We start from the raw sequence: 60,948 nt of genomic DNA on the forward strand, positions 1-60,948 counted from the left end.
TTCAAATCAATTTTGAAAAGAAACTTTGGGTAAACTAGATAAAGAATCGTTGATGCAGCCACCACCATCCACGACCTCTTCGTCCTTCTCTGTCATCCAAGACCTCATTGTCCTTCATCACCCTCCATGACCTCGTCGTCTGCTCCATCACCATCAAGGTCGAGGATTCTGAAGTTGGGCCCTAGATTGCAGATTGAGCCTTATTGTTCAAAAACTTCGCGCTCAAGGATGACGCTGCAGCAAGCCATAGCCGCTCATGCAGCCATGGTCTCTCAGTACTGTCGAAGCTCGCATCACCATCATGGTGGATCCATCCTCGACGCTAAAGTTCCATTGTCTTCTTCAATGAAATAAGATTTTTGTTCAAAAAAATTTTAAATTAAAATATATTTTATTTATTTAAAATATATTTAGGTCGATCCAGGCAGCGATGTGGGTGTTGATGGAGTCTGACTGGGCGGTGGAGATCGTGATGACCTCAGTGGTTGTGATTGTCGGCTTTGTGATGTTTTTGTGGCAGAGATCGAGGGAGCAAGGGAAGGATAATGTATTTGAACTTGAATTTGTATACTATATTTGTATTTAAATTTGAATTTGTATAATATATTTGTATTTGAATTTGAATTTATATAATATATTTGTATTTTTATTTAAATTTGAATTTGAATTTGAATTTTGAATAATTTATGAATTTTTTAGCAATTATGTTTTAATGTTACGTATACGAAAATGTAATTACATATTTTTATAGGAATTAATAATTGGAAAAAATTAATTTAAAATTATTAGTGACAATTTACAATTTAAGTATTAATGAAGGTTTCAAAACCGTCACTAATAATTGCCTTTTTTTTAAGAGTTTTAGTGAAAGTTTTCAAACTGTCACTAATAATATAGTATTAGTGTCAATTTTAGAGTATTAGTGACAGTTTGAAAACCGTCACTAATAGTTGCCTGTGAGCAATAGTGACGATTTTCAAACCGTCACTAATAGTACAACATCAGTGATGAATTTACAACCGTCACTAATACTATAACTTTAGTGACAATTTTTTATTGAACTGGTGTAGAATTTATAGTGACGGACTTAGGGTTTTTAGTGACGATTTTAATCCGTCACTAATACTCTATTATTATTGACGATTTGAAAAATTCGTCACTAATAAGTATTAGTAATGGCAGATATAGCGACTAATTCAAAACCGTCACTAATAACCTTATTTTTTGTAGTATTGTTAATATCTTCATAAAACTTAACATATCATATAAAATTCACGACCCTTACGCTGAGATTTTTATCTTGTAAATCACGACTCGTACGTCAGTATAGTATATCATAAAACTTTCACCAATACTATTAGTGACGATTTTGTGAGTATTAGTGACGGTTTTGAACCGTCACTAATAACCTTATTTTTTGTAGTGATGTTAATATCTTCATAAAACTTTGCATAGCATATCATATAAAATTCACGACCCTTATGCCGACATTTTGTATCTTGTAAATCACGGCCCTTACGTCAGTATAGCATATCATAAAACTTTCGGCCCTTATGCCGGTATTTCATATAAAATCTCAACCCTTACGTCTGCATACCATACAAAATCTTCGTCCCTTACGCCGACATATCATACAAATTCCTTAGTTTGAAAAATCTCTGTGTTATTTGAATATTTCCTTGAAAGTAGTAATAACATACTTATTTTGTAAACATAATATTTCATCATCATAATTTTCATGGTAAATAATACTCATATCACACGAAAGGGGTAATACTCAAATCATAAAACTTGTTATAAAATCATATTTCTAATATTATACATGAAAACCACATTTCTGATCAACAACATAATTTCCAACATAATTCTACAATATACATATTTAATTGAAATTAAATGCTATAAAATAATAAGTACATTTTCATAAGGAACCTGACTTAGTTTATTCTCTAACCTGACTTCTAGAAAGCCCCTACATTGACTAGTCTTGCACTCGCAAGGCTCCCCATTCAATACCCTGAAAACAACATCGCCCCAAACAAAACTTCAGTATTTCTTCCAGTGCTACCTATTCTACAACTGTAGGAGAGCCAAATACTCAACATAAAGTCTTATCCTAACCTTGGGATGGAGTCCAAGTTAACCCCATCAACGATCTACTCTAGCAGACTTGGAGAGAACTTCCACAGGAGTAGCGTGGCGGCTTCAGATCGTCGATCCGGCGAAAAAAGGATCCAAAATCTTAGAGAGAAGGCAAAGGGGATGAATAGGAGAGAGAATATGATTAGATTGAAAAATCTGCGCTGAATCCGAGAATAAGACTATTTATACACTTGCCCTCGTCGATGATCCACGTCACTTCGTCGATGAGGACATGAATGGAGTTCGTTGACGAATGCTTACTCCTCGTCGAAGAAATTCATAACTGAAAATAGCCTCTTGGTAACTTCTCGTCGACGACACGCGTGTCCCCGTCGACAATCCCATAAAGCATGTTCGTCAACAAAGTGCGTTCGTTGACGAGACCCTGTTTGAATTCCAAATTGCAATTCCTTTTCTCTCCTCCTCCTATTATTTAAATACCATAATTCTTCAAGTCTCTACATTCTCCCCTCCTTATAAAAATTCCGTCGTCGAAATTTACTATCCATATGATTCACCATCCCCTAAAAACAAACAATCTACTTATTTTATTACGTACCCTCGCTTGTGGTGGAGGAATATCGTGGTTACATTCAAATTTATGAGAGATTACATATATAAAATAAAATTCTCCCAAAACTAAAATACTACTTACTAACTAAACTACTACATATACTGACTAATCGGCAAAAGGAACATTTTATAACCACTTACACTTTTTTTATTACAACTAAATTTCATTGAATAAATGTGGGTATTTCTGCCTTATCTGTTCCTCGAGTTCCCAAGAAGCTTCTTCTATTGCGTGATTTCTCCACAGGACTTTTACTAGAGAAATCTTCTTATTACGTAATTCCTGCTCTTTCCTGTCCAGAATCTGTACTAGTACCTCCTCATAAACTAGTGAATCACCGAACTATAATTCACCATAACTGAATACGTGAGAAGGGTCTGGGACCTATTTCCTCAATATGGAAACATGAAATATGTCATGTATCTTGGACAACACAGGTGGTAAAGCTAACTTGTAGGCAACCAACCCCACTTTCTCTAGAATCTCAAACTAACCAATGAACCTAGGGCTAAGTTTACTTTTCCTTCCAAATATCGTAACCCCTTTTAACGGAATTATTTTCAAAAACACATGATCACCGATATTAAACTCCAATTTCCTGCGGCAAGTATCAGCGTAACTATTTTGTTAACTCTGAGTTGCACTGATTCTATCTCTGATGAGCTGAACCTTATCATACGCTTCTTGTACTAACTCTAGTCCCGACTCTCATCATTCTCCTACTTCATCCCAATACGACACCTTCTACCATCGAGCACCTTGAATGGTGTCATGCCAATGCTGGCCTGATAACTGTTACGCAAACTCTACCAGCGGCATGAATTGGGTCCAACTACCCCCAAAATCCAGCATGCATGCTCGAAGCAAATCTTCTAATACTTGAATCGTCCTCTCAGTCTGCCTGTTTGACTGAGGATGGAATGTCATGCTGAAAGATAATTGAGACCCTAGAGCCTCCTGCAAGCTCTTCCAAAATCGTGACATGAAAGGCGGGTTTCGATCTGACACTATAGATATAGGCACACCATGAGAACGGATTATCTCCTGAATATAAATCTCTGTCATTCTATTAATGGAGTAGCTGATCTTAATGGGAAAGAAATGGATGATCTTAGTCAAACCGTAATGACCTGCTTAACTTACTAGATAATAAATCACATATAATATAGTCAACCCGAACCCGTGGGTAACGAGGACACACCTGTCATACACAGCGAAAACCTAAACAGTAGTAAAATAAATTACATTTACCAAACCATTAGTGCATAATACCAGAGTTAACTATAACCCACAATAATATTGTGTTTATATACAATTCCCATAACATCCAAAAATATATCTAGGATCCCACAACAAAAATCTCTTGATCCTAGTTTAAAACTTACCCCCCGCTAAATCTCTTGATCCTAGTTTAAAACTTACCCTCCTAGCGGGATAGCACAACTAACTTAACGGCGACCTCGATCACCTCGATCCACCGATCCTTTTGGGTTTCCTGAAAATTATTTAAACTAGGGTGAGACACCTCTCAGTAAGGTAAAATAAACTAAATACAATTGTGTGATAACATGAATATTTAATACTATTGTAGATATACAGTACATTTCACTTACTAGAAAACATTAATCATAACATAGTTGAGTAAACATATAATTTCATAATTCCAATAAAACTGTTCATGAATTGTCTGATGTAACTAATAATACTAAAATTTACCCAGGATGCATAGCTAGCTGATGTCATGTATTACCCACAATGATGGGTTGTGCAGCTCGAAGGTGGGACCCAACAATGGCTGACTGACCACTACCAAGTCAAACATGTCTGTAAGTACGATGGGCCCATCACACCTTGGTCCGAACTTCCAGGTGGACGTCTACAACTCTACACTAAAAGTCACATAGACTATCCATCTCCCACCCCCTTTACTTACAGGGGCGGTTAGCACAAGTCTAAACTGTAATAATCTGAACTGTATAGCTACGGTACTGTGCTCCTAAAACTGAATTGAACTATCATCTGGGTTCTGATAACATATAATACATGATAATATATTGTTTAACGTAAATAGATTGATAGCATTTTTTGTAATAACATAAATAAATGTGGCCTTACGCCGATTACTTTCATATCTGCGGCCTTGCGTCGAAATCATACATAATACACGGCATTGTGCCAGCTATCAATCACGGCCTTTCTCTGGACATTTCATACATATTGATCTCAATAAATATATCATTTATCATGTATTCTAAAATCATAATGTGCTACATTATTCCATAATTCTTGAAAATCACTTAAATATACTTTATCTGTAAAATTACCTTAACATGATACAATTTGAGTAAAATAATATTCATGCCATACAATTCTGAATAAAACCATATATTTTATTGTGAAATCGTATTTTCTGGCATTTTATACTAAAAGCATACATTCCAGTGTAACAATAGTACTTTCCCAGTTATGCATTTTCTAAAAAATACTCAGATATAATACATGCTTTCTGAACATAAATCTGCTAATAATTTAATAATAATTTTCATGAAAAAAATACTGCTTTAGTTTATTCCCTTACCTGAAAACTGAAAAAAGCGCCTATGAAATTTTAGTCCTGCACTCGCAGGGTTCCTCGTTCAACACCTTGAAAACAACATCTCTCAGAACTAAATTTCAGTATTTCTCTGTATACTACATTTCTTGTAACTATGGTAAAGCCAAATATTGAATAAAAGGTCTTACCTTGAATTTGGGATGAAATCCAAGGCAGCTTCACCCACGATCCACTCAGGCAGACTTGAAGAGAACTTCCTCAGGAGTGTCGCGGTGGCCTCGGATCGTTGAACCAGCAAGAATCCGGCCCAAAATCTTAGAGAGAAGGAGAATGGGTTGTACAGGAGAGAAAGGAATTTGTGCATGAATTTTGGCCAAAAAAATGAAGTTTAGGCCTATTTATACACTGACCTTCGTCAACGAGCCACGTCACTTCGTCGACGAGGTCAAGAAGGAAGTTCGTCGACGAATGCTCACCACTCGTCGACGAAATTCAGAATTACGAAATATCTCTTGTTATCTTCTCGTCGACAAGACACGTCCTCGTCGACAAGCCCCTTATGTGTTCTCGTCTACAAATCCCTTGTCTTCGTCGACGAGACCTTATTTAAAATCCTTATTTTCTTTCCTCCTCCTATTATTAAATTACGATAATTATTCGGGTCTCTACATTCTCCCCTCCTTATAAAATTTTGTCCTCGAAATTTACTATTCATATGATTCGTCATCCCTTTAAAAATAAATGGTCTACTTATTTTATTACTTACCCTCACTTATGGCAAAGGAATACCATGGTTACATTCTAAGTTATGGGAGATTACATATATAAAATAAAATTTCCCAAAACTAAAATATTACTTACTATCTAAACTACTATATGTACCTACAAAAGAAATATTACTTAACTATTTACACTTTACCCGACTATAATTAAACTTCTTTGAATAATTGCGGGTATTTCCGTCTTATCTGTTCCTCGAACTCTCAAGAAGCCTCTTCTATTGCATGATTTTTCCAAAAAACCTTTACCAGAGGAATCTTCTTATTACGCAATTCCTGTTCTCTTTTATCCAGAATCTGTACTCGTACCTCCTTATAAACTAGTGAATCATTGAGTTATAGTTCACCATAACTGATTACATGAGAAGGGTTTGGGACATATTTCCTCAACATGGAAACGTGAAATATGTCGTGTATCCTAGACAATACAGGTGGTAAAGCTAACCTATAGGAAACCGGCCCCACTTTCTCTAGAATCTCAAACGGATCGATGAACTTAAGACTAAGTTTACCTTTCCTTCCAAATCTCATAACCCCTTTTAACGAAGTTATTTTCAAAAATACATGGTTACCAATATCAAATTTCAATTTCCTGCGGCGATTATCGGCATAACTCTTCTTTTGGTTCTAAGCTGCACTGATTTTATCTCTGATGAGCCAAACCTTATCGCATTCTTGCTACACTAACTTTGGTCCCACAACTCACCGCTCACCCACCTCATTCAATATAAAGGAGAATTACATCTCCTATCATACAATGTCTCAAACGGTGTTATACCAATGCTAGCTTGATAACTGTTATTATATGCAAACTTTACCAGCGGCATGAATTGAGTCCAACTACCCTCAAAGTCTAGCACGCATGCTCGAAGCATATCTTCTAATGTCTGTATCGTCCTCTCAGTCTGCTCGTTTGATTGGGGATGGAATTTCGTGTTAAAAGAAAACTGAGACCCTAAAGCTTCCTGCAAGCTTCTCCAAAAACATGACGTAAAATGTGGGTCTCAATCTGACACTATAGATACTGACACTCCGTGAGAATGGACTACCTTTTGAATATAAATTCCCGCCAAATGGTTAAGGGAATAATTGATCTTGATAGGTAGGAAATGGGTGATCTTAGTCAACTGATCTATAATCACCCATATCACATTCTAGCCATGCAATGCCGATGGTAGTCCTGAAACAAAATCCATGGATATATGATCCCACTTCCACTCTGGGATAAATAGGGGCTGCAACTGAACTGCCACCCTTTGGTGCTGAGCTTTTACCTGCTAGCACATCAAACACTGTGCTACATATTCAGCGATCTCTTTCTTTATACCGCTTCACTAATAAAACTCTAGCAGATCCCTATACATTTTCGTACTGTCGGGATGAACTGTGTATAAAGATCTATGAGCCTCCTCTAGAATGGTCTTTCTGATATCAGCATTAGTAGGAACACACAATCTGGAATGGAACCACAGGGTTCCATCATCTGTAATGCAAAATTCCTTTCCTTAACTAGTCTGTACTCTAACCATCACCCCCGCTAATTCTGGATCTTTCTTCTGTGCAGCTTTAATCCTTTCCTGCAAAGTAGGCTGCACCACTAAACTAGCAATGCATGCCTAAGGGTCACTCTCGAGTAATTCTATTCCGAGTCTCTCTAGATCCATTATAATTGGATACTGAATCTCCATAGCTGCCAATGCTGATCCCACAGACTTCCTGCTCAGTGCATCAGCTACCACGTTTGCTTTTCCTGGGTGATAACTGATAGTGCAATCAAAATCTTCAATTAGCTCCAATCACCTTCTCTGTCTCATATTCAATTCCTTCTGAGTGAAGAAGTATTTTAAACTCTTATGGTCGGAGAAAATTTCACATCGCTCGCCATACAGGTAATGCCTCCAAATTTTCAATGCATGTACTAGTGCAGCCATTTTCAGATCATCAGTAGGGTAGTTCTTCTTATACTCTTTCAGCTGCCTAGAAGCATACGCTACTACCCTACCATGTTGCATCAATACATAGCCAAGTCCCTTCAAGGATGCATCATTGTAGATAACGTAACCTTCACCCCCTAACGGAATGACAAATACTGGTGTTGTGACTAGCCTTTGCTTCAATTCCTAAAAACTTTGCTCACAACTGTTGTCCCATTCAAATATGGCGTTCTTTCTAGTCATTCGTGTCAGGGGCCTTGATAACACTGAGAATCTCTTGATAAAACAACGATAATAACCAGCTAACCCCAAGAAACTCATGATTTCCTGGACGTTCCTCGGTCTAGTTCAATTCACTACTGCATCAATTTTACTAGGATCTACAGAAATTTCATCCCCTGAGATAACGTGCCCCAAAAACACAACTTTCTTGAGCCATAACTCACATTTACTGAATTTGGCATACAACTTCTTTTCCCCTGAGCGTTTGTAAAACTTGCCTCAAATGTATCTCATTCTCCTTATAGCTCCTCGAATAGACCAGTACATCATCAATAAAAATAACTACAATCTGGTCTAAATGTTGGTGGAAGATCCTATTCATCAAATCCATAAATATTGTAGGAACATTCGTCAGATCAAACGACATAACAAGAAACTCATAATACCCATACCTGGTCCTAAAGGCCATCTTCAATACATCTTCCGCCCCTACCTTTACTTGATGGTAGCTTGATCTGAAATCAATCTTAGTATACACCCATGCACCTTGGAGCTGGTCAAATAGATCATCAATATGGGGTAGAGGATAATTCTTATTGATTGTCACTTTATTAATTTCCCTATAATCTAAACACATCCTCATGGACCCGTCTTTCTTCTTCACAAATAATACAGGAGCTCCCCATAGAGATACACTAGGTCGTATAAAACCCTCATCAAGCAAATCCTGCAACTGATTCTTTAATTTTTCCAACTCTACTGGCACCATTCGGTAAGGTGCTTTAGAGATTGGCGCTGTACCTAGAAGCAGATCAATAGGAAAATCTACCTCATGATCAGGTAGCAAGCCTGGTAGTTCATATGGAAACACATCTGTAAACTCTTTTACTACTGGCGTACTAGTAAGTTTCAATTCATTCCCTGACATTTCCTTCACAAAGGCCATGAATCCCTAACAACCACTTAAGAGCAGTCTCCTCGCCTGAATGGCTGAAACTAACTGAGGTAGGGATTGCACTCGCGACCCTATAAACTTGAATTTTGGTCTTCTTGGGGGTTTGAATATCACTTCTCTTGAATGACAATCTATATTGGCAAAATTAGCTGCTAGCCAATTCATGCCGAATATGACATCAAACCCGTGCATGTCCAGCACTATCAAATTAGCAGATAAAATTCTTCCCTGAATATCAACTGGACAGCCATGGAGCACCTTACCACACCTCACTGCTGACCCGGTCGGTGTAGTCACTAATAATTCGATGTCTAATAACTATGTTTCTGCCCCACATAATTTAGTGCACTCCATAGACACAAACGAGTGTGTAGCTCCTTAATTAAATAATGCAATAACTTTAAATGAAAACATACTAACCATACCTGTCACCACGTCACCAGCTGTCTTAGCATCACCCGGCGTCAAAGCAAAAACTCTAGCTGGAGCCATATTCCTATGCTGACCTCCATGTGGCGCCTGATAACCTCCTCGAGCAGGTTTAGTAGTGGGAGCAACACCAATCTGAGCCTGACAATCTCTCATCACATGCCTTGACTCCCCACATTGGTAGCAAATACCTCGACTGACAAGACACTCGCCCGAATGTCTCTTCCTACAAGTCAGGCAAGCTGGAAGTGGCTGCATACCCTGAAAACCATGATTTCCCGTCTCCTACCTCCGGTCTCTATAGTAGCCACATCTCTTCCATGAACCACGACTAGACCTTTTCTGGGAACCAGACAGCGTGGATCTGTTCCTCTGTCTTTGTTCCTTAGCCTCCAACCGCTCTCCAATTTTTGCTATAGTGACCCTATCCACCAACTCAATAAGACCCTACAACTTTAGTATTGACACCTACTTATATATTTCTCTCCTTAGACCTCTTTTAAATTGTCTTACCTTCTTCGTCTCATCCAGAATAATGTACGGGGCGAAGCGAGATAGTTCAATAAATCTTACCGCGTACTGTTGCACTGTTTGCTATCCCTGCTTCAGATTCAGGAACTCCTCAATCCTAACTTCCTTAGACGTGGCTGGACAATACCTGTCGAAAAATATCTCCTTAAATCGCTTCCATGTCATCTACATAGGTACTGTCCTCTGCTACTTTAGGAGTTTTACTAATGTCCACCATCTCTCAACCTCTCCAGTCAGTTTATACGTAACAAACAACACCCTCTGCTCCTCAGTATACTGTAGCACTGCAAACACTTTCTCAATCTCCTGCACCTAGTTTTCAATAACTGTAGGATCAGTTCCTCCTGAGAAATCCAGAGGATTCATCTTAATAAACTTCTCGATCGAGCTGTCGTGGCCTGCCAACGGACCACCCTATTTTCTAGAGCTCCTGGCAATTTCAACCATGACTTGCTGTGCCATATTGTGCAGTACTGCATCTGAATCACCACCTGCAGCGCCTGATGTTCCAGCCCCTTCATTCCCACTAGCATGGGCACCACTGCCTCTAGGGTCCATCCTAAAAAATAATAACTTAACTTAGGACCCTACCATCGTAACATGTCATCTAATTAATATATTACGTCTTAAACTAATTTTTCACCCATGATCTGGATTCAAGGTTCAATCCTGCAACCTAGATACCTAACCCAACGATAGTTTACCATGACTTTTCTGAATTCGTCACCCCAGGAAAATCACACAAACCATCACAGAAGTCCTACATCTAGACTATAAAACCAAACCTTAAATTCCCTTATCCTATACTCTAGTATTATTACTACTGCATTCTAAAGTCTACAGAATCTAGCAGCCTAAGCTCTGATACCAAACTGTAATGACCTACTTAACTTACTACATAATAAATCACATATAATATAGTCAACTCGAACTCATGGGTAACGGGGACACACCTGTCATACACAACGAAAACCTAAGCAGCAGTGAAATAAATTACATTCACCAAACCATATAATGCATAATACCAGAGTTAACTACAATCCACAATAATACTGTGTTTATATATAATCCCCAAAACATCCAAAAATATATTTAGGATCCCACAACAAAAATCTCCTGATCCTAGTTCAAAACTTACCCTCCTAGCAGGTAGCACAATTAACTCAACGGCGGCGTCGATCCGCCAGTCTTTCCGGGTTTCCTGAAAATTATTTAAGCTGGGGTGAGGCACCTCTTAGTAAGGGAAAATAAACTAAATATAGCTGTGTGGCAACGTGAATATTTAATGCTATAGTAGATATACAGTACATTTCACATACTATAAAACATTGATCATAACATAGCTAAGTAAACATATAATTTCATAATTATAATAAATCACACTGTTCATGAATTGTATGATGTAACTAATAATACTGAAATTTACCCAAGATGCATAACTAACTGATGTCATGTATTACCCCCATAACGGTTTATGCAGCCCGAAGGCGGGACGCGACAATGGATGGCTGACCACTGCCGAGTCAAACATGTCTGTAAGTACGATGAGTTCGTCACACCCTGGTCCGAACTGTCAGGTGGATGTCTACAACTCTACACTGAAAGTCACATTGACTATCCATCTCCCACCCCCTCTACTTGCAAGTGCAGTTAGCACAAGTCTGAATTGTAAAAATCTCAATTGTATAGCTACGATACCGTGCTCTTGAAACTGAACTGAACTATCATCCGGGTTTTTATAACATATAATACACGATAATATACTATTTAACGTAAATAGATTGATATCATTTTCTGTAAAAACATAAATAAATGCGACCTTGCACTAATTACTTTCATATTCGCGACCTTGCGCCGAAATCATTCATAAATACAGCCTTATGCCGAAATCATACATAATACATGGCCTTGTGCCGACTATCAATCACGGCCTTTCGCCAGACATTTCATACATATTGATCTCAATAAATATATCATTTATCATGTATTCTAAAATCATAATGTGTTACATTATTTCATAATTCTTGAAAATCACTGAAATATACTTTATCTATAAAATTACCTTAACATGATACAATTTGAGTAAAATAATATTCATGTCATACAATGCTGAATAAAACCATACATTTTATTGTGAAATCGTATTTTCTGGCATTTTATACTAAAAACATACATTCCAGTGTAACAGCAATATTTTCCCAGTTATGCATTTTCTAAAAAATACTCAGATATAATACATGCTTTTTGAGCACAAATCTGCTAATAATTTAATAATAATTTTCATGAAAAAAATACTGTTTTAGTTTATTCCCTTACCTGAAAACTGAAAAAAAAACCCTATGAAATTTTAGTCATGCACCCGCAGGGTTCCCCGTTCAACACCCTGAAAACAACATCTCTCAGAACTAAATTTCAGTATTTATCTGTATACTACATTTCTTGTAACTATGATAAAACTAAATATTAAATAAAAGGTCTTACCTTGAATTTGGATGAAATCCAAGGCAGCCTCACCCATGATCCACTCAGGCAGACTTAAAGAGAACTTCCCCAGAAGTATCGTGGTGGCCTCGAATCGTCGAACCGGCAAGAATCTGGCCCAAAATCTTAGAGAGAAGGAGAATGGGTCGTATAGGAGAGAGAGGAATTTGTGCATGAATTTCGGCAAAAAAAATGAAGTTTAGGCTTATTTATACACTAGCCTTCGTCGACGAGGTCAAGAAGGAAGTTCATCGACAAATGCTCACCGCTCATCAATGAAATTTAGAACTGCGAAATATCCTCTTGGTATCTTCTCGTCGATGAGACACGTCCCCGTAGACGAACCCCTTATGTGTTCTCATCAACGAGCCCCTTATGTGTTCTCGTCGACGAATCCCCTGTGTTCGTCGATGAGACCTTATTTAAAATACTTCTTTTCTCTACTCACCCTATTATTAAATTACGATAATTATTTAGGTCTCTACACAAACAATCTACAATCACCCAGATTGCATTATGGTCATGCAATGCCGACGGAAGCCCTGAAATAAAATCCATAGATATGTGATCCCATTTTCACTATGGGATAAAAGGTTACTACAACTGACCTGCAGGCCTCTAGTGCTCAGCCTTTACCTGCTGGCACGTCAAACACTAGTCTACATACTTGGCAATCTCCTTCTTCATACCACTTCACAGATAAGATTCTCACAGATCCCTATACATTTTCATGCTGCCGGGATGAACTGTGTATAAAGATCTGTGAGTCTCTTCTATAATGGTCCTTCTGATTTCAGCATCTGCAGGAACATATAATCTAGAAAGAAATCGCAAAGCTTCGTCATATGTGAAATTAGGAATAGCTTCCCAAGAGGGGGGGTGAATTGGCTTTTAAAACTTTCTTTTAACTTCTTTTAAGAATCCTTAACTTCTTTAAACACTTAACCAATTCTTTAACTTGTTTGTTTAATTTAACCAATCACACAATTAAACAACCAATCAATTAAACACAATCTTCAAACCAAACAATTAATTTATTTGCAAAGTACAAGTTAAACAACAAACAACCAAACCAAGATATAAAGTATTCAGCACTTTGGTAATATAAGATCTTGAGACAGTTTGTTTGTTTATATAAGCCCCGTGATTATGAATTTGTAAGCCTTGTAGTTGAATAGGAATTTATGCTTGCTGATGTAAGGCCCTGTATAGATGAATCCAATCACTCTTTCCAAATATTTAGAACTCAAATAAACTCTTGGTAAATTTATCTTTGGGATGTTAACCAAGTAACGTACTCCCGTATGGTTTCCGCAAGATATGGTGTAACTAACGTACTCCCTTTCGGTTTCCGCAACCCAAATCAAAATTAAACCTTAAGTTTGTTTGATTTCCAAATATATGTAGTTTATATGATTTTCAAATTTAAACCATCCACGCAATTTAAATATGCACTAAAAATAAAGAATAAGAAAAGAGAGAGTGAGACGGGGATTTTTACGAGGTTCAGCTTATACCCAGCCTACGTCCTTGCCTTTGGAAAAACCACCAAAGGATTCACTAAACCTGTTCCATTGACGGGTGGAACAAAACCTTTATAAGCGATACTCCACGCTCAAACACTCCTTCACTAGGCTAGAGCCCGCCTCTCCAAACGATGTCCTCTCGTTCGGTAACTCCTTTAAGCTAAAGTCTGCCTCTCTAAGCAATATCCCCTCGCTTAGCCAATGATCCAAACAATCCTTGGAACGTCAAAGAACTACAAGAAAACAAGATATAATCTGCGTATAAGTATACCCTCTCAAAGAGCAAGTTAGTACAATTTCAGCACTTATATACTTGAATGTAAAATATCAATATGAAATATAATGAAGCTCAAGTGTAGAATTCACCAATATCCTTCTTAGATGAGGATTAAGCAGTAGTAATTCAGAGGAAGAAGGATTAGCACTTCAGAAAATCTCAACAAAAGAGTTTTGCAATGAGTGAACAAGAGAGCTTTTGAAAAAACAAAAGTGCTTTCAGCTTTACAAACAGATTTTTCAATTCTTGGATGAGTTTTGATTTGCAAAACCATGTATTTATAGGCTTTCAAACTTGTTTCCATGTTGCAAAAGTTTCCTTTGAGAGTTTCCTAAATTTTTAGAAAGTTTGGAGTTCAAACGGCTATATTTTAAAATATTAGAATTTGAAAATTTTTTCCGTTAAACAGTGTTCAGACTTTTGAAGTCGCGAGTTCAGATGTCTGAACTGCTACTGCCTTCTTTATATTCTATCCAGAAAATCTTCAGACATCTGAACTTAATCTTCAGACGTCTGAGGTCATCTGTTCAATCATCTGAAGTCTCTCCCGTGAACAGTGTTCAAATGTCTAATAGCAGTGACCCCATTTCGGTGTTTTAGCCATAACTTTTTCTATATAATTAAAAATTAGGTGTTATTGGTGTCAAAATAAAGCTTAGAGAAAATCCTACAACTTTCATGTTTACCACTTTTCAAAATAATGAGTTGATAGTGAAAAATGCACTTGAATACAGCTGTATAAAAACTGACAGCATTTGGAAATACTCTTTTTTGGTGCTTTTTATTCCAAAAATGATTCTAACTTTTTTAAAATAATTTTTAGCCTTATAAAAATATTTTCTAGGTATTTTAAAAGGTATCTAGGTCTAAGAAGTTAATCTAAGAGCTTCAAAATATTTCAAACGATATTTTAAACATTAAAGCACTTACATGAGACTTCTAAGGCATTAACATTCTAAAATTCAAGTCTTCATGCTTGCTTTGGCCCTTTCTTGGTCTTCAAGCTTTAATATTCTTTGAGCTCTCTCACTTTACTTTTCTTTGGCTCTTTTGACTTTAAACATTTCTTGGCATGCATGACCTCATATTCTTCAAGGTTTAATATATCATCTTTAAATCCATGCTTTCCCCTTTATAAGCTTCATTTGATCCTTGTAAGCACTTTGACCTTGCTTTCTCATATATGAGCCCTGAAATAACATTACTCATACAAATATGTTAAATTCCACTTGTTTGTTAGCATCAAAACACGATAACAAGATTTTAAGCCTTTTAAGGCCAACAATATGTAATGTAAAATTCCTCTCCCTGACCACCCTGTACTCTGACCATTACCTCTGTTAATTTTGGATCCTCTTTATGAGTAGCTTTAATCCTTTCTTACAGAGTAGGCTGCACCACTAAACTGACAATACATGCCTGAGAATCACTCTTGACCAATTCTATGCCGAGTCTCTTCAGATCCATCATGATCAGATACTGAATTCCTAAAGTTGCCAACGTTGGTCCCACAGACTTCCTACTCAGTGCATCAGCTACCACATTTGCTTTTATTTGGTGCTAATTGATAGTACAATCAAAATCTTTGATAGGCTCCAACCACCTTCTCTGCCTCATGTTCAGTTCTTTCTGAGCGAAAAAGTACTTTAAACTCTTATGGTCGGAAAAGATTTCGCATCGCTCGCCATACAGGTAATGCCTCCAAATCTTCAATGCATGTACTACTATAGCCAATTCAAGATCGTGGGTAGGATAGTTCTTTTCATACTCTTTCAACTGCCTCAAAGCATATGACCCTACCATATTGCATCAATACACAACCAAGTCCCTTCAAAGATATATCACTGTAGATAACATAACCCTCACCCCCTAACGGGATGATCAACACTGGTGTCGTGACAAGCCTTTGCTCCAATTCCTAGAAACTCAGCTCACAACTCTCTTCCCATTCAAATTCTTCCTAGTCAGTCGTGTCAGAGACCCTGATAACGCTAAGAATCCCTTAACAAAACGATGGTAATAACTAGTCATCCCTAAGAAACTCCTGATCTCCTAGACGTTCCTCGGTCTAGCCCAATTCACTACTGCATCAACTTTACTAGGATCCACAAAAATTCCATCCCCTGAGATAACATATCCCAAAAACACAACCTTCTCAAGTTAGATTTCACATTTGCTGAACTTGGCATACAACTTCTTTTCCCTAAGCATCTGTAAAACCTGCCTCAAATGCGTCTCATAACTCCTCGAATAGACCAGTATATCATTAATAAAAACAACAACAAACCGGTCTAAATATTGGTAGAAATTCTATTCATAAAATCCATGAATATTGCAGGAGCATTTGTCAGATCAAAAGGCATAACAAGAAACTCATAATGCCCATACCTGTTTCGAAAGGCTGTCTTCAATACATCTTCTGCCCTTACCTTCACTTGATGATAACTTGATCTGAGGTCAATCTTAGAATACACACATATACCCTGGAGCTGATCAAATAAATCATCTATACAGGGTAGAAGATACTTGTTCTTGATTGTCACCTTATTAATTTCCCTATAATTTATACACATCCTTATAGACCCGTATTTCTTCTTCACAAGTAACACTGGAGCTCCCCACGGAAATACACTGGGTCGTATAAATTCTTATCAAGCAAATCTTGTAACTAATTCTTTAATTCTGTCAACTTTGCTGGCGCCATTCGGTAAGGTGCTTTAGAGATCGGCATTATACCTGGAAGCAGTTCAATAGAAAAATCTACCTCATGATCAGGTGGTAAACCTGGTAACTCATTTGAAAAAACATCTATAAACTCCTTTACTACTAGCATACTGGTGAGTTTCAATTCATTCCCTGACATTTCCTTCACAAAGGCCACGAATCCTTGACAACCACTCAGAACAGTCTTCTCGCCTAAATTGTGACGCCCCGATTTTCATACAAATTTTTTTTCTCAATATCAATAATAAATAAATAATCACGTCATAAATCCACAAATTGGTCATGTCAACAATCCTACTATCATTCATACGACCCGACCCGCACTAGGTATAGGGTAAAAAGTTATTTTATTATACAACCTAACAACGGAAGACAATATACACATATCAGTCAGAATATAATTCCCAGAGTATCCATATACACATATACACAATACTATCTCATATCCAAAAACAATACAACCCTAGGGAATCATACCTCCCTAGTCCAAACTCACCCTGTATATCAAGGTCCCAGCTCCCTATGATCACGGAGCTCTACCACCTAGCCTATCTCTGTCCCCTAAAAAATTTAGATAATTTGGGCGAGACACATCTCAGTAAGAAGGAATAAATTATTTACAGTGTGTGGCCATATGAGTACAATTATAATACACTTTACTTTTCAAATCACCATCTCATCTGAGAAAATACACTGATATACACATTCTCATAATTGTATAGATATACAACAAAAGCTTTTATAAGCTTTAAAATCATTTATCAAATTCAATGATATCCAACACATAATTATCCGCGAAGTTCTTGAGAATGAGGAAGATTACCCACCCATACAGGTAGCTTCCCTCTGCCCTATCACGTTATGCAGCCGAGTATGGCCACATGTGATACCTATCAGGGCACTCACCTTACTCAGTAAGCCCTCAGGCGGAGAGTTTCACTTCACCTAAATTATTTATATTATTAACTCACACGGTTCCATTTCTTAATTTTATCATTCTTTATTTCTCAATTTTCATTCTTTCTTTCATTTCTCATTTTAGCCAATTTTATCATTCTTTCACTTTTCATTTCCACTTTACTTTCCGGCTCATGAGTATCCTCGGTATCAAATACCAACATCGCGTTTGTAACTCATAGCCACCCTGAGGATCTTTCTATCCACGCCATGCTTCCCCCCATGGTCAAGGTTGTGTGGCCTAAAGGTTAAATCTAACCGCGGTTGGCCGACTTGGTTAGATCAAATGTCATATCACATATCGCGTCTATAGTACGACTGGCCGGCCTATAACCCTGATCCGGACTCAAGGGACCCAACAACCCTACACAATGGCACAGTCGACTGTCATGCCACACGCTCCAAGAGTCCATGTGGTTGCACTAACACCACTAGCAACGGTATCGTGCTCAATATCATAACCATCCAACAGGATTTACCACCACATACCCGCAATCATTATGCGGTATTGACATTTTATCATTCATATTTCAATATCAATATTCTCAACACATTCCATCATTTAAATGATATTTTATCAGTTCAAAATTCATCTCATCTCATACTGTCATATACATATCTTATTTCATAATTACTCAATATTTCTCAAAACACATTTCCATATTTCACCTTTCTTCATTTTCTCAAAGAATACATTTTTTGCACATTTCACTTTCATCATTTTCCCACATTTCAATTCTCATATTAAAATACATTTCAGTATCATATATTTCATAAGGTAAATCATCAAACTCAGTTTAAACATTTCTCAATATAAATCATATGCCACACAAATTTCATCTAATATTTATATCATAATAAATTTCAGGTAAAATAACATACGTCATTTTCACATATTGCTCAACCAATAATTTTCATAAAAAGACTATTATAATTTATTTCCCTTACTTGACTTACTGAGAGTCTCGTTGGAACCCAAAATCTCACGCGCTTGGCGCCTGAAATTTAACTCATGCAATTTACATTTTCCCTAGATTAATTAATCTATTTCTCCAAAATAATACTCATCTAGCCTTTCCTAGGCTCCATATACCTCAAATTAATATTTAAATTATTATTTAACACCCCCACTTAATTTTTTTGAATTTTTCCCGTGGGTCCCAAAATTATACCCGTGGCACTCACTTGGGTCCTAAATTTTAGAAATCTTACTTCAACCCCAGATGCTCAATATTTTAGCATTTCTAAATTAATACTAACTAATTAAAATTAAGCCCCTTAATAACCCCCACACCCCCAATTTGGGGTTTTGGCCCGACACCCCCACGAAAATTCTGTCTCGCTAAACTTGTAAAGAATCATTCATAGATTCTCGTGGTGGTGCCCGTTCGTCAATTGAGCCTACAATTTGCAAGAAATTAAAGAAAAATGAGAAAATGACTTACCCTAGGGAATACGCCTACGCCACTCTTACTACTGATCCACTCCAGTAGAAATGACGACAATGGAGAATGGAGTCCAGTGGTATTTTTGAATTTTCGATTGAACGAAAATTCATCATGAAATCGAGGAGAGAGGGAGAGAGAATGAGAGGAGAGAGAGAAAGAGTTCAGAGGCTGGCCTGAGAAAAGAAAAGAAAAGAAAAGAAAAGAAGAAGAAGAAGAAGAAAAAGAAGCAAGGGGGGCGTGAAATTTAGGAACACCGAAAGCTTCTTGAAGCTTCAGGTGATTTATAATAATAATAATAACAATAATAATAATAATAATAATATATTTAATTAATATTAATAATAATATATTTTATTAAAAAAATAAAAATAAATTTTAATTATTATTTTTTTCTTTTTTTAAATCCGATTAATTAATTAATTTAATTTAATTTTAAAAAAAAATCATTCCACTAATCTTTTATATCCCTTTTTGGGGTTTTTACATAAATAGCTGAAACTAACTGAGGCAGGGATTGCATTCACGACCCTATAAACCTGAATTCTGGTTTTTTCGGAGGTTTGTGTAACAACCTACTAAATTAACTAAGTTTTTTTTCCCTCTTTATAATAATAATAATTATTGTGAAATTCCATTTCTCTGATACCTTCCTATAAAAAATTAGTCATCCACCTAAGCAGTAAGAAGCTAAAATCACACTACCACCACCTTATATAAATATGTCCAATACCAGAGAGCTACAATGTTCCCAAACTATACATATATGACTGTTTCCCAAAATACCCTCAACTAGGCTAGGGTCATACAAAAATACTCCCAAAAATACTCACTCTACTGATAGGGCGGTACTGAAGTCCCTCTACCTGCGAGCCTTTTTTGCTCGCCTGACTGGATCACTTGAAAAATATTAATTTAATGGGATGAGACGACGCTCAGTAAGACGAAATATGCTATTACTAGTGTGGGGCAAATGAGTTACAATACTATGAAAATCTCTCTTTATATAATCATGTATAACTTAATCTATAAATACAGTACAAGTAATATAAACCACCACCTTTTCCATGTTGCTTAACGTATCTGTATTTTAGGTTTCTATACATAATATTTTTAATATATATACATGTATATTCCCTGTTTCTGTGAAACTGTACATACATAATAATAACTTAAAACTTCCCTAGATGGATAACTGTATGTCATGATTTAACTCCTCAAAATAGGGTTGTGTGACCCATAGGAGGGATCTATCACTGGCTGGCCTACTAGGATAAACCACTATACTCCGTCAGTCCGATCAGCCCTTCTCAACCTATATCTAATGGGGAGCATGTCCACACGTGGGCACGATCGACTTATCTACCACGTATTATCTAAATAGGTGGTTGCACTCTATTCTGTATATAGCAACAATACCGTGCTCTGTGAACTGTATCTGTAATGGTCCATCATAGTCTGATACTATATAATACCTCTCTATATACAACTATCTGTTTTATCATGATTCTGTAATAACTGTATTAACCATGATGTTGTAGTAAACTATATCTATATCAACTATGTTTCTGAAATTAACTGTAAATATGTATGTCATGGTACTGTAAAAATATATAATCATGGTATTCTGAAAATACTGTAAAACATATTCATTGTTTGTATATTTTGTATAACATAACTATGAAAAATACTGTAAAACATGTTTCTATACTATATCTATATTTTCAAGCCATACAATAATTTAAAACATATTAAACATATTTGATAAACCGTATAAATTTCTGCTATGAATAACAATCTGGTAATAACGTATAATTTATATTGAAAACATACTAGAATTGCCTAGCATAGCATATTTTCTTTACCCAATTCCTGCTAAAATCCCCTATTGTGAGGAGTCTTACACCCACAGGGTTCTCCACTCAACACCCTGAAAATCATATATTTTATAACAAAATATTACTATTTCTACGTCTACAACATTTCCTACAGCTGTTGGAAAGTCAAATTTCAACAAAAGACCTTACCCTGAATCTGGGACGAAATACAACTTCGTCCCACCGACAATTCGCTCCAGTAGACTTAGGGAGAACTCCCCAAGAGTGTTGTGGTGGCCTCAGATCGTCGATCTGGCGGTCGGGGCCGAAATCGAAGAAAGAAGGAGAAGAAACCGTATGAGAGAAAAGAGAGAGAGAGAGAGAGAGAGTCGGTGAATTTTCTGCGTAAAAACCTTCGTTTAACACTATTTATACTGCGAGCTTTGTCGACGAGCCACGTCACTTCGTCGACAAGGCCAAGAAGAAGGTTCGTTGATAAACACCATCATCTCGTCGACGAAATTCAAAACTTGAACACAGTCTCTCAGTATCTTCTTGTTGACGAAACTTGTCTTCGTTGACGAGGCCCTCTTGTACCCTTGTCGAAGAATATGAGGGTACACGAATCCCCTGTGTTCATCGACAAGGACCTAATAAATTTTCTTGGGTCATTGCATCCTAAAATGCAACGTCGCATTCGTTGACGAAGTCGGCTGCCTCATTCTGTTACTGTTTCCATTTCCCTCCCTCTTTATTTATTTAAATACCATTATTATTCGGGTTATTATAGTTTGAATATTACTTCTTTCAAATGACAGTCTATGCTGGCGTAATTGGCTGCCAACCAATCCATACCAAAAATTACATCGAACTCGTGCATGTCTAATACTATCAAATCAGCAGGCAAAAATTTCCCTTGAAAATCCTAAATTTGAATTAAGTTTAGTAACTTTTTAATTTTGATTGGAAAAACGTAAAATTTGAGATTAAACCACATTCTCTGAGGAGACAATCTGACCTTTGGGTTGAATATTACACGACATAACTCTTATACTTGGGATAGCTTCCGAACTGCTCATTTTTCAAGTGATTCAATTAGTAATGTAATAATTGTGGAAAAAAAATGAATACGTACTTGAAGTAGTGTGAAAGCAAAGAAATAAAAATTATACTAAAAATAACTATTTAGAATGTAGAAAATCAGTCAATAAATATGAATAGATAGAATAAATATGTTGAATGAGTGCGTATGTAAGTGTAACAATGTGATGCAATTAAGTAATAATATTCAATGGAATGTAATAATATTATAAATAATATGAAGAACTATGTAATTTAATAATAAAAAATGTGAATGATGAATATATGATAATAAAAATAGCATAAAATTAAATATCTGAACATCGTACTTGTGATAAAATGTAAATGAAGAAATTGAAATGCAATTGACGCTTAATATGATGTTAATTTATCAATAATATGACATGAAAAAACATTACAAAAAAATGTATTGAATTAAAATTAATTGTGTATATACAGTGAAAATATATATTTCAAAAATGAGAATAACATAATAATTAGCATATTCAAAATGAATAAATGTAAAAAATAATAAAAAAATGTAAGATCAATATAATCGTAAATGGGTATATTTATTGTAAATTTGTAAAAAATGCATAAGAAAAACACTATATGTAAGTAATATTAAAAATAAATTAAATAAATAATTTTTAAAATGATGCATAAAATAAAAAATAAAAATGACTTACAAATTTAATGTTTTAACAAAAATTTTGAAATAATGCTTTAACAAAATTTAATACACATAACAGTGTTAAGTTATCAAACAATAAAAAAAAAAATGTGTAACGTATATAATGTAACTTTATCTAAACATGTAAATTTAACATTGTTTACTAATACAAATATGGATTATCAACAAAATGTAGTGATGCTATATAACTTTTTTTTTGTCACTTACTAGTTTATTGCAATTTGATTTGTAAATCAGGTGACAATTTGATTTGAATGCATCATGCATGACTGATGCAGTGATGTGAATTGTATGCTCGTAAATATTATAAGTTCTCGCATGCTCATACTCAATTATTATATTGCTTGCAAACGTTTCAGGGACACAGTAAAAATGGACAAATGTTCAAATTACAGATGGTATGCTGCCGAAATTTCAGTAAAACTTTTCCCAAAAAAGTAACTATTTACTAAGATGAAAACAATTAAATGCATGTAAAAATATTTTTGAAATGATGAGTGAAACATATAGGTAAGATTGCATGCTCATGAACATATAGGAACATATTTTCATAGTTATTATCGGTTTCAATATCATAATGGATACCTGTAACCTGGCGTTGGAAGCTGTTGACCTTATTGGTCATGCCCGGTTTTGATTATGACAAATACTTATTGCAACTAATGCGTGTTTGAGGTTTTGTGCAAGAACTAAAATTGTCAAGATCTAGATGGGCACAAAGCAAGTGAAGACAAAATCCCATTTGTATTGTAATATGTATTTCATTTACATGATTGGCCTATAATAGTAATTAGAGCTCTGGTTTGTAAAAAGCTCACACACATCATATGCATGATTTATTATGTAAGTTCAAACAAATCGTAAATCAAAATTGACCTTAGAATGACCTTAGGGTTTACCCTTCGGTCGACCTTTGGTGGACCGACACCAGATTTTTTCAGTGTCTTCAAAATTGGACCCTAAGTGACCTTTGGACACTAACCTTTGCACTTGCATGTATTAGGAACTTGAATAGGTTGAATGTGTATTGAAACGGGATCGAAATGCACACTTTATTCACTTTCGGTCGACCGACCTTAGCAGTTCATTCTGCCCTGGTCGACCGAAACTGGCCTGGGTCAACAGTTGACCAAGGCCCTAGTCGACCGAACCAATGCAGTTCAAAACCCCCCGGTCGATCGAAACCCTCAGAGATTAACAATTTGACCATCTAGTTGACCAAGTCAATTTTGTACTCCAACTACCTGGTCGATCGAGGGTCCTCGGGAAAAATCCCAGTGGTCTGATCGACTGAACCAGTCAGTTCAAATTGGCTCAGTCAACTGAACCTCGATAAAATAGGAAAATCGCCTTTGGAAAGACACTTTCGGTCGACCGACCATTTTGTACAAAAATGCCCTGGTCAACCGAACCATGTGAGATCTGGTTGACCGAAACTGTTCTAGTCGACTGGACCTCTCGGGTTGCCCTGATTTTTACTGCAATTAGATATTTTTTAAACAGGGTTACAATGTTTGGAATGTTATTAAACTTTCCTAATAATACCCAATAGGTCCCTAACGATTATATCTCTTCACATGTCTATATATATAAGATCATTTGTGCAAATTAGTGGGGGATTAGCCACTTTGATTGGGAGAAATTCTCTGAAATTTCCAAATCCTATAATACTCATTTCCAAGCTCCACACACTTAATCTTACCTTCCCATATTGCCTACATCATCTGTAAGTTGGTCTTGAGTGTTTGTCTTGATTGGTTTGCTTTTTTATCTTTGGATCGATTGATTTATTTTTATTGAGAGCCAAACCAAAAAGGATTCTTAGGAAACTTTGTTAATAAGTCTATCATAAGAAGGCTTTGATAGATCTTATAAGATTGCACCTTCATTGCAACATCTTGAGAAAATTGTATTTGTTTTTTGTTGCAAAATATTTTCAAAATACTTTCAAATATCTAGTGTGCCTTATCTTGATAAACCTTTAAAGAGATATTTGTTTGTATGAGAAAAATCTTTATTGCAATATTCATTAACTCACATATCCTTTGCTGAATACAAAGACTGAATAGATTTTTTCAAACCAAACATATACATTACTAGAGCATCATACGATTGAGAAAACCCGCTCATTGAAATATACATATATATTGTTTGGCTAGTATCTTTGTGTGAACATCTTGCCAGAATATCTTGTGATACAAAGATTGCTTGATTGATACTCTCACGCACTTATTTCACTTATAGTAAATATACATATATGAGAGTTAAAATATTAGACCACACTGAGTTTACATTTTAAATCATATTGTGGTGTATGTTATTGCGCGTGGGTACATATAACACAAAAGCATAATCACTGTACCACTTGATTGTAATACATATCTGTTGTATTTCCAGGCATGGGTCTGAAGAGGGAGACTAGCCTTGGAATAGTCCCGGATTGGCTTAGACCTGGTTAGGAAAGCTAGGTGTGCCATCCTGTTAAGGCGTGTAGGTTGAGGTCAATCCCGCTAATTGACCTGGTTAAGGTTGAGGTCAGCCCTGTGCTAATTGATCTAGTTGTAATCGGTGCCGCTCCACCTTTAAGTGAGCTATTAGTGGAATCCTCGGGCTTGCGAGCTAGAGGCGGAGACGTAGTTACAGTTGGTCGAACCTCGATAACATATTGTGTGTTTATTTATATTTTCGCACTCTATATTTACCGCACGCATATGTTATTGTGTGAATGATGCACTTGATTTAAATCTCTACATATCTTCTACACTCGTGCATTTGGAATTTTATAGACCGACCCTAAGTTGTTTTATGCGGGTATTTTATATAACCTAGGCAATAAATTTGAAAATTCCAACTCACCCCCCTCTTGGGAATACACCAATTCTAATAGAAGCCTAACCTTTGGTTAAATGAAGTTATGGCCGTCACTGGCGAAACCATTGTATAATCATTTGTATATTTTGATACTCATTATTGGTTTCAATATCATAGCGGATACCTGAAATTTCGATAGAACTTTTCCTATAAAAGTTCTCATGTACTAAGATGAAAACAATTAAATGAATGCAAAAATATTTTTGAAATTAATTGTTGATTACTATAAGTAATGTATATCACTTATACATACAATTTTGTTTTGCGTAGGTCTTTTTTCTTTCCCGAGTGCCGATCTAAATGGCAGGAAGCTCAAGCAATGCTCTGGTGATGACATTGTTATATATAGGGGGGGATATTATAATCGGAGCAGATGGTGTTAGTTACAGTACTCTGCCAGTTCGACCAATTCGAATTAGCCATAGGTTTAAATTAAAAAAATTGTATACGAAAATATACAAATATTTGCATATTGATCCAGATCAATATGCATTACGGGTGACCGCAAAATACCCTTTGCAAGGGTTGGATAAAATATTTTTCTACGAGGTTGTTCCCATATCTAATGATTATGGTCTGTGCATTGTGTTTGATGCTCACTGCGTGGGTCTGACATATTTAACTGTACAATTATATGTTGAAATCATTCCTCAAATGGATGTAACCGCGGCCAAGTAGCTAGAGGCGCCTGTCGAGCATTTGGATGAAGTGGAGTAAGACACCCAACAAACACCTCATATTGATATGAATACGGAGGTCGGCAGTATGCCTGCTGTGGATTTGAATGAATATCCGAGATCGTCGTTTGAGCCGCCGACATATGAGACACCTGTTTCTGACACGTATCCGCGGGGAGGTTGCGAAGAACTCCCGACAAGGGTCCAGGATCGTTGTTTTCCTTTGTGAATAACGCATTGGACGAGAGAATGAACATTACGAATGATGTTAATCTTCAAGATGAAGACACGTACGAGCAGGAAACGAGTGAAGGGTTAAATGAGTTCCTCGGTGATGTGAACCCACCCCCCGTGAAACGGATGATGCCGCGTTCAACGCCCAGTTCATGGATGAGCCTCCGATGTACGGTCATATTGACGTAGATGCTGCAGATTTAACTGCGGTGGATGAGCTTCTTATACGCGTGACTCGTTGGGATGAATCCTCTGAGCTGAGTAGGGAGATGCTCTTCGAGTCGAAGGTTCATCACACAACGCTTCGTGGACAGGACCGCGGCCGTCTACATGAGCCTGGTAAAAAATACTCTAATGCACACGTAATTTTTTATCGTCTACATTATAATGTTAATGTGGTAACCACTTTTTTCCGTACGTTGTAGGTGGATGTAGTACACCAGGTTGACGTACTCTCTTCCAAGCCCGATGTCCAGATTTTAGTGAGAGCAGGTTTGGACATTGTCCACAGGGACGGGTGACGGATCCCTATACCATGACGGGCCCCGACACCACGAGGGGGTTGACCAGCTCTAGTACGAGGAGGGTGAGCAGCTTTCTCTAGTCGTCCGTTGAGTCCGGCATCCTCGCCGCCCATTGTATAGGATGAGTTCGTGTTTGACCCATCCGCACCGTATGCCCCAGCGATAGCCGCCGATATTGCAGGCTCGTCTAGTAGACAAACGAACACTCCGTCTAACTCTACCGCGACCCCGTCGATGTCATACCTGCTAGACAACCCTCTTGATGCGGAGGAGGTGGATGCACCCGCTTTGCCACCTCGGACTCGTCCAAAGACTTCATACGAGTTAGCTCCCTGTCAGCTTTGCATGGATGTAGATGATGTAGTACCGATTGACATAGATGACGAACATGGAGCACATCGACGAGCCCGGACGTCAGATGTGGAGGAGTAGCTAGGAGAGGGCAGACGCAGACGACAGCCACCCCAACACCGGAGACGACCTCCCTACGGCACCGAGTAGGAGATTATTGTCGTATCATTTCACTTGTATAATATGTATTTTTTCATTCTTTCATTTGTACATCATGTATTTGTTCATTATTTCATTTGTATAGATCATCGTATTATTTAAAGTGGCAAGCATCTATTATATTTTTTTCTTTTTTTAAGTGTAAAGAGCATCGTTGTATTATTTATCTATAATCAGAAATATTTATTCATTGTCCATAGGATGTATATGTAAATGAAATTTGGTTATGAATTGTGTTGGATAAATATTTTTTTCGAACAGGTGCATGGATGGATATGTCCAATTTTTAAAGGGAACTCTACTGAAATTTTTATAATAATTTGATAGGTTGGATGTGTATGAAACTGGTGAATGTAACGTTGTGAACATATTGGTATTAATTGTATTGGATAAATGTTTTCTTTGAACAAGTGCATGGATAGATATGCTCAATTTTTAAAAAGGATTCTGCCGAACTTTTTATAGTAATTTGATATGTTGGATGTGTTGAGTCCGACAAATGTAATGTTGTGAACATACTGGTATCAATTGTGTTGGATACATGTTTTCTTTGAACAGGTGCATGGATGGATATACTCAATTTTTAAAGAGGATTCTATCGAAATTAATAAATAATTATTCCCTCCAATAATTTAATTAATCATTATAATAATAAATAAATAAAAAATGGTAAAATCAAAAATTTCTTATGCACAAAAAATTTCACTACTTGGAGTAGTAAGATTTAAACAAATCTTACTACACGAAGTAGCGGGATTTAAATAGCAGCCCTAGTCTAGTCTAAACATGTGGCAAGCAAATATCACTACTCCAAATAGCGAGATTTGCCTATTTATATCTTGAGCAAGACACGTGACAAATTAAATCTTACTACTCTAAATAGCGAGATTACGTCAGAATCATTCTGGAAAGTACTTCTTAGAATAGTATATTATTTAATATATATATATTTTTAAAAAATAAGTTGAAAAAAAACTCAATAACAAGTGACATACATATTTTTCATAACAATATTATTATTATTATTACACATTACTAGTTTTCAATTTCCCTCAACGCTGCGAGTCGGCGCCGATCGCCAGGAAAAGCCGCGATAGCGGCGCGGTGGTCGTCGGTGGTTCTGCGGGGAGCTGCAGGAAATGCTGTTTGACGCGCGTGGGGCGCGTGTTGGTCACGACTCCACATACGTAGATCCGACGACTATTGCAACTACTCAAAGCAATGCTCAATAAAATAACATTTGATTTGAGTCCACTTCTATCCAACCATTCAAGTAATAAGGCATTGTTGAAGACGAAGACTTGTAAGTAAAGAACATTGTTACATTTTGCTCTGTAATTTTTTTTTAGAGTCAGTTCATTCATGGAGCACGGCATCATGTGCAATCTTGATCGCTTTCGATTTAGGTTTTTGTTTTTCTGGGTACTTCTTTGTGTTCTTCGTGCCCAAGATGTGCCTAGTATTGTTTATATTGAGAGCAATCTTCCCATTTCATGGACCAATTCAATTACTTACGGTATGGTATATTCTCAGTGGATCAAAGTCATTCTTGAAACACACAGCTTTGATGGATTATACTTCACCTGCGGCTTCATGCGTCGAAACATCGAAGATGACAATTGGCTTTTTGTCGTCTCCCTTGCGGCACAGTCGTCGCAATCATCGGTTGGGAAAATTGAAGAAATTGAAGAAATCTCGCCTGCATCCGCATGGGCACCGCTTTCATCCCCAATAGCAGATGAACCAAAGGCAGTTTGGTCTGCAAATCCAACCCATAAGGTTCAATCCAATGCAACAGTGGAACTCACTCCAGAAGCAGGTCTGGTCTTAAAAGACAGTGATGGAACTTTAGTATGGCAAACCAACACTTCTGGCAAGCTTGTTACGGGCATGAAACTGTCTGAAATGGGAAATCTCGTGCTCTTCGATCACAACAATATTACAGTTTGGCAATCGTTTGATCACCCAACGGACACTCTACTCTTAGGCCAAAAGTTGATGCCTGGGCAAAGTCTCATCTCTGAAGGAGGGTTGTTCTCATTTTTCCTCACAAGAAATGCTTGTTTGGTTCACACTCTCTCTAATCCTCCCCTCGTCTATTCTTCATTTTCGTTGAACAGTTATTATGGTACAAATGAAGTGAGCAACATTAAATTCACTAATTCAAGTTCAGATTCATCAATCATTATCGAAGATTCAGATCATAATTCTAACTCAACAACTATAATTAGTCGAATTAGATTTGAGGACTCATCAGTAGGAAAATACATCAAGTTTGAGTCGGATGGGCACCTGAAAGCATATGAGAACAAATTTGGATATATGTGGAGTTTAGTCGCTGATAATCTTCTAGGTCTTGATGCATGTGAATACCCAATGGTGTGTGGGGAGTATGGTGTTTGCTCTGTTGGGGGGCAATGCAGATGCCCTTTGTTTGGACTTGCTACTGCAAGCTACCTTAAGCCTAAAGATTTGCATAGGCCCGAACTTGGTTGCATTCAGATCACACCCTTGTCTTGCAAATCTTTGCAAAACCATATTCTTGTAAAGTTGGAAAATATCACTTACTTCCCTTTTATTCAAACACAATATTTTGTGAATTTCAATATAACAAATATTGAGATTTGCAAGCAGGCTTGTTTGAAGAATTGTTCTTGCAAAGCTGCTGTGTTTGAGCATGCAATTGGCATTGGCACTAATGTATCAGATGGCTTTGGCTTTAATGGATCAATATATTCATCGGAAGGAAGATGCTATTTAGCACCCCAGGTATACTCACTGATTGAAAGTGAATCAGGAAGAAGGGTGGGAGGAAGGGTGGTATTTATAAAGGTCCAAACTGAAAATCATGGCCATCATACTGTTTCCATCATCTTGGGATCTAGCTTTGGAGCTTCTTTAGCTCTGTTTCTTTTAATAGCTATTCTAATATATTGTTTTCAACGAAGAAAATATGCAAGGGTGGCTGTTGAAGATAATTTAGACCAAATACCAGGAATCCCCAAAAGATTTACTTATGAATTCTTGAAAGCGTCAACAGAGAATTTTAACAAAAAGCTCGGAAAAGGAGGATTTGGGTCGGTTTATGAAGGAACTCTCAATGACGGCAGCAAAGTTGCCGTGAAGCTTCTTAATGGTTCTCTACATGTTAAGAAGTCTTTCTTGGCTGAGGTCGAGACAATAGGCAGGATTCACCATTTCAATTTGGCAAGATTGGTTGGGTATTGTGTTGAGAGTTCGTGTTGGGCTTTAGTTTATGAATATATGTGCAACGGGTCATTGGAAAATTGGATCTTCCAGAGAAACAACAATTTCTCTCTTGATTGGAAGACTAGAAGGGAGATCATCCTCGACATAGCCAAGGGGATGGCCTATCTCCATGAAGGATGCCAGCAGAAAATAATTCACTTGGACATTAAACCCCAAAACATCCTTTTGGACAAAAATTTCAACGCAAAAGTTTCTGATTTTGGACTGTCCAAGTTAATTGAAAGGGATCAAAGCCAAGTTGTGACGACAATGAGAGGAACTCCAGGATATCTAGCACCTGAATGGCTGAGCTCTGTCATTACAGAAAAAGTTGATGTTTACAGCTTTGGAGTTGTGATGTTGGAAATAGTGTGTGGGCGGAAAATTTTTGATCATTCTCAGCCAGAAGAATGCAAGCATTTGTTAAGTCTTTTCAAGCAGAAAGCAGAGGAGGATCAACTGTCGGATATGGTTGACAAGAGCAGTGAGGATATGCAATTACATGGGGAAGAAGTCGTGGCGATGATGAAGGTGGCAGCATGGTGTTTGCAAAGTGATTTTGCAAAGAGGCCTTCCATGTCGCTTGTGATTAAAGCCTTGGAGGGTGTGGTGGATGTTGAAGACCCCTTGGATTATAACTTCTTCAGTCCTCCTTTTGGAAGAACCATTGCTGCAGTTGATGTAGCAAGAGATGATGGCATTATGGCTTCATCAATATTGCCATCACTTTTATCAGGACCAAGGTGAAGAAAAGGTACATTTCACTAGTATTGTTTGGGAGTGAAATGATTTTGTTTTTACCATTTGGTATTCAGATATAATCTATCTTCTTGAACACGGATATAGCATTAAATTTTGCTTGTGTCTGTTTGTATGCCCTTTTTCCCATCTTTGTATTATCCTGCATTCATTTTCTACCTTGCCAAGATCAAATTCTCACTAGGGGCCTGGTGGAACAGAAACTGTTTCCACCATTTCTATTTAGTATGATTATGTAGGATAATCTGCATACAAGGATTTTTCCTTGTACAGGATTACAGTTTTTCGACTGCTCGCTTTTGCATATCACTAATCAAAATGCCAAAATGCTGCAAAAAAGAACCAGAATATCTTCTTCCAAAATCCTGTCATCAGTTGCTGAAAAAGGCCAAGAATTATTGATAGAATTAATAATATTCACTGAATCTGCTTTAAAATATACAATTGACAAAACCGAATTCTAAAGCAAATTCAACTGCAGCCCCTGCTAAGATGCAGCCAACTCAGGTGATGCAATGTGATGCAATTGGCTTTTGGTCTCACTAGCTTAGAACATCTATGCCCTATGATCTTTTTTATTACTCTTATAGTAATATTTTCTCCTGAAAGAGTGAAAGTAGTGTTTCTCATTAGAGCAGTTTTGAAATATGATAATCAATGATTTATTCACATTGATCTTGATAAAAATGTGATGGCAATACTTGGTGAAGCCATAATGCCATCTTCTCTTGCTACACCGGCTGCAGCAACAGTTATTGGAAAAGAGAGGACTGAATCTATAATCCCGATTGTCTTCAAGACACTCCAAAGGTTTAATCGCAAGTGACCTAGAAGGCCCCTTTGAAACATCACTTTGAAAACACCATGCTCACAACTTCTTTACCCGTAGCAGCGTACCCAATTAAATGTCAAAGTAGATGAAGTTCGCTCCCAAACAGAGCTGTACTTACACTTAGCAGAAACTTCATGCCATGTACAGGAATTCAGATGCTAACACATATGCTTCCCTGATACTAATAATGAGAGAAGGATAGATCTTGTGCAACAAATATGTATTCGATTATAAGTTTTGGTTATGTTTCAATCTTCCTTACGGTCGGCTTGGATTTAGGATTCTGTTTTTTTTCAGAAAGGACGGGAATGAAAATTCATTTTTCATTATATTTTCTTTTTATATCAAATACTATTAAAAACATGCATTGGTATCCTTATTCTTCTTAGCTAATAGTTTCGGTTGTTTCCGAGTTTCTTAAATTAATTTGTGTTTTTGAATTAGTTTAAACTCTGGGTTGTATAGAATTTGAATCCTTATTATTTTGGGATCATTGCTCTTTCTAAATTTTAATCGATGGTGAGAAGATGAAAAATGATAATGTGAGGTAAGTAGAGTCCACCAATTTGTGGACCCCACGACAAAAGAATGACAAGGAAAAGAGAAGAGAAGATTGAAGAAGGTGATGGATGGTGTAAATTTGGTAAAAAAGGGGAGACAATTGTTATTACTACAGTATCACACAATATTTCTATAGTACCTCACAATACTACTATAGTATTTGTAATGACCTCAATTTCCTTAATATAAAATGGAACATAATAAATAAATGATCAACCTGAACCCGTGGGTAACGGGGACACCTGTCATTCACAGCGGAAACCTAAGCAGCAGCAAGTATAAGATCTCATAGATCGAACCATAAAACATAATACCAGAGTTTACTACATGATTAATGTACTGTATATGTTTACAAACTCAAAAAAGTCAAAATAACACTAGGATCATACAACAAAAATCTCCTGATTCTAGTTCATTGCTTACCCTACTAGTAGGGAAGCTCAACTCACTCAACGGCGACCACGACCTGCTGGTCTCTCAAGGTCTCCTGAAAAATTAATTAATTTCGGGGGTGAGACACTTCTCAGTAAGGGAAAATAAACTAAATACAGTTGTGTGGTAACATAAACATTTAATGCAATTATAAATATATAGTACATTTTATATATCGGTAAACATTCATCATAATATACTAAATTCTCATATACTTTCATTTTTATTAATAAACCATAACGTACATAATACATTTGTTATAATTGATAATACTGAAAACATACCCAAGATGAATAGCTAGCTAATGTCATGTATTACCCTTCATGACGGGTTGTGCAGTCCGAATGCGGGACCCGACAATGGCTGGCCGACCTCTGCCGAGTCAAATATTTCTGTAAGTACGATGGGCTCGCCACACCCTGGTCCAAATTGTCAGGTGGACGTCTACAACTCTACACTAAAAGCCACATCGACTATCCATCTCCCACCCCCTCATGGTGTGGTTAGCACAAGTCTGAATATAAATATCTGATTTATATAGCTACGTTACCGAGCTCTTGAACTGAACTAAACTAACATCCAGGTTCTGATAACATATAGTACATGATTATATAACATCTTTCATAATTACGGCCTTGTGCCGAACATTTCATAATTATGGCCTTGTGCCGAACATTTCATATTTAAGGTCTCGTACCGAACATATCATAATTACGGCCTCGTGCCGAACATATCATAATTACGGTCTCGTGCCGAACATATCATACATATCATTATGAAATTAAATCAATTACCATGCATTTCAAAATCATCATGATATACCATACTCTTTCATAATTTCACAAAACATATTTCATTCGTATCATCGTCGTATCATGATATTCTTCCATGGAGAATAATATTCATGCCACACATTTGCTGTATAAAATCTTACATTATATTCTAAAAATCATAATTTCTAATATCTCATACATACATATACGTTTCATCGTATTAGAAGTATTTTTCTCAAACGTACATTTATTCCATAATATTCAAATATCGTAAATACTTTCAAGAAATCAAGTTACTCATAAATAATAATAATTTGCATGAAAAGTAACTGCTTTAGTATATTCCCTTACCTGGGTACTGAGAAAACCCTTAAAATATCCTAACTTAACACCCGTAGGATTTCCTGATTAAGATCCTGAAAATGAAAACTCATAGTACTAAACTTCAGTATTTTTACGTGTACATCATTTCCTATAACTACCGTAAGGTCAAATTTGACTTAAAATTTGGCTTAAAAAGTCTTACCTCAACTTAGGGATGATTTTCAACTTGCTTTCACCAACGATTCGCTCCGGCAGATTTGGAGAGAACTTCCCCAGAAGCATCGTGGTGACTTCAGATTGTTGATCTGGCGTAAATCTGGCCCAAAATCAATGAAAGAGAGAGAGAGAGGATCGAAGGGGAGAGAGAGAAAATGAAAGATGACTTAACTGTGAAGTAAAATCCGGATTTTTCTATATTTGTAGAACTAGATTCGTCAACGAGCCACGTCATTTGTCGACGAATCCTTTAATAATTTCGTCGACAAAATTCAATCGGCTCAAAACCTCTCTCGGTATTTCTTCGTCGATGAAATTCAGTTTTCGTCAACGAATTCTCTTAAGCCCTCGTCGATGAATCCCCTGTATTTGTTGATGAAGCCCTGATGATTCCTCTCAATTATTCCTTCCAAAGTGCAATGTCGTCGACGAACGCTTCGCGTTCGTCAACGAAGTTGACTTCCTCCTTCTATTTCTGTTTCCATTTCCCTTCCTTTTTATTATTTAAATTCCATTTTTATTCGGGCTGTCACAGTATCGTTTAGGAAGCCATTAATCATATCAATCCATGTCTCAATTTGAGTTTTGTCCAACTACTCGAACCAATGCAATGGTGCCCCACTTAAACTATTTTGGAAGGATAGGATGAGAGGCCTATCGTTTGGACTATATGTGTTGGAATTGGTGTAATCCTAAGAGAGAGGTGAGTTGGGTATTTAAATTTTTCTGTTTAGGTTCAATTCAAATAAACAATCAATATTGTACAACCTAAGGTCTTTCTATGCAATTTCTAAACCCAATACAATATAACTAAACAGATATTGAAATCAGATACAGTAGACTCAGTATTTCCAAATCATTCAAAATATTTAACGCATGCATACATTAATAATAAATTTAAGGGGAGAGAGAGAAAATGAAAGATGGCTTAACTGTGAAGTAAAATCCGGATTTTTCTATATTTATAGAACTAGATTCGTCGAAGAGCCACGTCATTCGTCGACGAATCCTTTAATAATTTCGTCGACGAAATTCAGTCCTCATCGACGAAATTCAATAAGTTCAAAACCTCTCTCGGTATTTTTTCGTCGACGAAATCGACAACGAATTCTCTTAAGCCCTCGTCGAGGAATCCCCTATATTCGTCGACGAAGCCCTGATGATTCCCCTTGATTATTCCTTTCAAAGTGCAATGTCGTCGACGAACGCAAAGCGTTCGTCAACAAAGTCGACTTCCTCCTTCTATTACTGTTTCCATTTCCCTTCCTCTTTATTATTTAAATTCCATTTTTATTCGGGTTATCACAGTATCGTCTAGGAAGCCATTAATCATATCAATCCATGTCTCGATTTGAGTTTTGTCCAACTGCTTGTACTAATGCAATGGTGCCCCACTTAAACTATTTTGGAAGGATTGGATGAGAGGCCTATCGTTTAGACTATATGTGTTGAAATTGGTGTAATCCCAAAAGGGGGGTAAATTGGGTATTTAAATTTTTTTGCCTAGGTTCATTTCAAATAAGCAATCAATATTGTACAACCTAAGGTCTTTTTATGCAATTTCTAAACCCAATACAATATAACTAAACAAATATTGAAATCAGATACAGCAGACTCAGTATTTCCAAATCATTCAAAATATTTAACGCATGCATACATTAATAATAAATTTAAACAGATACATACATGTGTCGGAATTTAAGTGTAGAAAATAAAATAGTGTAAGGAAAGAGAGAACGATACACGATATGTTATCAGGGTTCGGCCAATACTGCCTACGTCTCCGCCTTAAGCTTATATAGCAGTGAAGGAAAATTGCACAATTTATGCTTGCTATGGTGTATTGCTTCCCAAAATCTCTTCTTCTGTGGTCGTATTTTTCCTCACTCATCATCTTGCTTTGCCCATTTTCTAGTTTTCCTATCTTAGTTCATCCTCAAAATTCCCCATTTTCTCCTAATTTTGCTGTATCTCAGTGGACACAATCCCTTAATTTGTGTTTTTTTTCTTATTTGCGATTTTTCAAATTTTTCCTTATTGATAAATTCATCGACCTTCCTCTTAATAACAAAATTTATTAATATCTTCTTTTTAAAATTTATAATTAATTATCGATTTTAGCAAACTTTTCATTATTGATAAATCCATCAACCTTACCCTAAATAACAAAATTTATTAATATATATATATTTTTAAATTTTTCCTTATTGATAAATTCATCAATCTTTCCCTCAATAATAAAATTTATTAATATCTTCTTTTAAAATTTATAATTAATTCTCGATTTTATCAAATTTTTCTTATTGATAAATCCATCAACCTTTTCCCAAATAACAAAATTTATTAAAATTTTATTTTAAAATTTTCTCGATTTTTTCAAACTTTCTCTTATTAATAAATCCATCAACATTCTCCTAAATAACAAAATTTATTAATATTTTATTTTAAAATTTATAATTAATTCTCAATTTTATCAAACTTTCTTTTATTGATAAATCTATTAACCTTTCCCTTAAAGTTAAAGTCTGCTTTGCAAAGCCCCCTTTATTCGAGCAAAAGAAGGAAGAAAGTCCATATGCAAGCAAAGCTTGTTGGATGAAGTAATGAGATTTGTTACGGGTCCGACGCTGCACCATTTTCCAAAGCAAATTTGGTTCAGCGAGATTTATTTAAATCTCGTAAGATCAAATAGTGAGATTATGTCAAAGTTATTATTTTCTTAAAAATTATATTATTTAATATATTTAAAAAAAAAGATAAATGGGAAAAAACTCCAAAGTAGTAACTATTAATACTGCATCACAATGATATTATATAATAATTCTATATTCAATTTCCCTCCGTCAACGCTGCGAGTGAGGCCCGATCGCCGGGAAAAGCCGCGACAGCAGCTGGGCGGTGGTCGTCGGCGGTGCTGGGGGGAGCTGCAGGAAAAGCTGTTTGCGCGCGTTGGCGCGTGTTGGTCACGACTCCACCCACATAGATCCGACGACCACTGCAACTAGTAAAGCAATGCTCCATAAAATAACATTTGATTTGAGTCCACTTCTATCCAACCATTCAAATAATAAGGAAGCGTTGAAGACGAAGACTTGTAAGTAAAGAACATTGTTACATTTTGCTCTGTAATTTTTTTTTTGAGTTTCATTCATTCATGGAGAACGGCATCATGTGGAATATTGATTGCTTTCGATTTTGGTTTCGCTTTCGGTTTAGGTTTTTGTTTTTCTGGGTACTTTTTTGTGTTCTTCGTGCCCGAGATGTGCCTAGTATTGTTTATCTTGAGAGCAATCTTCCCATTTCATGGACCAATTCAATTGCTTACGGTATTAATTATTCTCACTGGAGCAAACCCATTCTTGAAACACAGAGTTTTGATGGATTATACTTCGCCTGCGGCTTCATGCGTCGAAACATCGAAGAAGACAATTGGCTTTTTGTCGTCTCCCTTGCGAATGAGTGGTCGCGAATAACGGTTCTGTATAATGAAGAAATCTCGCCAGCATCCGCATGGGCACCGGTCTCATCCCCAGTCTCAATCGCAACAATACCAGGTGAAGCAACGGCAGTTTGGTCTGCAAATCCAACCCATAAGGTTCAATCCAATGCAACAGTGGAGCTCACTCCCGAAGCAGGTCTGGTCTTAAAAGACAGTGATGGAACTTTAGTATGGCAAACCAACACTTCTGGCAAGCTTGTTACGGGCATGAAACTGTCTGAAATGGGGAATCTCGTGCTCTTCGATCACAATAATATTACCGTTTGGCAATCATTTGATCACCCCACGGACACTCTACTCTTAGGCCAAAAATTGATGCCTGGGCAAAGTCTCATCTCTGATGGAGGTTTGTTCTCATTTTTCCTCACAAGAAATGCTTGTTTGGTTCACACTCTCTCTAATCCTCCCCTCGTCTATTCTTCATTTTCTAATGGTACAAAAGTGAACGACATTAAATTCACTAATTCAAGTTCAGGTTCATCAATCATTATCGAATATTCAGATCATAATTCTTACTCGATTAGTCAAATTAGTTTCGAGGACTCATCAGTAGGAAAATACATCAAGTTTGAGTCGGATGGGCACCTGAAAGCATATGAGAACAAATTTGGATATATGGGGAGTTTAGTCGCTGATAATCTTCTAGGTCTTGATGCATGTGAATACCCAATGGTGTGTGGGGAGTATGGTGTTTGCTCTGTTGGGGGGCAGTACAGATGCCCTTTGTTCGGACTTACTACTGCAAGCTACCTTAAGCCTAAAGATTTGCATAGGCCCGAACTTGGTTGTATTCGGATCACACCCTTGTCTTGCAAATCTTTGCAAAACCATATTCTTGTAAAGTTGGAAAATATCACTTACTTCCCTTTTATTCAAACACAATATTTTGTGAATTTCAATATAACAAATATTGAGATTTGCAAGCAGGCTTGTTTGAAGAATTGTTCTTGCAAAGCTGCTGTGTTTGAGCATGCAATTGGCATTGGCACTAATGTATCAGATGGCTTTGGCTTTAATGGATCAATATATTCATCGGAAGGAAGATGCTATTTAGCACCCCAGGTATACTCACTGATTGAAAGCGAATCAGGAAGAAGGGTGGGAAGAAGGGTGGTATTTATAAAGGTCCAAACTGAAAATCATGGCCATCATACTGTTTCCATCATCTTGGGATCTAGCTTTGGAGCTTCTTTTGCTCTGTTTCTTTTAATAGTTATTCTAATATATTGTTTTCAACGAAGAAAATATGCAAGGGTGGCTGTTGAAGATAATTTAGACCAAATACCAGGAATCCCCAAAAGGTTTACTTATGAATTCTTGAAAGCGTCAACAGAGAATTTTAACAAAAAGCTCGGTAAAGGAGGATTTGGGTCGGTTTATGAAGGAACTCTCAATGACGGCAGCAAAGTTGCCGTGAAGCTTCTTAATGGTTCTCTACATGTTAAGAAGTCTTTCTTGGCTGAGGTCGAGACAATAGGCAGGATTCACCATTTCAATTTGGCAAGATTGGTTGGGTATTGTGTTGAGAGTTCGTGTTGGGCTTTAGTTTATGAATATATGTGCAACGGGTCATTGGAAAATTGGATCTTCCAGAGAAACAACAATTTCTCTCTTGATTGGAAGACTAGAAGGAAGATCATCCTCGACATAGCCAAGGGGATGGCCTATCTCCATGAAGGATGCCAGCAGAAAATAATTCACTTGGACATTAAACCCCAAAACATCCTTTTGGACAAAAATTTCAACGCAAAAGTTTCTGATTTTGGACTGTCCAAGTTAATTGAAAGGGATCAAAGCCAAGTTGTGACGACAATGAGAGGAACTCCAGGATATCTAGCACCTGAATGGCTGAGCTCTGTCATTACAGAAAAAGTTGATGTTTACAGCTTTGGAGTTGTGATGTTGGAAATAGTGTGTGGGCGGAAAATTTTTGATCATTCTCAGCCAGAAGAATGCAAGCATTTGTTAAGTCTTTTCAAGCAGAAAGCAGAGGAGGATCAACTGTCGGATATGGTTGACAAGAGCAGTGAGGATATGCAATTACATGGGGAAGAAGTCGTGACGATGATGAAGGTGGCAGCATGGTGTTTGCAAAGTGATTTTGCAAAGAGGCCTTCCATGTCGCTTGTGATTAAAGCCTTGGAGGGTGTGGTGGATGTTGAAGACCCCTTGGATTATAACTTCTTCAGTCCTCCTTTTGGAAGAACCATTGCTGCAGTTGATGTAGCAAGAGATGATGGCATTATGGCTTCATCAATATTGCCATCACTTTTATCAGGACCAAGGTGAAGAAAAGGTACATTTCACTAGTATTGTTTGGGAGTGAAATGATTTTGTTTTTACCATTTGGTATTCAGATATAATCTATCTTCTTGAACACGGATATAGCATTAAATTTTGCTTGTGTCTGTTTGTATGCCCTTTTTCCCATCTTTGTATTATCCTGTATTCATTTTCTACCTTGCCAAGATCAAATTCTCACTAGGGGCCTGGTGGAACAGAAACTGTTTCCACCATTTCTATTTGGTATGATTATGTAGGATAATCTGCATACAAGGATTTTTCCTTGTACAGGATTACAGTTTTTCGACTGCTCGCTTTTGCATATCACTAATCAAAATGCCAAAATGCTGCAAAAAAGAACCAGAATATCTTCTTCCAAAATCCTGTCATCAGTTGCTGAAAAAGGCCAAGAATTATTGATAGAATTAATAATATTCACTGAATCTGCTTTAAAATATACAATTGACAAAACCGAATTCTAAAGCAAATTCAACTGCAGCCCCTGCTAAGATGCAGCCAACTCAGGTGATGCAATGTGATGCAATTGGCTTTTGGTCTCACTAGCTTAGAATATCTATGCCCTATGATCTTTTTTGTTAGTCTTATGTGAACATAGTAATATTTTCTCCTGAAAGAGTGAAAGTAGTGTTTCTCATTAGAGCAGTTTTGAAATATGATAATCAATGATTTATTCACATTGATCTTGATAAAAATGTGATGGCAATACTTGGTGAAGCCATAACGCCATCTTCTCTTGCTACACGGGCTGCAGCAACAGTTATTGGAAAAGGAGGACTGAATCTATAATCCAGATTGTCTTCAAGACACTCCAAAGGTTTAATCGCAAGTGACCTAGAAGGCCCATTTGAAACATCACTTTGAAAACACCACACCCACAGCTGTACTTACACTTAGCAGAAACTCCATGCCATGTACAGGAATTCAGATGCTAACACATATGCTTCCCTGATACTAATAATGAGAGAAGGATAGATCTTGTGCAACAAATATGTATTCGATTATAAGTTTTGGTTATGTTTGAATCTACTTTAGGCTCGGCTTGGATTTAGGATTCTGTTTTTTTCAGAAAGGACAGGAAAGAAAAGTTATTTTTTACTATATTAAATTATTCTAATATAATTAAAAATTAAGAAAAATTAAATGTGAAGGATCCTCCTTTGAATATTGGCCATATCTTACTGAAAAACAAAGAAAAAAGGTGAGATAGGCCACCTCAAGTAAAGTCAAGTCAATGGCAGCTAGCATGGGCCTTGGATGGGTAAAATATTTTTTTATGTGTCCATCAAAGAAAATGTCAAATACAGAGGATTGAGTGGGAAGATTCAACTACTCCAGCAACCTCCCTTGAATATTGGCCATATCTTACTGAAAAACAAAGAAAAAAGGTCAGATAGGCCGGCTCAAGTCAAGTCAATGGCAGCTAGCATGGGCCTTAGATGGGTAAAATATTTTTTTTAGTTGAAAATTGAAGCCACCAGATATACACAACCTAGTGTAGTGATTGTCCTGCCTCCAGCTCCCACCGACCACAGGAATCTTTCCTCTAACCTATTTATAGATCTTCTCTCAATATTAATCTATTCACTTTTGACAAAAGAAAAGAAAAGAAAAAAAAATGATTATAACACTTCTAGCTGAACACTTTAGATACTGCTTACTGCATAATCACTATGGAATTTTAATGTCTATAACATGCATTGGCATCCTTATTCTTCTTAGCTAATAGTTTCGGTTGTTTCCGAGTTGCTTAAATTAATTTCTAGATGTTTTTGAATTAGTTTAAACTCCAGGTTGTAGAGAATTTGAATCCTTATTATTTTGGGATCATTACTCTTTTTAAATTTTAATCGATGGCAAGAAGATGAAATGATTTGCAACACTTGATATGTAGGATTTATATTCCATAGGATATGTCTCACATGAATGATGTGGGTCTCACATGAAGGGTATATGTCCCATATGATAAGGATATGAATTGTTGTATGAGTTAATTAAAATGTTAGCTTATTTAATTTAAGAAATTAATGACGGAAGTTTGAAGAGATTCCTATACATAAATCAGTCACTTTTATGGGGAGTAGTTGAAAAGGGCATCTAAACTAAGAAAAAGAGAGCTAAGAAAGAGAGAAGAAGCTAAGTGTTAGGGTGTGACCATGTAATGGGGAAAATGGGGGAGTGAGATACTGCTATAATTGTATTCTTCAGGGATTTAGAATGAATATATGAATATCTGTGTTATCGCTTGTATGGTGATTCTCTTGTAGATGAATAATACAAGTAGTTCTTTTCATTGTGGTGTTCTGTTGCCTTGGATTATGATGTCTCTGATTGTTATAGTCTTATTCGGTGTATAAGAATATATTGCTCATGTGAAATCCTATTGTTTCTTGTTTTCCTTGAGTATTGAGACTCACCTGGTGCTCGTGTTTGCAGGCTTGAACGTGTGAGAGTTGGCTGACTTGTCGAGGGAGAGCTCTCAACGAGTGCCACACGGCCCTTACTTGAGTTCCATTTTGGGGGTCCGTGACAGTTGGTATCAGAGCACAGTGTGTGCGAGCACCATGCGTGGGATTAGGAGAAATAAGTCCGGAAGAGTGAAGTGCATTGAGGCGCTTGAGACAAAACTTGCAACCCTGGAGACAACGTGCGGTGACCTCCAAGGGTTGGTGGCAACATTGATAAAAGAGAAAGGCGGGTCAACAGAGCTTGAGGCTGCCGAAGAAAACCCTAGAGAAAATCTCTATGGGGTATCAAAAGTCGTAGAGAGACTTGAGGAACTTGAAAAATTCATTCCAAGTGTGAAATCCCTGGAGAAACGGCCAAGAGAGCTTGAGGCATTCCAGAAGAGTATCGAGCAGTTGGAAGCCTTTGAGAGTAGGCTACAACATATTGAGGGCATATTGCCATCTCTTTCGTCCCAACGGGGAGAGCCAATAGAGCTTGAGGCCTCCTTACGGGAGCTAACGGATAATCTTGATTTCCTTACAGAAGATGTTAAAGTGTCCATTACTGCTTTGAAGGGAGATTTGAAGGAGATGGGTAATGTCCAAAGTGCGGTGGTCCAAGTCTAGAGGGATTTACAAGAGATCACTGCGAAAGTGAATGCAGTGGCACAGTTAGCCCGATGGCCAGTTGCACATCCAAATGAGAGTTCTCGATGGAAGGTACCGGAACCTAAAAGTTTTGGGGGTACACGAGATGCAAAGGAGCTAGACAATTTCTTCTTTGATATGGAACACTACTTCACGTGCTCCCGAGTGGATTTAGAAGTGGACCGGGTCAATATGGCAACGGTATACCTGGTTAGGGATGCAAAATTGTGGTGGAGAACTAAATGGAATGATATTCAGCACAATAGATGTGTCATTAACACATGGGAGGGGTTGAAACAGGCGTTGAAGGCCCAATTCTATCCAGAAAATGTGGAGTATATAGCAAAGTGCAAAGTAATGGAATTGCAACAGACGGGCTCGTTAAGGAGTTATGTAAGGGAATACCAAGCCTTGATGTTGGACATTGTAGACATGATTGAATCGGATAAACTGATTCATTTTCTTCGGGGTTTGAAGACATGACCAAGAAATGAAATACGTTGGCAAGGTGCTGGTGATCTCTCTTCTGCCCTCGCTGCTGCTGAACGATTGGATGATTTTTCAGATACTTCTGGGAAGCGAAATTTCCCTACATCCGCCAATAATGATTCCCGTCCCAACAAAGTGTATAAGCCCACAAATGGGGGAAGGGATAAGGAGACAAATAGTTTTTGGAAAGATAAAAGAGCGCCCATGAATAGGGAGTGGAGGGGCGGACGAACAGGGGGTGGAGAGCGTCGACCGATCTCTTGTTTTCTTTGCAGTGGACCACATCGAGTGGCGGAGTGCCCCGATCGTAAGGCTTTGAATGCTATGAAGGCCCTTCGAGGGGAAACCGAAACCTCGACAGCAATTCCAGAAGAACAACCGAATATGGTGGGAGCCTTGAGATTTTTGGGGGCATTAGAGCGTCAAGTAATTCACAACAAGTCTCAGGAGAAGGGACTAATGTATGTGGATCTACTTTTGAATGGAAAGAAAATCAGGGCCATGATTGATACATGGGCCACCCACAATTTCATTGCTGATTCTGAAGCTCAACGGTTAGAATTGCAAGTAGATAAAGATGTGGGCAAGATAAAAGCAGTGAATTCTCCAGCATTAACCACGGTGGGAGTGGTACCTAAAGTGGCATGCCAAATGGGATCATGGTTTGGAACAGTTGATTTCACTGTGGCACCCTTTGACGACTTTGATGTGGTATTGGGGATGGATTTTCTTAAAGTGACACGCTCAATGCCGATCCCAGCTGCGGATTGTCTTGTGATAATGGGAAGTGCACCTTGTGCGGTCCCCGCAGCCTACAACAATTTCAATGAGAGGAAGTTGCTCTCAGCCCTCCAATTCAAAAAGGGAGTAAAAAGGGGAGAATCTTCTTTCGTGGTTCTACTAATTGTCTCAGAAGATGCAGAAGTAGGGGAATATCCACTTGAGATTAAGGAAGTTTTAGAAGAGTTCAAGGAGGTGATCCCGGAACAGCTACCCAGGGTTTTACCACCTCGACGACAGATTGACCACGAAATTGAACTTTTTCTAGGAGTAAAGCCGCCAGCCCGTGCCCCTTATCGAATGGCGCCGCCTGAGTTAGCTGAACTTAGAAGGCAACTGAATGATCTTATTGCAGCAGGGTTCATCCGGCCTTCAAAAGCACCTTTTGGGGCCCCAGTGTTATTTCAGAAGAAATAAGATGGTAGTTTGCGCTTGTGTATAGATTATCGGGCTCTTAATAAGGTGACCGTGCGCAACAAGTATCCTATTCCACTGATTGCTGATATTTTTGACCAGTTAAGTACAGCTAGATATTTCACGAAACTGGACTTGAGGTCGGGATATCATCAAGTGCGTATTGTTGAGGAAGATGAACCGAAGACCACTTGTGTCACACGGTATGGAGCATTTGAATTCCTTGTCATGCCTTTTGGGCTAACAAATGCACCCGCTACCTTTTGTTCTCTAATGAATCAGGTTTTTCGGGACTACCTTGATCAGTTTGTGGTTGTTTACCTTGATGACATACTGGTTTTCAGCGCATCCTTAGAAGAACATAAAGATCATCTTCGAAAGGTTTTTCAAAAACTCAAAGAAAATCAGTTATATGTAAAAGGGGAGAAGTGTGCTTTCGCTCAAAAGCGTATTAAATTCTTGGGGCATATCATTGAGGAGGGCCAGATTCGGATGGATTCAGCTAAAGTAAAAACTATCAAGGAGTGGCGAGCACCTACATCCGTTAGAGAACTGCGATCTTTCTTGGGTCTAGCCAACTACTACCGAAAGTTTATAGAGGGGTACTCTAGAAGAGTTGTATTGTTAACGAATTTATTGAGGAAGGGGGTACCATGGGGGTGGTCAGAAGAGTGCCAATCAGCATTTGTTGAATTAAAGGAAAAGATTGTAGGAGATCCTGTGCTAATCTTTCCTGATGTGACAAAACCGTTTGAAGTGCAAGTAGATGCCTCAGACTTTGCATTAGGGGGAGTTCTCTTGCAGGAAGGGCATCCAGTTGCTTTTGAAAGTAGAAAATTGTCGGGTGCCGAACGGAACTATACAGCACAAGAAAAGGAGCTTCTCGTAGTGGTACACTGTCTTCGGGTGTGGAGGCACTATCTCTTGGGGTCCAAATTTGTGGTAAAAACCGATAATGTAGCAGTTACTCATTTTTTGTCACAACCTGGACTAACGTCAAAACAAGCCCGTTGGCAGGAGAAGCTAGCTGAATTTGATTTTGGCTTTGAATATAAAGTGGGGAAGATGAATGAAGTGGCCGACGCTTTAAGTAGAAAAACTGAATTGGCAGCATTGAAAATCATCAGTCATCTATCAACTAGTAGGGTGGCGCTACCTTTGAAGAATCTTATCAAGGAACATTTAAGTACAGACCAGCAGGCGCAGTCACTAAGCAAACTAATAGATGAAGGGAAGACACGACAATTCTGGGTAGAAGATGGACTGATAATGACTAAAAGCAGGAGAGTCTATGTGCCTAAAGCTGGAAACTTGAGGAAAACCTTACTGAAAGAGTGTCATGATACGTTGTGGGCTGGTCATCCGGGATGGCGAAGAACTCATGCTTTGATTACACAGGGGTACTATTGGCCAAATATGCAAGATGATGTGATGAGTTATACTAAAACGTGCTTGATCTGTCAACAAGACAAGGTAGAAAGAAAGAAGACCTCAGGTTTATTAGAGCCATTGCTAGTTCCTGCTAGGCCATGGGAGAGTGTCTCTTTGGATTTTATTTCCTCGTTGCCAAAAGTAGAGGAGTTTGACACAATTTTGGTGGTGATTGACCGGTTCTCAAAGTATGCAACTTTCGTACCAGTCTCGAAGTCGTGTTCAGCAGAGAAGACAGCTCAGTTATTCTTCAAGCATGTGGTGAAATATTGGATGTTCCAGAAAGCTTAATTAGTGATAGGGATGTTAGATTCACGGGGGGATTTTGGGGTGAACTCTTTCGTTTGATGGGTTCAAACCTTAATCTTTCCACGAGCTATCACCCACAGACAGATGGTCAAACTGAACGTTTTAATGGGATGCTGGAAGAATACTTGCGACATTTTGTTCACTCCAATCAGAAGAATTGGGTTACTTTACTAGACACGGCACAATTCTGTTTTAACTCTATGAAATCTTCTGCAACTAATAAAAGCCCCTTTGAGATTGTGACAGGTCAACAACCAACTCTTCCACACACTCTGGATGGTCCATACAAAGGAAATTGCCCAAAAGCCTACCAATTCACGAAAAATTGGTTGCAAAACATCGAAGTCACCCGAGCTCAGTTAGAAAAAGCATCCAAGCGCATGAAGAAATGGGCTGACAAAGGGAGACGACCACAACAATTTGAAGCTGGAGATCTGGTTCTTGTAAAAGTGCCGCTGGAGACATTTCGCTTTCTTCGTGGCAAGGATAAAAGGCTGTTACGTCGTTACGAAGGTCCAATCAGAGTAATCGAAAAGGTGGGACATGCATCTTATCGGCTTGAGCAACCTGAGTGGATGAAAAGCCACAGACGTCCAGTTCATCCCGTGTTTCATGTAAGCAATTTCAAGCCATTCCACACAGATGAAGCAGATCCGCACCGACAAAAATTAAGGAGATCAACAATTTCCAGAAGGCATCCTGTCACCAAAGAAGTCCAGGAGATCATTGCAGACAGAGTCGTCAATCTAGAAGGTCGTCAACAACAACAATTTCTGGTTCAGTGGTTAGGACTGGGGGAAGAAGAGAATAGTTGGGAAACAGCAGACAACCTTCAGCATGCCATACAGAAGATTGAAGATTTCAGAAATTCGTAGTCAACGACATCTACATCGACATCAGAAGAGTGAGAAGGCCGTCTACAACACATCGACGAGGACGTCGATAAATTGAGTGGGGGAGGATGTTAGGGTGTGACCATGTAATGGGGAAAATGGGGGAGTGAGATACTGCTATAATTGTATTCTTCAGGGATTTAGAATGAATATATGAATATCTGTGTTATCGCTTGTATGGTGATTCTCTTGTAGATGAATAATACAAGTAGTTCTTTTCATTGTGGTGTTCTGTTGCCTTGGATTATGATGTCTCTGATTGTTATAGTCTTATTCAGTGTATAAGAATATATTGCTCATGTGAAATCCTATTGTTTCTTGTTTTCCTTGAGTATTGAGACTCACTTGGTGCTCGTGCTTGCAGGCTTGAACGTGCGAGAGTTGGCTGACTTGTCGAGGGAGAGCTCTCAACGAGTGCCACACGGCCCTTACTTGAGTCCCATTTTGGGGGTCCGTGACACTAAGCCTATAAGCTGTAGCTACATGGGGACTTCTCATAAGCTCTAACTATATATGATGTTAGCTGCAAAGAAAGGTAGGAAGAAAAAAATTGTCCTCTCTCTGCCTCTACTTCTCTAATCATCGGGAAATCTCATAGATCTGGTGAAGGAAGGAAAGAGAAGGAGGAAAAGTGGGAGAAACAATTTCTTCGAATTCTTCGGGTGTTTTTCTCGAACAGTTTGATATGATTGATTTCGGTATGTAAAGTTTATGATTTTATGATTTATTTATTTTTCACATAAGGGTAAATTGATGTGAAGTTTATGATAATTAAAGATACTAAAAATAATAGCATCTCAAACTTTTCTTATATGTGGTATTATAGCCCAGTTAAAATTATTATGTTCTTCCTTCATGTTTAAATTTGAGAAGAGGGATGGATTGGCAATTTGAAATGAAATCTGAGATGAATGTGAAATATGACATGGATAAGCTGTTTTGCTTTTGAAAAAAAAAAGAAAAAAAGCTGATTGCAGTTTTGTTTCTGTACTGTGAAGTTTTGATTTTGTGAATTCAAGGTTGATTAGTGAGGCTGCAATTTTTTTTTTTTTTTTTTTCAAATGTATGGGCTGCCAGTTTTTTTTAATATACAGGCTGCCAGTTTTTTAATACATGGGCTGCTAGATTTTACATAAAATAAAATAAAAAATTAATCCAAGTAAAATTGTCAATCAATGTTTATATTATGGTGAGAAATTATGAGAAATTAATTATCTACTTTAAACTTGGATTAATTTTGCTAAGTATGGAGTCAATCAATGTTTATATTATGGTTAGCTTGTTGTCACCAAAGTGATCTTGTTAAGAAAAATCATAAATATTGTATTGAGATATAATCTTGCAAAAATTATTACAGAATGATTATTTGAATATTATGGCTGGCCCAAAGGTGCACCAATTTTCAAATAATCATTGATTTAATCAAGATAATTGAAGAATGATAGTAAGATTGGGATCTCTGCTCAAAGGTGACAGACCAATCAAACTTTATAAAGGTTATCAATTATGTCTGGATGAATGAAAATTACCAGTAAATGTAAGGGTTAGTATATTGCATAAGTTGATCCAAAGATTGAACACAATTTACTAATGAAAAGTTTAAACTCAAAGCATTAATGTAGTGAACATTTTGTGTTATTGCAGTGTTTGTTCCTGTTTCATTGCATTCATTGGCTCCTTCTGTTCTGATCTTCAACGAGACGAATTTCTCTGACTGGAATGAGCAAATTCAGTTTCACCTTGGTGTTCTGGATCTAGACTTAGATCTGCGAATGAATAAATCGGCTGCTATTACTGAAACCAGCAGTTCAGAACAGCGAGTTTTGTACAAGTCATGGAAAAGGTCGAACAGATTGAGTATGATATTTATGCGAATGTATATTAGCAAATAATATTAAATCAACACTCCCTCAACTAGATAACGCAAAGGAATATCTCAAGGCAGTGGAGGATAGATTTCGTTCAGCTGATAAGTCCCTTGCAAGAAAATTGATGGCTGAACTGACCACAATGAAATTTGATGGTAGCAAAGGAATGAATGAACATGTCCTAAAAATGACTAATTTGGCTACTAGACTTAATACTCTGGGAATGAATGTTAATGAAAGTTTCCTCGTTCAGTTTATTTTGAACTCTTTGCCTCTTCAGTACAAGCCTTTTCAGATTCTGTGACGCCCCGATTTTCGTACAATTTTTTTTACTCAATAATAAATAAATAATCACTCGTCATCCACAATATCCACAAATCGGCCACGTCAACAATCCTACTATCATTCGTACGATCCGACTCGCATTGGATACCGAGTAAAAAGTCATTTTATTTATAAAACCTAACAGCAGAAGACAGTGAATTTATATAATTCAGAATACAATACCCAGAGTGTCTACATACACACATATACATGGTTATCACAAACTCAAAAACTACTCAACACTAGGAGAATTACACCTCCCCTAGTCTAGAAACTCATCATGTGTATCAGGGTCTCAGCTCCCAATGGTCACGGAGCTCTATCGCCCGATCTATCCCTGTTTCCTGAAAAATTTAGATAATTTAGGTGAGACACATATCAGTAAGAAAAAATAAATTATTTACAGCGTGTGACCATATGAGTTCAATTATAACATGCTTTACTTTTCAAAATAACATTTTATCTGAGAAAATACACTGACAAATATATTCTCATAGTCATATAAATATACAACACAAGTTTTTATTAGCTTTAAAAATCATTTCTCAAAATCAATCATTCCAAAACATTTTTACCTGCGAAGTTCCTGAGAATATGGAAGATTACCCGTCCATACAAGTAGCTTCCCTCTGTCCTAACACATTATGCAGCCAGGTATGACCACGTATGATACCTATCAAGGCACTCATTTTACTCAGTAAGCCCTCAGACGGAGAGTTTCACATCGCCTCAATTATTTATGTCATTAACTCACACTGTTCTATTTCTCAATTTCCATTATTTCTTTCATTTCTCATTTTAGCCAATTTTATCATTCTTTCACTTTTCGTTTCCATTTTACTTTCCGGCTCATGAGTATCCTTGGTATCAAGTACTAACATCGCGTCTGTAACTCATGGCCACCCCGAGGATCTTTTTATCCATGTCATGCTTCCTCCTATGGTCAAGGTTGTGCGGCCCGAAGACCGGATCTAACTGCGGTTGGTAGACCCGGTTAGATCAAAATATCATATCGCGTCTGTAGTACGATTGGTTGGCCTATAGCCCTATCCTAACAACCTTACAAAATGGCTTAGTCGACTGTCACACCACACGCTCCAAGAGTCCGTGTGGTTGCACTAACACCACTAGCAACGGTACCGTGCTCAATATCATAACCATCCATCAGGGTTCACTACCACATACTCGCAATCATTATGCAGTATAGGCATTTCGTCAATCATATTCCAGTATATCATAATTCAGTTCAATATAAATATTCTCGTATTTTTCATATTTTCCCAAAATACTCATATCAATAATTTGTACACACTCATTTCTCATGCAAATACTTTCCACTCACAAATAAATACCACATTTCATTATTTTCCAATATCAGTAATTCACAAAATCTCATTTTTCAGGCAAAACATTTTTACTCACATATAAATACTATATTTCATTATTTTTCACTAATCACATCAATAATTCTCATTTCAATATTTTCTCAAAAATTACTCATTGTTATTTTTTACACTCTAAAATATCACAATTTAAAATTACTCAAATGCCACACAATTTATCTGATATTTATATCATAATAATTTTCAGACAAAATATTATATGCTCATTTTCACATATTATTTCAAATAAAAATTATAAAAACACTGTTATAATTTATTTCCCTTACCTGGCTTACTGAGAGTCTCGCTAGAAAACCTTGGTGTCTGAAATTCAATTCCTGAAATTTACATTTTTCCCAGATTAATTAATCTATTTCTCCAAAATAATACCCATCTAACCTTCCATAGGCTCCATATACCTCAAATTAATATTTAAACTAACATTTAACAGCCCCACTTAATTTTTCTAAATTTTACCTGCGGGTCCCAAAATTACACTTGCGGCGCTCACCCGAACCCTAAATTCCAGAAATCCTACTTCAACTCCAGATGCTCAACATTTTAGTATTTCTAAATTAATCCTAATTAATTAAAAATAAGCCCTTTAATAATCATAGTACCCAAAATTTGGGGTTTTGCCAACGACGACCCCACGAGAATTTCGTCCCACTAGACTTGTAGAGAATCACCCCTAGATTCTCGTGGTAATGTCCATTCGTTAATTAGGCTTACAATTTCCAAGAAATTAAAGAAAAAGGAAAAATTGGCTTACCCTAAGAGATACGTCTACGATGCTCCTACCACCGATTCGCTCTGGTGGAAATGACGGCAGCGGAGAATAGAGTCTAGCGGTATCTTCCGATTTTCAATCGGGCGAAAATTCGCAACGAAACTAAGGAGCGAGAGAGAGAGAGAGAGAATAAGAGGAGAGGGAGAGAGTTCACAAAACACTATTGGGGGGGGGGGTAATCTCTGCGTAGTCTTTTGGATTTCCAAAATCAATCCTGAAACTTCAACAAGCTTCAGGAATGATTGTTTATAATAATAATAATAATATATTTTATTAATAAAAATAAAAATAAATTTTAATTATTTTTTTAAATCTGATTAATTAATTAATTAAATTTTTTTTTTGGAATCATTCCACTAAACTTCTATATTCCTTTTTGGGGTTATTACATATTCACTATAACACAAGTAAAGAAAAATGGAATGTGAATGAATTGGCAAGCATGTTAGTTTAAGAAAAGGTAAGATTCAAACAACAAGGATAACATTCAGTAAATGCCATGACTCATGCAGCTGGAAGTAAAGGAAAGAAAACAAAGAAAGATTTAAAGAGAGATTCATTGAAGGTGGCAAGTACTTCTTATGGTGGTGAGGCTCATAGGAAGGAACATTTTGGTCCCAAGTGTTACTTTTGTCGTGGCTATGGGCATTTAAAGAAAAGTTATCCGAAACGTAAAGCATGGTTCGAAAGAAAAGGTAAGCTTTTAGCTTATGTATGTTTCGAATCAAACATGACACAAGTTCCTTATCACATTTGGTGGATTGACTCTGGTTCTACTGTTCATGTTTCCAATTTGATGTAGGAATACCTTACGATCTAGAGCGTAAAAGAAAATGAACACATGATAGTCTCGGAGAATGGAAATCAAGTGCCTGTTATGGGTGTTGGAACTATTCGGTTGTATCTTGGATCGAGTCATTGTTTAGACCTGTTTGATACTTTGTATGTTCCAAATATTTCTAGGAATTTAATTTCCATGTCCAGAGTAGATAATGACATTTATGATTTGTATTTTGAACATAAAGGTTTTCGTCTTATGCAAGGTGACTTATGTGTTGGCTCTGGTATTTTGTATGAGGAGTTGTATAAATTTAATCTTAATGAAAAGTTTGTTGAAACATTCCTCACTCTGCATCATAATATTGGAACTAAGCGTAGTAGAATAAATGAAAATTCTTCTTTCATGTGGCATGAAAGGCTGGGTCACATATCCAGATCAAGGATAGAGAGATTAGTAAAGGATGGGGTTTTATCGAACCTTAATTTTATTGATTTCGATGTGTGTGTTGATTGTATTAAAGGAAAGCAAACTAAACATATAAAGAAAGGAGCCACAAAAAGTAAGAATCTACTGGACGTTGTTCATACTGATGTATGTGTACCTTTTGACTCACCATCTTTAGGTGAAGAAAAATATTTTATCACCTTTATTGATAATTTTTCATGGTATGGTTATATCTATTTGTTGCATGAAAAGTCTTAGGCAATAGTTTCTTTAAAGGCATATGTTGTTGAAGTGGAGCGACAATTAGATAGGAAAGTGAAAATCATTAGATCTGATAGAGGTGGTGAGTATTATGGTATGTATGATGACATAAAACAATGTCCAGAACCATTTTCTAAATTCCTAGAACAACATGGTATTTGTGCTCAATACACAATACCTGGTACGCATCAGCAGAATGGTGTGGTTAAAAGGCGGAATCGTACTTTTATAGAAATGGAGTATGTTGAGTAATTCCTCAGTATCCATTTCATTATGGATGGAAGCCCTTAAAACAGTAGTGCATGTGCTAAATTGGGTTCCTAGTAAGGCGGTTCAGAAAACTCCTTTTGAACTGTGAACGAGAAGGAAATCGAGTTTAAGACATTTTCATGTTTGTGGTTGTCCAGTAGAAATTAGAGTCTATAATCCAAATAAAAGGAAATTGGATTCAAGGACTGTGAGTGGGTACTTTATTGGATACCCAAAAAAATTTAAAGGACATAGGTTTTACTGTCCTAATCATAGTATGAGAATAGTTGAATCAGGTAATGCAAAGTTTCTTAAAAATGGTGAAATTAGTGGGAGTGATATATTACGAAATATGGTCATTAAAGAAATTCAGGTTCCTATACCGATATTTAGACCTTTAACAGACATTGTTGTTCCTTTAGTTGTCAAAAGGTATGATAACATTGAACAACAATATAATGATGTATCACTTTGTAATGAAAATGTCACAATCGAGCCAATTGCAGAACAATCACATGAAATAGTATTAAGGAGATCACAAAGAGTAAGAAAACTACCTATTTCTGATGATTATTTGGTATATTTGCAAGAGGCGGACTATGATTTAGAAACTAGTAAGGATCCGATTACGTTTTCACAAACCATTGAAAGTGATGATTCTGAAAAGTGGATCAATGTCATAAATGATGAGTTGAAATCTATGAAATAGAATAAAGTTTGGGACATCATGGATTTGCTTGAAGGGTTTAAAACAGTTGGTTGTAAATGGGTCTTTAAGACCAAACACGACTGTAATTAATTAAATATATTTTTTATTTTTATTTTTTGGGAATCACTCCACTAAACTTACATAGTCCCTTTTTGGGGTTATTACAGGTGTCTCACCTAGTCAATGATTTAATCTTTTCAGGTTTTCCGGATGATCGAACTTAGATAGCTCCAGGGCGGGGTTAGTCTTTGTGAATTGGATATCAGCACGGTTATGTATTTAGTTTTATGTTTAATATATTTTAATTTGGTTTTGTAATATGAAGGATGAAATTGTATTTTATGGGTTTGCAGATGTAAATATAGAACTCTGGTATTATGTTTGAGGTTATTTATTTATTTTCGCTGCGTGAATGGTATTAGAGACGCATGTTTGGTCTCATGACACTTCGGGCCCCACGTGACAAGTCCGAGGCGTTACAATGTAGATCTTGGAAACAAGCCTACACCTTATTGATTTAATATAGTTGTGAAATTATACTCTAAAATTATACTTGCGTGCATAGACACATAACAAATATGAAAAAAAAAAAAAAAAAGAATAACAAAAATTTATGTGGCTCGATAATGTGCCTACGTTCATAGAATCCTTGCGTAATTTTCAACCATCAAATGAAAATTGCTTTAGAATTTCAACCCTAGACTACGATGTGTATATACATAGTTTCAATTAAAAATTTCAAAATATTTTCATATGATAATAAGAGTATATTAGACCTAACCCTTGATCCCTCTTATTTGTAATAGTTTTTAAGTGGATTACCCTCAAAATATGAGCAACAACTCAACAAGAGTGATACAACTTATTTTTTCTTTTGTTCATTAGCATTAAATGTTCATCACTTTTCCTTCATAGGTTTGTTATTCCTATACTATTCCATTTTATTTCATCTTATTTCATTACGCAAACTAAAATTAAAATTTAGATAATTCTAATTTTGAACTTTTTTTTTAATATTATTTGCTCTCTCTATCCCCATTAATAATAGTATATGTTTGACGGTTTAATTGAATAGGTTCGAGTTTAGATTTGACCTTGGGTAGATTTAGAAGACACTCTAGTCAAATACTCAAAATCTACGCTACTAATTGTTGGGTTTTGAGGAGCCTAATTGTATTTTATTCGAATGATGAGTCGATTCGAAATAATGTTGCGTGTTTATTTAATGATAGATTTTTCATCCGGTTACTTCAACTATTGTTTTTAGGGAATTTTTATTCGGCAATCTCTGAGTCTACTTTTGCATTTACCAAGAGACTGTCGAGGTCCAAATCCTGAGAAATAAAGTATTTTCTATTATTTGATTTGAGTCCACTTCCTATCCAAACATTCAAGTAATAAGGCTGCGTTGAAGACGAAGACTTGTAAGTAAAGAACATTGTTACATTTTGCTCTGTAATTTTTTTTTTTTTATTCGAGTCAGTTCATTCATAGAGAACGGCATCATGTGCGATATTGATCGCTTTCGATTTTGGTTTCGCTTTCGGTTTAGGTTTTTGTTTTTCTGGATACTTTTTTGTGTTCTTCGTGCCCAAGATGTGCCTAGTATTGTTCATCTTGAGAGCAATCTTCCCATTTCATGGACCAATTCAATTACCTACGGTATGGAATATTCTCAGTGGAGCAAAGTCATGCTTGAAACACAGAGCTTTGATGGATTATACTTCACCTGCGGCTTCATGCGTCGAAACATCGACGAAGACAATTGGCTTTTTGTCGTCTCCCTTGCGCCACATTCGTTGCAATCATCGGTTGGGGAAATTGAAGAAATCTCGCCAGCATCCGCATGGGCACCAGCCTCTTTCGTAACAGTAGCAGATGAGCCAACGGCAGTTTGGTCTGCAAATCCAACCCATAAGGTTCAGTCCAATGCAACAGTGGAGCTCACTCCCGAAGCAGGTCTGGTCTTAAAAGACAGTGATGGAACTTTAGTATGGCAAACCAACACTTTTGGCAACCTTGTTACGGGCATGAAACTGTCTGAAATGGGGAATCTCGTGCTCTTCGATCACAATAATATTACCGTTTGGCAATCATTTGATCACCCCACGGACACTCTACTCTTAGGCCAAAAGTTGATGCCTGGGCAAAGTCTCATCTCTGATGGAGGTTTGTTCTCATTTTTCCTCACAAGAAATGCTTGTCTGGTTCACACTCTCTCTAATCCTCCCCTCGTCTATTCTTCATTTTCTAATGGTACAAAAGCGAACGACATTAAATTCACTAATTCAAGTTCAGGTTCATCAATCATTATCGAATATTCAGATCATAATTCTTACTCGATTAGTCAAATTAGTTTCGAGGACTCATCAGTAGGAAAATACATCAAGTTTGAGTCGGATGGTCACCTGAAAGCATATGAGAACAAATTTGGATATATGAGGAGTTTAGTCGCTGATAATCTTCTAGGTCTCGATGCATGTGAATACCCAATGGTGTGTGGGGAGTATGGTGTTTGCTCTGTTGGGGGGCAGTGCAGATGCCCTTTGTTCGGACTTACTACTGCAAGCTACCTTAAGCCTAAAGATTTGCATAGGCCTGAACTTGGTTGTATTCGGATCACACCCTTGTCTTGCAAATCTTTGCAAAACCATATTCTTGTAAAGTTGGAAAATATCACTTACTTCCCTTTTATTCAAACACAATATTTTGTGAATTTCAATATAACAAATATTGAGATTTGCAAGCAGGCTTGTTTGAAGAATTGTTCTTGCAAAGCTGCTGTGTTTGAGCATGCAATTGGCATTGGCACTAATGTATCAGATAGCATTGCCTTTAATGGATCAATATATTCATCAGAAGGAAGATGCTATTTAGCACCCCAGGTATACTCACTGATTGAAAGTGAATCAGGAAGAAGGGTGGGAGGAAGGGTGGTATTTATAAAGGTCCAAACTGAAAATCATGGCCATCATACTGTTTCCATCATCTTGGGATCTAGCTTTGCTGCTTCTTTTGCTCTGTTTCTTTTAATAGTTATTCTAATATATTGTTTTCAACGGAGAAAATATGCAAGGGTGGCTGTTGAAGATAATTTAGATCAAATACCAGGAATCCCCAAAAGATTTACTTATGAATTCTTGAAAGCGTCAACAGAGAATTTTAACAAAAAGCTCGGTAAAGGAGGATTTGGGTCGGTTTATGAAGGAACTCTCAATGACGGCAGCAAAGTTGCCGTGAAGCTTCTTAATGGTTCTCTACATGTTAAGAAGTCTTTCTTGGCTGAGGTCAAGACAATAGGCAGGATTCACCATTTCAATTTGGCAAGATTGGTTGGGTATTGTGTTGAGAGTTCGTGTTGGGCTTTAGTTTATGAATATATGTGCAACGGGTCATTGGAAAATTGGATCTTCCAGAGAAACAACAATTTCTCTCTTGATTGGAAGACTAGAAGGGAGATCATCCTCGACATAGCCAAGGGGATGGCCTATCTCCATGAAGGATGCCAGCAGAAAATAATTCACTTGGACATTAAACCCCAAAACATCCTTTTGGACAAAAATTTCAACGCAAAAGTTTCTGATTTTGGACTGTCCAAGTTAATTGAAAGGGATCAAAGCCAAGTTGTGACGACAATGAGAGGAACTCCAGGATATCTAGCACCTGAATGGCTGAGCTCTGTTATTACAGAAAAAGTTGATGTTTACAGCTTTGGAGTTGTGATGTTGGAAATAGTGTGTGGGCGGAAAATTTTTGAACATTCTCAGCCAGAAGAATGCAAGCATTTGTTAAGTCTTTTCAAGCAGAAAGCAGAGGAGGATCAACTGTTGGATATGGTTGACAAGAGCAGTGAGGATATGCAATTACATGGGGAAGAAGTCGTGGCGATGATGAAGGTGGCAGCATGGTGTTTGCAAAGTGATTTTGCAAAGAGGCCTTCCATGTCACTTGTGATTAAAGCCTTGGAGGGTGTGGCGGATGTTGAAGACCCTTTGGATTATAACTTCTTCAGTCCTCCTTTTGGAAGAACCATTGCTGCCGTTGATGTAGCAAGAGATGATGGCATTATGGCTTCATCAATATTGCCATCACTTTTATCAGGACCAAGGTGAAGAAAAGGTACATTTCACTAGTATTGTTTGGGAGTGAAATGATTTTGTTTTTACCATTTGGTCTTCAGATATAATCTATCTTCTTGAACACGGATATAGCATTAGATTTTGCTTGTGTCTGTTTGTATGCCCTTTTTCCCATCTTTGTATTATCCTGCATTCATTTTCTACCTTGCCATGATCAAATTCTCACTAGGGGCCTGGTGGAACAGAAACTGTTTCCACCATTTCTATTTAGTATGATTATGTAGGAGAATCTGCATACAAGGATTTTTTCTTGTACAGGATTACAGTTTTTCGACTGCTCGCTTTTGCATATCACTAATCAAAATGCCAAAATGCTGCAAAAAAGAACCAGAATATCTTCTTCCAAAATCCTGTCATCAGTTGCTGAAAAAGGCCAAGAATTATTGATAGAATTAATAATATTCACTGATTCTGCTTTAAAATATACAATTGACAAAACCGAATTCTAAAGCAAATTCAACAGCAGCCCCTGCTAAGATGCAGCCAACTCAGGTGATGCAATGTGATGCAATTGGTTTTTGGTCTCACTAGCTTAGAATATCTGTGCCCTATGATCTTCTTTTATTACTCTATCTGAACATAGTAATATTTTCTCCTGAAAGAGTGAAAGTAGTGTTTCTCATTAGAGTAGTTTTGAATTATGATAATCAGTGTTTTTATTCACATTGATCTTGATAAAAATGTGATGGCAATACTTGGTGAAGCCATAACGCCATCTTCTCTTGCTACACCGGCTGCAGCAACAGTTATTGGAAAAGGAGGACTGAATCTATAATCCAGATTGTCTTCCAAGACACTCCAAAGGTTTAATCGCAAGTGACCTAGCAGGCCCCTTTGAAACATCACTTTGAAAACACCATGCCCACAACTTCTTTACCCGTAGCAGCGTACCCAATTAAATGTCAAGGTAGATGAAGTTCGCTCCCAAACAGAGCTGTACTTACTCACACTTAGCAGAAACTCCATGCCATGTACAGGAATTCAGATGCTAACACATATGCTTCGCTGATACTAATAATGAGAGAAGGATAGATTTTGTGCAACAAATATGTATTCCATTATAAGTTTTGGTTATGTTTCAATCTTCCTTAGGGTGGGCTTGGATTTAGGATTCTGTTTTTTTTTTTTTTTTAAAGGACAGGAAAGAAAATTCATTTTTCATTATATATATTTTTTATATCAAATACTATTAAAAATGAAAATTTATTCTAATATAATTAAAAATTAAGAAAAATTAAATGTTAAGGATGTGTAAAATTAAAATTTTATTTATTGATTTGGTATATATATATATATATATATATATTTTTTTTTTCACTTTAAGTAAAATTCTTCCAATTTTATTTTCCAATCTCCAATATTTTTTTATGTGTCCATCAAAGAAAATGTCAAATACAGAGGATTGAGTGGGAAGATTCAACTACTCCAGCAACCTCCTTTGAATATTGGCCATATCTTACTGAAAAACAAAGAAAAAAGGTAAGATAGGCCACCTCAAGTCAAGTCAATGGCAGCTAGCATGGGCCTTGGATGGGTAAAATATTGTTTTTAGTTGAAAATTGAAGCCACCAGGTATACACGAACCTAGTGTAGTGATTGTCCTGCCCCCAGTTCCCACCGACCACAGGAATCTTTCCTCTAAACTATTTATAGATCTTCTCTCAGTGCTAATCTATTCACTTTTGACAAAAGAAAAGAAAAGAAAAG

The 60,948-nt window shown here is 37.0% G+C and overlaps 3 protein-coding genes across 7 annotated transcripts; all 3 read left to right on the top strand.

Moving 5' to 3' along the window:
* Positions 1-29,007: 29,007 nt before the first annotated feature.
* On the top strand, positions 29,008-34,238 carry LOC131159347 (G-type lectin S-receptor-like serine/threonine-protein kinase SD2-5). 2 transcript variants are annotated; one of them, XM_058114202.1, is made up of 2 exons: positions 29,008-29,240; positions 29,471-32,059. In XM_058114202.1, the coding sequence occupies exon 2, from the start codon at positions 29,531-29,533 to the stop codon at positions 31,931-31,933; it is 2,403 nt and encodes an 800-aa protein (XP_057970185.1). In that variant the 5' UTR covers positions 29,008-29,240; positions 29,471-29,530; the 3' UTR covers positions 31,934-32,059. The 2 variants fall into 2 exon arrangements, with proteins under 2 accessions (XP_057970185.1, XP_057970184.1); XM_058114201.1 differs by adding an exon at positions 34,110-34,238 and having other exon boundaries at positions 29,188-31,940.
* Positions 34,239-37,899: 3,661 nt separating this feature from the next.
* On the top strand, positions 37,900-50,130 carry LOC131159348 (G-type lectin S-receptor-like serine/threonine-protein kinase SD2-5). Of its 4 annotated transcripts, XR_009137789.1 has the most exons (4): positions 37,923-38,177; positions 38,454-40,878; positions 48,659-48,992; positions 49,939-50,130. XR_009137789.1 is itself a non-coding variant. In XM_058114204.1 (3 exons), exon 2 carries the CDS (start codon positions 38,487-38,489, stop codon positions 40,869-40,871), a length of 2,385 nt encoding a protein of 794 aa, XP_057970187.1. In that variant the 5' UTR covers positions 37,900-38,177; positions 38,454-38,486; the 3' UTR covers positions 40,872-40,878; positions 48,659-49,105. The 4 variants fall into 4 exon arrangements, 3 of the variants coding, with proteins under 3 accessions (XP_057970187.1, XP_057970186.1, XP_057970188.1); XM_058114204.1 differs by lacking the exon at positions 49,939-50,130 and having other exon boundaries at positions 37,900-38,177; positions 48,659-49,105; XM_058114205.1 differs by lacking the exons at positions 48,659-48,992; positions 49,939-50,130 and adding an exon at positions 43,320-48,510.
* Positions 50,131-56,385: 6,255 nt separating this feature from the next.
* LOC131159350 (G-type lectin S-receptor-like serine/threonine-protein kinase SD2-5) lies at positions 56,386-59,498 on the top strand. The gene has a single exon (XM_058114206.1). It carries the CDS (start codon positions 56,608-56,610, stop codon positions 59,212-59,214), a length of 2,607 nt encoding a protein of 868 aa, XP_057970189.1. The 5' UTR covers positions 56,386-56,607; the 3' UTR covers positions 59,215-59,498.
* Positions 59,499-60,948: the final 1,450 nt, after the last annotated feature.

Source organism: Malania oleifera, chromosome 7 (genome assembly GCF_029873635.1).
Source record: "Malania oleifera isolate guangnan ecotype guangnan chromosome 7, ASM2987363v1, whole genome shotgun sequence".
Taxonomy (NCBI): domain Eukaryota; kingdom Viridiplantae; phylum Streptophyta; class Magnoliopsida; order Santalales; family Ximeniaceae; genus Malania; species Malania oleifera.

What these genes read in the sequence shown, in the direction of transcription:
- LOC131159347 (XM_058114201.1), top strand. Translation starts at nt 29,300, where the DNA reads ATGGAGCACGGCATCATGTGCAATCTTGATCGCTTTCGATTTAGGTTT.
- LOC131159348 (XM_058114204.1), top strand. Translation starts at nt 38,487, where the DNA reads ATGCGTCGAAACATCGAAGAAGACAATTGGCTTTTTGTCGTCTCCCTT.
- LOC131159350 (XM_058114206.1), top strand. Translation starts at nt 56,608, where the DNA reads ATGTGCGATATTGATCGCTTTCGATTTTGGTTTCGCTTTCGGTTTAGG.